Source organism: Humulus lupulus, chromosome 1, assembly GCF_963169125.1.
Source record: "Humulus lupulus chromosome 1, drHumLupu1.1, whole genome shotgun sequence".
NCBI classification, from domain to species: Eukaryota; Viridiplantae; Streptophyta; class Magnoliopsida; order Rosales; family Cannabaceae; genus Humulus; species Humulus lupulus.
In genome coordinates this window covers 220,556,441-220,628,529 of record NC_084793.1, presented here as the reverse complement: position 1 = coordinate 220,628,529, position 72,089 = coordinate 220,556,441, and the positions used below count along the sequence as shown (strand labels likewise).

Here is a 72,089-nt window from a genome sequence, read left to right as displayed (position 1 = left end):
TCCATCACATTTTCTCATTAAAACTTCTATTCACTCCGATTTCAAGAAATATCACAACATATACCACAAAAATGTAAGTCTGATGCTCGTTCATGAGTTACGTCAGACCATAGTTGAGTTGATCATGAACGTGCGGACACGGTGCCATGAGATCATTGATGGTTCCATCACGAATGTGTAGAGATGATGCTCGTTCTGGGGATTCCTCAATCATGACGAACTCGGAGTTGTCACCAATCAACTCTATGTTGAAATTCTGCTTCCAATTAAGGAAGTTTTCTCCAGTGAGTTTCTCCATCGAAAGTTGAGAAAGGATGGGAGTAGACACATACACTACTTAACATAAAACTACAAATCATCAATAAAATAGAAATCAATCACATTTGCTCAATAAAACTCCTATTCACACAAAATTGAAGAAATAACACAACATATATAAAAAATATGTAAGATATGAGAAAAAATACCAAAATAATTATATCTTTATTTTTTTTAGGTTTTTAACTAATCTATGATATTGTTGTCCCAATTGGCGAGAGTCAAAAAAATATCATTCGTTAAATAGAGTTGTAAACTCATTTAATAACGGATACCATTATTAACAACCTACTATTCAATCAAAATAAGAAAATAAAATTTCTTATTTTATTAGCTAGATCAACGGTTTTGATAATCATAGATTTAATCTTAGAAGTCACCGTAGGGGTGAGTCTAGTAGAAGTGTGGGGAAGGCCAATACCCCAGAAAAGTCTCGGTTCACCAATGGTGGAAATAATAAATGAAGAATGGAGCCGCCAAGACGAAGTTCGAACTTCAACAAGCAACCAAGGAGAGAAAACAACTATTGGCCACAATGTAACAAATGCAATCGGCACCACCCAGGCGAGTGCAGCAACAACAACTACTTCACTTATGAAAATCCATGTCATTTCTCCAAGCACTACCTGACTCAAGGTCAGAAGGGAGAAAACGACCAACCAAAGACAGTAGGAACTGCACTGCGAGTCTATGCAGTCACCAGAGTGATAAAGGAACTGGGACTTCCGAAATGGTGTCAAGTCAGTTTCTTGTGGATAATAACTTCATATGTATTGATGGAAACTGGTGCATTACATTCTTTTATTGCTGCATCTTATGTTTATAAGATAGATAGGAAGCCTGACCCTATGGAAAATGTATGTGGTGTATCCTTACCTTCGGGGGAGGATATGATGGTACGGTCTTGGGTTAGAGTCGTACCAGTCTAGGTAGAAGGTATGGAGTTGACCGTGGATTTGATAGTTTTAGATTTACATGAGTACGATATTATTTTTGGTATGGATTGGCTAAAAAAATATGGGTTGGTGGTGAATTGCAAATGAAGAAAGGTAACTTTTGCCCCACCTGGGGAAGAACCGTTGTGTTCTAAGGCACAGACCAAGAGAAGAATTTATCTATGATCTCCACCTTGAAGGCTAGGAAATTACTAGACAATGGATGTATCTGCTACCTGGTGAACGTAATAGACAAGTATAGGGAGTCTAAGCTACAACCAACTGAGGTAGCAGTGGTGTGCAAATTTTCCTGAGGATCTTCCATAGATACCCCCAGACTGGGAAGTTTAGTTCGAAATTGAGTTAATTCTAGGAACAGTGCCTATTTCAAAGGCACCATACTGGATGGCATTGGTGGAGCTCAAAGAACTACAAGTGTAATTACAAGACTACCTGGATAAAGGATTTATACGATCAAGTCATTCTCCTTGGGGAGCCCAGATACTATTCATGCAAAAGAAAGACGGCTCCATGATAATGTGTATAGACTACTACGGACTCAACAAAGTGACGATCAAGAACTGATACCCATTGCCAGAAATTGATGATCTATTTGATCAACTGCAGGGAGCATCGGTATTCTCAAAGATCGATTTGAGATTTGGATACCACCAATTGAAGGTCAAGGAATCGGATATTCCCAAGACCGCATTCCAAACTCGGTATAGCCACTACGAGTTCGTGGTGATGTCTTTTCGACTCACCAATGCACCTGCAGCATTCATGGATCTTATACATAGGGTACAGGGTGAGTATCTGGACCAATTCATGATCGTGTTTATAGAAGATATACTTGTATATTCGCGAAACTAGGAATAACACACCAAGCACCTGGAACTGATATTACAACGATTACATAAGAAAATGTTGTACGCTAAATTCTCTAAGTGCAAATTTTGGTTGACTCAAGTAAATTTCCTAGGGCACGTGGTGTTAGGAGAAGGAATTGTAGTCGATCTAGGCAAGATCGAAGCAGTGAAACAATGGAAGGCCCCGAAGAATGCACAAGAAGTTCGTAGATTCTTGGGCTTGACAGGGTATTATAGGTGCCTTGTGAAGGGTTTCTCCAAAATAGCGACGCCTATGACCACACTTGTAACGACCCAAATTTGCTAATAAGGCTTAGGACCTTGATTAGCGTGCCTGGAGGGCAATAAGTGAATTATGGATATAATATGTGAATTTATGTGAATATGTGATGGAGATGCATGTTAAGTTGAATTAAATATGCATGTGAGCCCCGTTTGGATATTAGGGGCATGATTGTAATTTTAGCCCATTGAGGGCATAAATTTGATAAACGTGATATGTTTGTAATATATCTGGGTAGCACGATCCGAGACAGTCCTAGGGAGCAGTGAGCCAGAAAGTCACAACGGGGTTGAGAATCCAACTCAGAGTGAGTTGAGGGGTATTTTGGGTATTAGATGTATTATGGGGTTATCGGGTTACGGAAATAAATATTTGGAGATATATTTGAGGTTAGAATTTCTAAGAGGGAATATTGGGGAAATTTACCATTTTTCCCACGGGGACGTTTTTGGTGCCCCGAGCCTTGATGCAACCTTAAAGCTTAAGTTAAATAAAACAAAATAGAGGAAACCCCTAGATTTTCTCTAAACCAACCCATTACCTCCTATTTGCTTTGTTTTCCTACACTCTTGAAGGCCTTGTAACATTTTGGAGAAAACCAGCCAAAACTAAGGAAATGGGAGAATCTACACAGAAACATAACTCATCAAGGTAAGCTCCTAATATGTTGAATTGTGTTAATTTTCAGCTGGTTTTAAGGTTGAATATTAGAGTTTTTCATGTTGGAGGGATTAGGATTCAACTTTGATTTTATAAGGGTTTTGGCTTGAGTTTCTGTTGGGTTTTGCTGCTGAATCAATAGTATAATCTTTGTGATAACTTGTTTGGAATGTTGGCTTAATTCTGGGGTTAGTTGGACTGGTTTTGTGGTGAAAATAAGGTGTTTTTCTGGGCTCGAGGGGTCAGGTCGCGGCCCTGTTCTTGCTGAGCCGCGGCCCCTTAGAACTTGGGCTGTCTGGAAATGAGGGCGCGTCGCAGCGCCCTTTGCAAGGGCCGCGACACATGTGGGAAATTTTGAGGCAGGGCCTCGGGTTAAGCTGGGGGCCGCGGTGTGAGTCCCTAGGGCCACGACGCTTAGAGCATTTTTGGGTTCTAGAGGGGTTTTAGGCTCGGGAATTCAATAGTTAAGGCTCAGGATAGATTTTATCACTCTGATTGATGGAATTCAATGCCCCGGAGATTCTAATTATGGTTTGAAACTATTTGTTGGATTAGAGTTTGATAGGTGGACATTGTTAATGTGTTGTGACTAGGGCATTCGGTGAGACTCGAACTAGGGAACTGTGCTCGGGGTATCGGTGCTTGGAAGGCTTGGGACGCAGGTAAGAAAACCACTGTTCCCATAGTACTTGTATGAAGGGCGGAGCTCTATATGTTTGTATTGCAGGGCATAGCCCTTTGATTGAATTTGTTCATGTTCAATATATGCTTTATTATGCTATGAACGCAAATGTGTGAATGTTGGGCAAGAGCCGAGAACGGCACGGGCCGAGGTTGGCAAGGCCGGGAACGGCAAGGGGACGGGAATAACGTTAGGCACATGGAGTGCAAGGCCGAGAGCGGCAAGGGGCCGGGGGCAGCATTGAGCACATGGAGTGCGAGTTGCCAGGGCGGGACCCTAAAGGATACCTGGGTTATCCTCACGGTGTGGACCTAGAACCCAGGGCCTGGTAAAGCGCCTGGGACGGCATGGCCATATGTGTTTAGCCTATTGATGACCTGTTTTTATGCTGACTGTTTGTTATGCATATGTTTTTTTCTTGTAAGGGTTTTCTTGCTGGGCTTCGTCTCATGGGTGCTCTGTGGTGCAGGTAAGGGCAAGGGAAAGGTCGACCAACCATGAGTACGGAGAGCGTGAAGCGGCGCGTACATGCTTGGCCTGCCTGCCTGCCACGGCCAGGGGTATTTTCGGGAGATGATTGAACTAAACTCAGATTTTGTCGTGTAGTCGACTTTGGTTGTAATTATATGTTGTAAATATTTCTAAACAGTCTTTTGGGATCCCAAATGTCAAACACTTTATGTTTTTCAGTAATTGAGATTACTTTCAAAGTTTGCAACTCTGTTTTTGATTTGATTAAACTTTTGACATAAAACATCGATTAGCGAGTTGAAAGCATGTTTTAAACTCACTAGTAACAACTCTAAGGAGGTAGGGCGTTACAACACTAACCCAGAAGAACATCAAGTTTGAGTCGACAGACAAGTGCGAACAAAGTTTTTAAACATTAAAAACCAAATTAACAACTGCTCCAGTGCTCACTATCCCAAAAGGCACAGTGGGTTATGCAATTTACAGTGATGCATTAGGTCAGGGACTCGGAGCTATATTAATGCAACACAAGAAGGTGATCACATATGCCTCCTGACAACTGAAAAGATACAAGAAAAACTATCCAACTCATGACTTGGAGTTAGCAGTTGTAGTGTTCGCATTACAAATCTAGAGACACTATCTGTATAGGATCAAATGCGACATATACAAAGACCATAAGAGTCTGAAATATTTCTTCACCCAGAAAGAGTTAAACTCTAGACAATGGAGGTGTTTAGAATTTTTTAACGATTACGATTGCGATATAATGTACCACCCAGGCAAGGCTAAAAAAGTAGTTGATGCATTGAGTCGGCAGCCAATGGCGTATGTAATGATGGTGAAGGAAATACCTCAAGAACTACGAACTGGTATCTCCACATTGGATTTGGAAATAGTAGTGAGTAGATTAACAAATTTATTCATGCAACGCACGATGATGGAAGCAATCCAAGGGGGACAACCCGCAGATCCATGGATCCAATGACTTATGCATGAGACTACGAAAGACATGCAACCAGGGATTCACATCTCAGAGGATGGAGTGTTGGGTTTCCAGGGTAGTTTATGCGTGCCTGATGATGAGGAGATCAAGAAACAAATCTTTTATGAGGCTCATAATACTCCTTACGCTAGGCATCCGAGAACCACTAAGATGTATCAGGATCTCAAAAGATACTTATGGTGGGCAGGAATGAAGAGAGATGTAGCGGAGTAAGTGGCACACTGTTTGATGTGTCAACAAACCAAGGTGAAGCATCAGCAACCCTCAAGGTTATTACAACCGCTAAAGTTCCCTGAGTTGAAATGGGAAATTGTCACCATGGACATTGTTATCAAGTTACCACACACTCCGAAGGGGCATGATGAAATATGGGTAATCGTGGATAGACTGAAAAAATTCGCTCATTTCTTACGCATTAAGACAATAGACGGTGCAGATAAGTTGGCATACTTATACATTGGTGGGATAGTGCGATTACATGGGGTTCCCATCTCTATAGTGTTTGATCGTGTTGGAAGATTTACCTTCGAATTTTGGAAGAGAATGCAAATGGGATTGGGAACTAAACTAAAGTTTAGTACTACATTCCACCCACAGACAGATGGCAAGAGGGAACGAACAATTCAAACCTTGGAAGATATGTTGAGAGCTTGGGTGTTAGATTTTCAAGGTTCGTGGAGTGTAAAACTTTGATTAATTGAGTTCGCCTACAACAATAGCTATCATGAATCGATTAAAATGGCTCCATATGAGGCACTATATGGAAGAACATGTCAACCTCCAATCCACTGGCATGAGATCGGTGAGAGGAAATTCTTGGGGTCAGAAAAGGTGGACCAGGCTACAGAGGACATTAGGTTGATTCGTCACAGGGTACAGACCTTTATAGATTGCTAATGCAAGTATGCCGATCGTTGACGGAGACCTTTAGAATTTAAAGTTGGGGACAAGGTACTGTTAAAGATAGCTCCACTGAGAGGAGTAATGAGGTCCAGAAAAAAGGGCAAGTTGAGCCCTAGGTACATAGGACTGTTCGAGGTTCTGAAACGCATTGGAAAGGAAGCTTACCAACTAGCCCTTCCACCTGCGTTCTCTAAATTTCACAATGTATTCCATGTGTCAACCTTAAGGAAGTACGTGAATGACCCCACTCATGTGCAAAGTTACGATGAACTTATCATAGATCCTCAGTTGAGTTATGTGGAAAAACCAATCACGATTCTGGATAAGGAAAGACAAGGTGTTAAGAAACAAAAAATACCTTTGGTAAAGGTGCACTAGTATAACCACGACATTGAAGAGGCAACCTGGGAGACAAAAGCCAAGATGGTGGAGTGGTATCCCCATCTGTTTTGCGTTTCGGGGACGAAACTTTTATAAATTGTAGGTATGGTAACATGTCGTGTTTTAAACACTCGTTAGTAGCCGGTTGGAGCCGGTGATTAATTATGTGAAATATTATTTTGATAAATGATATTATATGAGTTTGTGATGATTAGTGAATTTTATAGCCATTGTAATGATCTGGTAAAGGATCTAGCTTTATGCAAAGAATGATTGGTCTCGGAAAAAGGGATAAACCCTAATGGGAGAAAAATCTCGGATTAAGTACAATAAGAAATACTATGGCATAAAAATATTAATTTTGTCTAGCAATTGGGACCTTATAGTCGAGTCAATAAGTTTAAGAAAAAATGATTGAGGTTTGAATTCCAATCAACTAGGCTTAAGAATGAGAATTTCTTGCTTAGGCATCTAAGGGCATTTTGGTCAATTTAATAAAATTACAAAATTTTGTGATATGTGAAAGATTTATTTTTGAGTCACATTTAATTTAATTAATTTAGCTTTAAGATATTTAAAAACTATAGGTTACAAGTTAAGGGAAATCTAGAGCACAAAATTCCCAAAGGGCCCTTGATCCCCTAAATGTGAGGTAAAATAAGCAATGGGATAAAAGTAAATTCGAAGGGTAGAGAGAGAGAGAGAGAGAGAGAGAGAGAGAGAGAGAGAAGAGTGGGTAGCAAGGTAGGCCCTAGGGCTCCCAAGAGCTAGGACACATACCCCAAAGAGAATAGGAAGAGTCTTACCCATTCATAAGCTAAGGGTTTAATCATTTTTTGTTTTTTTCTCAAAACACTTTTCTCTACCACTTTTCCACCAAAATCAAGGCACTCTCGTTCCCCTTCCCTTTTCATTTTTTTCTAACTCTGAAAAGAAAAATTAGAGGCTCTCTCTCTCCCTCTCATTTCGTCCCTCTCCATTTCCCTCTCAAGGAAGGACTCATTTGAAGCTAGGGTGTCAATCCTAAGCAAGACCAAGCTCAAGGTAAGTGAAATCATGTATTGTAATCAATTCTTCTCCATCTTATTCAAACCCAAAACCCTAGGGTTCCTTGTGCATGCATGTGATCTAAAAGTCATGCATAGTTCTAGGGTTCAAGAGAAGCCTTACTAGTCGGATCTCCAAGTTGAGCACCATTGGAATCAAATACTGCAAGGTAAGAGGTTTTTGTGAGCTCGCGTGTTCTTTTCCCTCATCTATGTTTCTTTCTATGCTAATCCTTTTCTTAAAATCTGCATGTGGGACTTGGGGCGCGGTTTTGAGAATTTAGAGCACCAAGGGAAGGTTTTGAAGACCTAAGGAACACATCTCCAAGCTAGGGCTTCGAAAGGTAGAATCTATGGTTGAGTTCTTTATGTTTTGTGGTGATTCTTGTAGATCTGGTTGTATAGGGTATTTCAATAATTTTTTAGCATATTTTACGCTTAAGTTTTATATTTTTGTGTTGTATGATGATTTTCATGCATGCATGTGCCTAGGGTTTATTCTAGAAAGCTTGTTGTTGTTGAGTGTGAGTGAAAATGCATGTTGCCAAAGTTTCATGGTCTGGCTTCCAACGGATCAGATCACGCTCTACTACCTCTTTTGTGAAAAATATTTGTGTAGTTGCTTATTTATTTGTGATTACTTGATGATAGGCTTTATAAAATCATAAAAAGGTCTTTTTAAACCCATGTTATGAACGTTTTGGCATTTTGATGTAAATCTGGAAAATTTCTGGGTAGCATGCACTTTCCAGATTGTTTTGACTTTTGAACAGGTATTACAAATCAAAAAACTATGAAATTTGGTATGGTATTATTCTAAACATGTATAAGTGTTACTGTAAAATTTTAGTGGAAAATGTATTAATTTATAAGAGATATGATTTTTCAAAATTTGCACTAGAATCTGGAAACAAAACTTCTGGGCAGCAAGCACTACCCAGATTGCTTTAAATATTTTGATGAGTTTTATTATTGCAAAAATTATGAAATTTGTAATGAAGCTAACTTAGACATGTATAGAGATCTCTGTAAAATTTCAGAAAGAACTAGGCTATAGTGAAAGAGAAATAAATTTTCAAATTTACCATAAAATCTTGGAAAAACTTCTAGGCAACAGGCACAGCCCAGATTGCTTTAAAAATTTGAATGGGTTTTGCCATCCCAAAAATGATGAAATTTTGAAGGGAATTATTTAAGATGTGTATAAGGACTCCTGTAAAATTTTAGAGAAAATGTATCAAGGTTTAAGGGAAATGATTTTTCTAAGTTGCCCTAAAATCTAAAAGGTAGCAATTTCGAACCTTAACAAAAAGTGATTTTTGGGAGATTAGTTCTCTTAACCTAAAACAAGTTTTGACGTGAGGCTTTCGCCTAGTTCCCATCCTTATGACACAAAATAAGTGAACGATAGTTTAAGGATTTTTCCCAAAAATTCAACTTAGGGAAAAAGTTTAAAAAAGGAGACTCTACCACTTTAAATTAAATAGTGAAAGTAAAGTTTTAAAAATGAGAAGATATAATCATTTGCAAAGATAACTAAGGATTTGGAGATTTAACCAGTCCCAAATCAGCTTGAGTTATTTTAAAATTTGATTTTTACCATGTTATAAGTTAAGGGTCCAATTGCCCTTCTTTTAAAAAATAACATTAAAAGAGATCCTAGGTTATGGATAAAAAATGGTAAAACCTAAGAGTTTGGGGTTTTGTAGAACATGTAAGAGAACGGAATAACATTGTCGGATTGGTAAATGGTCAAAATGTGGTATTTTGGCAAATGATAGAAAACAGTAAACTTTTGTAAGAGGACGACAAGTTGGTATTTTCTAAATTTATGAGTTGAGTAAAACTCATTTTCCTAAAACCAATATACGAGTTATCCGATAAGATAGTTCATTAGTTAAAGAATATTAAGATGCATGACATGGAGAGTGTGTTGCAGTGAGATCGATTTTCTCATGTTACTGTAAAGACTGAAACAAAATCCGGCATTGTATATTGTAAGGTGTATAAGAGGCTATAGTATAAAGTCTCTAAGAGAACCTTATTTCTTGTAGTTATTATAGAACATGAGCTATAAGAGTATGCCATAGTTTAATCTGAGTACACTGTATTAATTACAGTAATCGTGAAAAAGGAAAATGAATAGCAGTGTTAAAGAACCACCTGGGAGCTAAGGATTCCAATTAAGTTATCATTTCTCCTTCTTAGCTACAACATGAATATACTAGTGTGTGCTTGTAGTAGTATATTACACTAGTTTTGTTTTGGTCATTAAGACCAAGGTATGCTGAATGCATACTCTTGCAATGCTTTAGCAATCTGTGGCTAAATGGTAAATAGGTTCGGGTTGGAGCCAGAATCCTAGCATAATATAGTCATGGTTGGAGCCAGGACAATGGTAATATAGTCTGGGTTAGAGCCATGACATAAATGATGGAACCGGGTTGAGACCCATATCCCTTGTTGATGATTTAATTGCTTAGTCATGATGTGTGTTAAATATATCTTGAATATTCTGAGAATCTTCTTAGTGCAAGATAATACGATATGAGTGATATATTGTATATTCTGAGAATTTTCTGAGTGGAGGTTATTGTTTTAAGTGTGAACTTGGTTGTTAAAAACAACCAAAGTTATTGTTCAGATATGGTTATCTATATTGGATGTTCTGGGAATTTTCTGAATGCAGGTTGTTATGATATGTATTGAAATTGGTTGTTGGTCGCAACCAATGTGCTTGATATTTTTTTATGGCTATGATTGAGAAATCTTTGATAGGGTTGGAACTTATCCAATACCCTAATGACTGATAGTGATATCTACCTTAGGTCAACCCGTTACTGGGTTTAGTATATTCATGTGCAAGGTTATTCTTACTAAGCTTTTTCGCTTACCTAGTTGTTTCATGTTGTAGGTAAGTGCAAACGCAAAGTGGAGCAGTGAGCGCCGGAGTCTGCTTGTGGATATGTACATGTGGCCTGACCTAAGGAGGTTTTGATGGAACACCAATTTGAAATGAAAAAGCTGGAAGCATGTAATTTCTTTTATGACAATTGTTTTGCTATAACTCTATAAAAGAGTAGTTGTAATTTCGTTTGCTAAATTAAAAGTGTGCGCACACGATCTTTTTAAAAGTTTTTTTATATGGTCTTGAATGTTTTAAGGGTTATGACAAAAAAAAAAATAGTTTTTATTATTAATTCTTGAAAATTATTGACTATGGTTCTCCAAAAAAATTTAAAATTAAAATTTTAAAACCAAAGTCCTATAATTTTCTATTAATTCTAAAGTGTCACATTGAAACAAATTCAATTAAATTAGAACTAATTTGTTGCTAATCAATATTAGGTTTAACTATTATAATGAACCTATTCAATTAAGTCCAACTCAAGAAAATTGGCCTTAATAATTGGGCTTGTATGAAGGAGGGCTAAGTCCATTATGTCGTTCCCACTACCAGGGCCCCCAAACTTCCATATAAGGCCCAAAAGACAGGAATTTAAACTTTTGTTTTATTAATTGATTAGGTCCACTGTAGTCATGCAAAGCAAATGGGCATTCACAAGTGGAATCACTCATTAGAAAGGAATTTAAACTTGAGAAAATTATGGAATACACTGTATAAAGCAAAAAAAATTGAAATATACGGTTTCCTACTTTTATAAGGTTTTTTATACCAAATTTATGGTATTTAAGCCTTTTTTTTCAAAATTTAAACCCCCGAAGCTTTTCTCGATTTTTCTTTCTCTTTCATCCTCCCTTGTTTCTCATTTTTCATTCTCTTCATCAGAAAACCTAAGTGAGTTTCTTAATTTTTTTTTTTAGAATTGTTTGCCATTGATTATTGAAACAATGGTTGTCACTCGTGCGGGGTCTGCATCTCCTGCTCGGACGGGTGGTGTGTTTTCTGGCCCAGGTGTGTCAAAGGAATCCGAGGATCAAGAGTCTGCCGAAACGAAGGGGAAGAGTAATCTTTCTCCCTTGTCTAAAGGCAAAGCTGTTTTGAAGTATTCCTTGGATTCTTCCCTTCCTAATGCGATTGAGGGTGATGTTGGTGGTTCAAATGAGTTGAAGGAGGCCGACATGCATGTGAGTGCTGAGTTAATCGGGAAACAGTTGAAGAGAAAACTTGTTCCATTGTCAAAGAGCAAAGTTCGTGCCAAGAAAGCAAAGAAACTATCGATTGTAGGCTCTAGTCGAGTAAAGTGCAAGGCTAACAGAAAATTTGTGAAGAAGAATGTTAGTTTACTGGATAAACCGAAGGTATTTTTTGTGGTTTTGTTTAAAACTTTTTGATCTTCTATTTGTTTTGAATCTGTATTTTATGGGTATGTAAATATATGTTATAATTTTTTTAATTATTTTCCCAAATTTGCTTGTTATTGTTTTATATAATATAGCAACATTGTGTTTCAGAGTTATCTACTTGTTTTGTTGATTTGTTTAAAATTGTTTCAATTTTTTTTTCTTAATTTAATTTCTCTAGTTGGTATATAATGGGTCTGTTTGTTTTGATGTTGTTAATATTTGTTAAGTTTATGTAACGATATGTTACAGGGTATAGATATTAAGTTATATCTTCTTGAAATATGTTTTCGATTTTGTTAACATTTGTTAAGTTCTTGTAACGAAATGTTACAGGGTTGTTAATGTTATTACCGATGTTGTAAATATGTTTTTATTTTTTGTAAACATATGTTACAGGTCCTAATTTGGTAGTTTATGTATTTATAGATAATAGGTTTTATATTCTTGAAATATGTTTTCAATTTTTTTAATGCTCTGATGTGAGTTATGTTTTTAATTTTGTTAACTTTTGTTAAGTTTTTGTAACGATATGTTACAACGCTGTTAATGGTATTACCGATGTTGTAACCATGTTTTTGTTTTATGTAAACATATGTTACAGGTCCTAATTTGGTAGTTTGTGATTTTATATATAATAGGTTTTATATTCTTGAAATATGTTTTCAATTTTGTTAATGCTCTAATCTGAGTTATGTATATATAATAGCTATATATATCTAGCTCATTATGTAATCGAGGTACCAGTTTAGAGAGAGAATCTTTTGAGTGAATTGTAAGCAAAAGAAAGAGTGAGAAGGAGGGTTGTACTGGCATGGTGTGTGTCTGATCACCATTGCCACAAGTGAGATCAACTGTAACTAGAAGCAAAGCTTCTCTGTGTTTGAGTTTGTGTACTTTTGTCCAAATTCTTGTAATTCTCTTCTGATTAGCTCAATAAATATTCTAAGCCATTGGGGCTGTTCTGGCCGAGGAGTAGGCAGGTGATGTGATTCATCATTCTGTTCGAACCTCGTAATTTTTGGTGTTCTGTTTTTACAAGTTTTGATTCCATCTGTTTTAATTTCAATTCATCAATTTGTATTTTACTTGTCATCTAATCATTGCTTTGTCTTGTTTTAAAATTTTGTTCTTGACTGAGGTATCATTCACAACAATGTGGATTATATTTTTCAAGTTTGATGATATATTTTATTATTTTGTAAATTTATGTTACAAGTTTGTTAATCTTCGTTGTCTATTATTCTATGCAGCTTATGGAATGTTTTATCAAACATGAGGATCATTATAGAGCAAGAGTCAATTTTCACTGTGGTTTTGAGAAGATCAGTGTGATCTCTGAAAAATTGACTGAGTCTCAAAAGGATTTGTTTAGTAAGACTTGTTTCGGTCATTTTCTAAACATTAAATCCTATGCTAATCAAGATAAATTGGTTCACCATGTTTTGTTGAGAGAAGTTAACCAGCCAAACTTAAATGAAATGTGGTTTAAAGTTTGTGGAAAGATGATTAGGTTTTCATTGGGTGAATTTGGGTTATTGTCTGGGTTAAATGTGTTTGGTGACATTGATAGAGGTGGAATTAAGAATAGTAATCCTATTGGATTGTATTCTAAATTTTTTGGTGACCATACAAGGGGCATTTCAAGAATTATTGTTGAAGAAAGGTTTAAGGCTGCCAATTTTGATAATTATGATGAGGCTCTTAGGATGGCTGCACTTTACCTCATCACTAACTTTTTGTATGCTTGGCAAAAAGAGAAGAACATTGAAAAAATTGACTTGTATCTTTGTGATAGTGGTCGCTTTAATCATTTTCCATGGGGAAAGGATATTTTTAATGTGACTCTCTCATCTTTGAGAGATGCTTTAAGGAAAAATGAAGTTGTTATTACTAGACAAGGTTCTTACCCAATCTATAAGTTGAATGGATTGCCATTTGTTTTCCAAGTTTTCATTTACGAATCAATTCCTAGTTTAGAGGGAACTTATTGTGAGAAGGTTAGTTGTTCTCTGCCTAGGATTATAAATTGGTCATCTGTTACAATTCCATCTCATAAGGAGCTTGAAAGGAATGTGTTTTCATTACATAAGGTCATTTTTATTTTTTTTGTTTTTCTTTATTTATGAATTTATTTGATTTTTTTAATATTGTAAACTGATTTTTCTGATTTGTTATTTGCAGACCAAAATTGTTAAAGTTTTGCCCACTAATGAAGAGAACAATGCCTTCAAGCTTGAAGGTTTTTTCCAGTGCAACAAGGATTTGAATGTTGCTGAATTTGAGGATGATGATTTTGTTGCTCCTCCAAAGAAACCAACAAGTGAGGCTCCTTCATCATCTTATGTTCCTTGTGTGACATTTGGCTTTTCTGATCTAAAAATTATTGTGGATGAATGTCAAAAGAAGTGTAACAATATGTCTAAGGAAATTGCAATGTTAAAGTCTGCTATTGAATCTAAACATGGGGCATTGATGGAGATGTTGGTTAATTTGAAAAATTATCAAGATTTAAAACACAAGGCAGTCATGGAAATATTAGGTGAGTTGAGGCCAAAATCATGTGGTATTAATGATGATATTGATCATGTTGATGGTGGTTTTATGGGAGCTGACTGCTCTGGCGGAATAAGTGGCATTCAGGCTAGTGTGAAGGGTTTTTTTGGGAGGAAGGGTGATGTTGGTGATACTTCTGGTGGTGGTGGTGTTTTAAAGGAAAATGATAAGTTTTTTTAGAATGAAAGTTTTATCCAGGTTTTTGATGAATGCATTCAAGCAATACAAGAAGATGCTGCTGGGGATATGGTAATTGTAGATGAAAAGAATGATACAGTAAATAAGAATGAGAAGACTACTAGGAATGATATTGAAGAAACAAAGGTATTTATACTTATCTAAATATTAATTTTATTGTTTTGTTATTTTTTATTTTATATTTTATAAATGTTTATATTTTTGTTAATATATATAATTAATGTTTTCTTTTTATTAATTTTTGTTTTCCCTTTTTGATAGGAATCTGATTTTGTTTCCATTGGAGTATGAGAAGTGGAAGAGAAAGTTTAGAATGCTTGTTTTGTAACCCTTTTTTTATTAATTTGTAAACTTTAAATTTCTAAGTTAGTTTTGTACAAGACTTTTCCTGAGCATCCATAAAATCTGTTATGTTTTTGTAAACTTATGTATTTTGGAATTTATTTTGGCAATTATTCTTGTTTATTATATCTAGAACTTTTTTTTTTACATATTGTCTTTTTTTATTACGGTGTTTGTAATTGGTTAGTTATGTTTATATATGTTTTTTAATTTGTATATTTGTTAAAAATTTTAGGATGTTGCATGTGATGATATTATTAAGAAATATTTTGTTGATGAAGACAGCAATGACCAGGTTATTTTGGTTTCATCATATGTATTTTTCCAAGGTAATGTATTCATGTATTTCTTTATTAATTTTTTAAATTTTGTTTTTCCATAGAATATTGTCAAACTTCATGATGATGTAGCTGATGTTGTTAAAGATTTAGCAGAAGAGGCTCATATGTTTAACAACATGAATGTGGAGATTTTTGATAAAGTTGTTCATGCAGCTGTTGGTGATTTGGCAAAGAAAAAGGTAACTAAAGAAGGCAGATTTTGTATTTTTTTTCTTTTTGCAATATGTATCCAATAGTTGTATTATTGAGTTTTTCATATTATTTTTGTTTCTAGGAAGTTGTTGTGGCAACACCCATTGCTGGTTCTTTGATGAATCCAGTAGTTGTGTCTACTCCAGCCTACTACAGTTTTGCAATCTCCTTTTGTGAACCAATTTGGATCATCTTCTTCTGAGGATATGAAACATTTGAATGTTGTGAAGTCTAAAAGAAAGGTTGTGGGACGATATGCATTTGGAGACAATCTTTTTTATATGCCTAATCAAAATGACCAAGACTCTTTCAACAAGTGGTTTTCTCTGGGGCAGAGAAAAAATAATAAGTATGCTTCTATTTGTTATTTGTTTATTTATTTATTTTGTATTTCAGTTTCTGTTACAATATAATTCACTTTTTAATGTTTATATTTGTTATAGGTATAAGAAATTTGATGATAATAATAATATCATTAAGGAGCCATTTCAGTTTTGTGTAACTGAGATTGAGAGAAAAATTTGGTTTTATGATTTAGTTAAAGATGGGAGGGATTTGGACAATGAGGTATTTTTTCCCTTAATAATATTAAGTTGTTTTAGTTGTACTGTTGTCATTATTCTTATTATGGTTTGCTTCTTGGTTTTTCAGCATATTAATGTGGCTTTTTATTACCTTAGAAAAAAAGCCAAGTATAGTGAGTCAATAAAGGTTAGAGTTACTACTACAGATAACTTTTTGATCAAGTTATCACTGCTCTGTATGATGTGTATCTGCAAGTGACTGTGATCAATCTGTTATATCGAAGAACAGTGTAATTTTTGAGTATATTTGTGGTTATAAAATTCTTTGTAACACCCCTTGGTCGCTAATAGATTTTGTTTTATTCCCTATTAATATGACTGTTGTTGGTTGTAATCATTGGATTCTTGGTGAGTTCAAAGTGAATCAGAGATTTTTTAAAGTCTACAACTCAATGAGGAGGAGAGTTATGGATAAGAAAGTGTTAAAAGTTGTTGAAGCATATTCTACTTTGTTGCCCTTGTTTCTTTCTTTAAATAATTTTTATGAGTCAAGGGAAGATATTGATCTAAATGCACAAGTATTCAAGGGCATTGATATGTGTCACCCATTGGACATTGTGTATGATGATGAGGTTCCACAACAGAGTAATAAGTAAGTGGTTTTTATTTGTTATTGTTATTTTTTGCATGATTTTCTTTATATGCATTTATGTATTACTCATTTTGAGTTTTTTTTTTTGTAGCGATTGTGGGATTTTTGTCATAAAGTATGCTGAATTTCTTAGGCATGGACTTGTTGAAAATATCCCCAATCCTCTGAATGTTAGTTTCCAGAGAAACAAAATTGCGGTTGAGCTATATGTCCATTGTAACGCCCTGGATAGCCAAGACCGCTACACTGTGTGCTTATAAAGTGCCAGACTTGCTAATCAAGTCATTAAAGTAAAAGCGTGTACTGAAATAGTAGAGGAACTAGGATTAAAAGTGTTTTGGTCTCAAAACTACGTTTTCATTACTAAACATTATTTACGAACATGGGATCCCAAAATTGACAGTTTAAAAGCCATTTACAAAAGTTACAACGTTTAGATACATCGACTGGCCATACTAAGGCAAAAGCGAGCTGTTAGGTAATCTCTGTCCTGACACACTCCTCGACCGTGGTGATCGAACAGCTGGCTATGTACATTACACCTCGGAGCTCTCCACCTCAGGCCTGGTCCAGCTTGCCCTTGTCCTTACCTGCAACCACGAAGCACCCGTGAGCCAAGGCCCAGCACGAAAACACAGAAACAACAGAGCATGAACAACTAGTAACAAATCAATAACACATATAGCATCTCATCAAATACATAATGCACAGACGATAACCAGGGCTAGCGCTCACAGGCAGCTCCCTCTGTTATCCTATTATTTCCGGCACTCAATGGCCAATTCGCGCTCCGTTCGCTAAACTCATGAACGGTACTCTTAGACCGCTTATACGTGTCCCTTGGCATAATACCAACGATGACACAATACAACTTTCGGGAGCACTTATTCCCATTCACAACCATACTTTCGGGTGCAGTTTTCTTACCTTTCAGTTCACTGGTTTTCGAGGCCACGTAGCCGCAAGCACGGTCCTCCTACCCCGAGCCTCTCCAAAGTCCTATTCACAACACAAATAATATTCCTTGTCATTAACCAATCCAAGACTACCTTCCCGGTACCTAACCCACACTCTCGGAACCCCCAAAACCTTAGAACAACACCCCGGAGACATCCCCCGAACCCCCGGGGCAAAGGCCTAAAATTGTCAAAAATCACACCCTGAAATTAGCCTTGTGCCGCGGCACCCACCAGTCAGAGCCTCCAGGCCGCGGCACACAAAACCCGTGCCGCGGCACGCCTTCGCAGCCCAGAATTCTGGGTTTTTCCTTCGCGTTTTTCCCGAGCCTAACTCACTCCAACTCACCCCAACTTCATACCCAAGCCCCAAAACTCATTTGAAACCCCACATAGACCAACCAACAACTTATAAACACTAAAACCCAGCTCAACTACACAATCACCCACAGAATTCATACCTAAATTCAAACTCTAACACCTAAGCTGAAACTTGAGTAAAGTACAAACCAGGCCCCTAAATCTTTAAACCATAACAGCTATGAAATTGCAAACACACTTAATACCCTTACCTCAAATAGAAATTCGACCTGAGCTTCCTCCAATCCAAGCTTGAGCTGAATTCCACCTTAACAAACCAGCTGAATTCCATACAAGAAAAACCATGGCTATTTCTCAATTCTTTCAAAAACCAAATTCAGAACTTAACAAAACAGAAACCAATCCCTTACCTCAGTATAAACCTTGATATATGCTTGATTCCACACCCTTAAGCCCTTCTCTAGCCTCAAAGAACTCAGTTCAGTTCCTCTCCCACCTTACTTCTTAGGTTCTTGATTCTCCCTTTCCTTCTTGACCTTTCTAACCTTTCAAGACTTAACTTCAGCTTTACTTAGCATAAATAAATCGTACCTATCTTTTTCCCTCAGCCAAAGACTCTATATTACTGCCAAAAGACCTTTATAACCTTCCTCAAATATCCTTTTCTAACTAAACCTCAAGGGTACACTTGTCTTTTCACCAGCTTTGCAAATCTACCACTTCCCCTTAAAACTTGTTACTCTCCATAGTTACTAATAGTTACACAGGTTACCAAATTACCAGTTACCACTATCTAGCTTTCTAGGACCGTCTCGGCACGTGCATCACATTGGTATCACGGCACCCACGCGGTACAATACACACATCATAATTATCACATAATGTAATTCACATAGTCATATAACATGCCTAAATCATAATCATGCATCTTAATCATAAAAATCACACATAATTCCCATCATGACCTCCCGGCATACTAATCAAGGCCCTTAAGCCTTATTAGTGAATTTGGGTCGTTACATCCATGCTAAAAGAAAGGAAGATGAAGGCTATCTATCTGATGGGGAGTTCAGAGGAAGAATGAGCAAGAAGATGTTGAATATTAATTCAAAGGAAGTATGAGAGGATCAAAGTAGTTAACATTTGACTTTTATCTTGTAAAGACGATACATACTTATGACAAGATAACTTTTGTGTTTTTTTTTTTGCAAACTTTTCAGCAAGTATCATGTTTGAATATTTTGAATATTGTGGCATATCAATGAATTTTGGTATTAGCTCTTTTTTATGAGGAATGTTCTACAAAGGTGTCCCAAGTTTGTAACTTGAGTTCACAACTTTATTTTTATATTTCATGTGTTATGTAACGTCTGTTAAAAGTTTGTAACCTAAGTTTATGCAATAATTATTGCTTAGCATTACTTAACGTCTATTAATTGTCACGATAACTTAAGTTTCAATTATGTATAAAATCATTACAAACTTTTGAAGTTAATCATTTTAAATGGACTGAAAACTTACAAATGAAAATCAAATATTTATGTTTCAAACCTGTAACATAAGTTAATAAAAGAACTTATTTCCCATTTATTTGATATTGGAAGTGTCTATTAGAAACTTGTAAGATATTTGTAACAAATATGTAACAAAATGTTACATTAATATTCATTTCAGATTGTTGACGCGGTTCTTTGACAACAAATAATTATACGAATAAACGGGATGGATTAGTGCCAGATAATGAACCGTTATATGTAAATATTTATATCCCAAACTGGCGAAAATAGTATAGGGGGGGAGGTTATAACTCCTTTCCTTTTAGGTGGTTCGAAGGTTAAAATCCCTCTAGTCTACCAGCCAATATTATTGATATATTTCTAGTACTCCTTACAGGATGTTTCTTTACAAACTAGGCGCCAACCTCTTGCAACGCTCAGGGTCTCCATATTTATAGGGAGAGGATACCTGGGTGTTGGTAAAGGGGGGTCATCCCGTGACCTTCTTACCCATCATGTCACCTCTATGACACTTATGATTAAAGGTAAGGGGGATAATGGGCCGCATGGCCCAAACCAGTCGTGGGGTGCCTGAACACGCACGTTTATGCTGCGTGTCCGAGAATTCAGGGATGGAGTAGACACGTGATGTCTGATATGCGCACGTTTACATTGCGTGGTTGACTTCATAAATGGTCGGGGGTATCAGTTCTATGCCGCACCTCGAGCTTAATGTAGTTCCAGCTCGTGGTGTCCACACTGCTGACCCGATGCCTTCGAGTATTCTTACTAACCCTTTGACTAGCTCGGGCTAAAGAGGTGGAGAATCGTAACAGCAACTCCGGGTAGGTGGCTTCCACGTGGCGGATAGAATTGTACCCTTTTCCAGCTCGCTAATAACCCGTGGATGTTTAGGGCGTACATTTGCCTCCCAAGCCCCTACTCGTGGCACGTGATATCACCTGTGGCCACAGTGGGGGCTTTTAGGCTTCCTTCTCGACTCTTCATGTCCCGCCTATTGTGCTGGTATCGGATACGTGGAGCATCGTGGTTGGTGACGGTCCGTCTTCTGAGAATCGCATTAAATGGCCTAGCCTATCTTCAGCCGTCATTTCGTCTTTCGAGTTGTGACCCTCGTATCTCGCATTAAGACGATCAAACAGTCCTCGTTCCTTTTCCTTTTACGTATATATAAGGTTGGCCATCTTTCGCATGAGCCACCCTTTATTTGAAAAAATTTCCTCATCTTCTCTCTTCTTAGCCTCAGAAGCCTTTTTCCTTCCAGTTATCGTTCCAGAAGTCTCTGAGTTCCAGACACAAGGGTTTCTCCGTGACTCCAGTTCTAAAGGCTCCACTAGGATTCCGATTCCTACGCCCTTTTCGATTTTCGCACTGCAAAAACCTCTGTAAGTCCTCTGCCTGTTGTACGTTTAAATGTTTCCGTTTTTCTTTGTTTATGTAAACTTTTTTCTTAGTTGCACACTGTAGGATGTTTTTTTTTCTTTTTGGCTGGTATTTTGTGCGTAGGTTTTTATCCTAGGGGTATCGACCATAGGAGAAAATGCTTAGGAATATGACGCATAGGATAAGATAATTCTGGGGTGACTTTTCTGGGTAATCTCTTGACATGCCTGTTTGGAGAGTGGAAGACGACAAGTTTCTGAGGTGCAAAACTGGGTAGCTTAGGGGCCACGCTTCCCAGGCGGTTTTGCTTTTGAAACTTTCCCTCCAAGGCAAGCATTATCCTGACCCTCCTGACACACGGATCCCGAGCAATCGGGGACCCGTTGGGAGCATAGGCGTGTGTTCATAGAACCGCGTGGCCTCACTCACCGCGGGCTGAGATTACCTCAGCCCGTGTAAGGAAAATCATTCCTCGCGCTTGATTCCCTTTCTTATTTTTAGGTCGCCTTTCTAAATTTTCTTCATCTTTGTTCGTTAGGCGACCAGATGGGACCCAGGAAGAACATGCCCAAGAAGAGTGCCGCCAGTTCGTCATCCCAGCAGGCCAGCAAGGGGAAGGAGGTGGTAGCAGATTCCCCTGTCCCCCACTTTGTTCCCACCGTGGAGAAAGAGGTCGAGGTGGGACCTGATGCCTTCTTCGAGGCCGAGAGGATTGCCTCGAAGGTTACAACTCAGGGGAAGGTCAACAAGATCCTGCTTTCCCACAATATCGAAATAAGGACAAGCGCTCTTGTTGCTCGTCCTCCCCTTGAGGGCGAGCGGAGCTGCGCACCGCTCAACGAGGAGTTCGCGGCCTGGGACGACGAACACCTCAAGGCTGGGGCCTTTCTTCCCCTGGACCAGTACTTCACGAATTTCCTGAACTTCATGAAGCTGGCCCCCTTTCAGCTCCCCCCCTTACTCCTACCGCCTGTTAGCGGGGCTGAGGTACCTGTTCCTCAAGAAGGAATGGGAGGTCCCTACACCAGCGAACACTCTCTATTTCTTTTGCCTCAAAGCTAGCCCGGATCAACGGGGGTGAGGCGATGGGTTCTATTACTAGACCCATTTTCCCAAATCCGTCGCAGTCATTGAGCTGCCCAGCCACCCCAACGACTTCAAGGACTAGTTCTTCATGTCGACGGGGTTCCGCAACTGCGAACACCATTACTTCAATCGTCCTCGTAAGTTCTTTCTATCCTCAGCTCACAAAATCATTGCTGACTTGTTTCTTTCCATGCGTACTGACTTGAATACTATCGTGCATCTGTTTTTGCGAGGACGGCTAAATCGGTGACCCTTGAGGGTCAATATGAGACCTTGGCGGGGCTTCCTCCAAGCGAAAAAGACTACCGCAAGCTCGTGTCTGATGAAACGATGCTAGAGTGTAAGTTAATTTCTCCGGGCCAGACCCTGGCCTTGAGGAGGCCGCGGATCGCCCCAGCAGCTCGCGAAATGGCGCCCATCCCCGAGGAGGGGGCTGCGGATGACTACGAGCAAGACGAGGAAGACGAGGTGCCGGTCGTGCGTCGAAAGTGGGCTCTTGAGATCGCCCAGGAGGTCAACGCGGAGTAGACCCAGTCCGGGGCAACAGCCGGCCCCTCCGGCCAAGGTAACCCATACTTGTTTAAGGATTTAGATAGGGTTGCCGCAGACCTACGACTTGCTAGGTTTAACCCCAGCCAACTCGTTCACCGTCATCAAAATGACCCAGCTCGTAACGTAACTCTGCTCCAGTGCGTTGACTAACTAATGTTGCACTATGACATGGGCCACCCTAGGGGCACTGTAGTAGTAGACAATAGCCTGACCTTTAGGTCGGCCTTTTTTGAGGAGTACGGGACCAACCTTAGGTTGTGGCCCTTCCTTCTGGAGGGTATAGTAGCTCCGGGGCTTAGGCACTGTGTAGAGGAGTCTAGTCCGAAGGCGGATCCGGACCCAGAGCCCCCTCTCATTCGTGAAGTTAAAATGTCAGACTCCCCCATAGGAGCTCCGCGACCGGAGGTCATGGCAATAGATTGCTCCTCTAGCTCGGAGGGTAAGACCTTTTTCAATACATTCTTTAGATTTTTTGTGATCAAATATTTTTACATGCATATTGATGCTTTGTTGTCTTTGTTTCAAGAGAGGAGATGTCACAGCCCGGGGACAACGTTCTGCGATCTATGTTCCAGGGGGGGAATCCTTCCTCCGGGTCGTCTGGACCCTTGGTAAAGAAGCTCCGGCTGACCAAGAAAACTCCCCCTCTTGGGACCTCCTCCAAGTCTCCTGCCAAGGGGAAGGGCTAGGGTCCTTCCGCCACAGAGAAGGTACCTCCACCCCCTCCCGCCACAGAGAAGATGGCTCCACCTCCCCCGCGACCTCCTCTCTCTACCCGGGAACTGGAGGTACCAACTGGGACCTTGCCAGCTCCGACTCCGACCGTGCGCGTCCCGGTCAACGCTCAGGCCTTGGAGAAAATCCCCGAGGCCTTTCGAGGGACGGTTTACAAAACCTTGACCTATATGGTGGATCACTGCTACAACGCCACCTCGAGGGACTTGAGGGAGATTGAGACGAGGAGCCCTGAGAATGTTATGGAGTCTTCACTGGGGATGACCCTCACGGTAAGTTTACTTTATCAATGGTTCTCTTTGCCTTTTGTAAAGCCCTTGCCTTATTCTCTTTTTACCTTGTAGGCGGCTTTCGCTCTACACCGAAGCATATCTCGGTCCAGGGCCAGGTTTGATGAGATCAGGGGAGAGCACCAGACTACTCAGGCCACTCTCGCGTCTGCCCAACAACAAGAGCAGGATGCCAAGGCTACCCTAGCAGCTGCCAGGGAAAACGAGAAGGTCACGCAGGTCGCCTTGGTTGTTGTGCAGGCCGACCTGGAGGTAACCCGGGCCAAGCTGCTGGAGGCCGAGGCTACCAAGGTCGCCTTGGATGCCGCCAAGGTCAAACTTGAAGAGGCCAAGGCCGCCCTTGTGGCGGAGATGGCATCTTCCAGCTCCTCCATGGAGGCCATGCTGTATCATTGCTGGGCCTTCAACCAGGATGGTGAATTTTCCTTCCTGGGGCCGGAAGTGTGGGAGTCCTTCCTCGAGAAGTTGAAGGCTCGACTTCAACAGGAGGCGCCCTCTGAGACTGGGGAGACTTCTGCTGCAGCCGAGCAGGACGCCGAAGGGGTGACTTCGTCGGAGCGGCCTGGTGAGGCTTAGGACTTTTGCTCCTTTTTCTCTTATTTTTTATTTGTAACTTTATATCACGAGGTTTTTTATCCTCGAGACAATTGGTTTCCTCAGATTTACTTTAATCTATTTATATATATTTTTTTGTGGTTTAACTTTAGTGTTGCTCCTCTTTAACGCATTTGGTGAAACTTAGTTTCTGTTGGTGTTATGATTGACATCTCATGCTTTTTAGGAAAAAAAAACATCGATTAATCAATTTGAACCAAATTCTAAGTTTTAGGACCTGGTTGTATCCAGGACATTAATTTTAAAAACATAGTTCACGTTAATCCTTTATTGATATCTCACGCTTTTTAAGAAAAACATCGATTAATCAATTTGAACCAACTTCTAAGTTTTAGGACCTGGTTGTATCCAGGACATTAATGTTAAAAACTTAGTTCGCGTTAATCCTTTATTGATATCTCGCGCTTTTTAAGAAAAACATCGATCAATCAATTTGAATCAACTTCTAAGTTTTAGGACCTGGTTGTATCCAGGATATTAATTTTAAAAACTTAGTTCGCGTTAACCCTTTATTGATATCTCGTGCTTTTTAAGAAAAACATCGATCAATCAATTTGAATCAACTTCTATGTTTTAGGACCTGGTTGTATCCATGATATTAATTTTAAAAACTTAGTTCATGTTAATCCTTTATTGATATCTCGTTCTTTTTAAGAAAAACATCGATCAATCAATTTGAATCAACTTCTAAGTTTTAGGACCTGGTTGTATCCAAGATATATGCCCCCCAAGTAATCAGGAAAGGACCTTTCGTGGTTACTTGACATTACATCCACAAACATATATGACACCGCGAAAAGACTCTCTCATTATTTAATAAACAAAGGTGGCTTTTCTAATTAACCCTTACAAAGATATTAGTGATAATATTTCTTCAGGTGTATAGAGTTCCAAGTCCGTGGGACTGCTTCTCCATTCAGCCGAGCTAGCTTGAAGGTTCCTTCTTTCACGACCTCTGTTATTTGATAGGGCTCTTCCTAGTTTGGTCCCAACACTCCGTCCTTGGGGTCCTTACCGGCTAAGAAGACTCTTCTGAGAACCAGGTTGCCTACGCTAAAGACGCGTTTCTTGACCTTTGAGTTGAAGTAACAAGTGATCTTTTGTTGATAATGCACGAGTTGCAGCTGTGAAGCTTCTCATTTTTCGTCAATTAGGTTGAGGGACGAACAGAGCAATTCGTCGTTCCAGTCTTGGTCAAATGTCTAGACTCTATGCGAGGCAACCTTTACTTCGACAGGAAGGACGGCCTCACTCCCGAAAGCCAGGGAGAAAGGAGTGTGACCCGTCGAAGTTCGGTGCGAGGTCCGGTATGCCCACAGTACCTGGGGGAGCTGTTCGGGCCAAACTCCCTTGGATTCATCCAGTCTATTCTTAAGGCTTGCTTTTAGCACCTTGTTGATAGCCTCAACCTGCCCATTGGCTTGGGGATAGGCCATGAAGGAGAAGCTTTTAACTATGTTGTGCCTCTCGAAGAATTCGGTGCTAAGATCGCTATCGAATTGCGTTCCATTATCTGATACGATCTTCTTTGGCAGCCCGAATTGGCAAACAATATCCTTGACCACAAAGTCGAGGACCCTCTTTGAAGTGATTGCCACCAAGGGCTCTGCTTCTGCCAACTTCGTGAAATATTCGATAGCAACCACCACGTAGCGAACTCCTCCTTATCCAGTAAGGAGGGCACCAACCAGGTCAATCCCCCAGATCGCGAACGGCCATGGGGACGAGATCATCTTCAGCTCGACCAGAGGAGCCCGGGCAATTGTGGCGAATCACTGGCACTTGTTACATTTTTGGATGTAGGAGATCGAGTCCTTTGATAGAGTGGGCCAATAATACTCTTTCCTTAATATCTACATGGCCAGGTTTTGCGCCCCAGCGTGATCTCCGCAAAAGCCCTTGTGCACCTCCTGCAAAATGGTCTTCGCCTCGCTTGGCAGAACACACCGTAGGAGAGGTAAAGAGAGGCCTTGCCGGTATAATATCCCATCTATCACTGTATACCTCGGAGCTTGGTATAGTACCCTCCTTGCGTCATTTCGCCCCTCGGGTAACTTCCCTGCTGTGAGATACTAGTGGATGAGAGTCATCCAAGTCGGTCTGGCGTCGATCATCTCGACCTCCGCCCCAATTTCCTCTATGCTTGGTCTTTCCAAGAACTCTACCGGCACCAGACCTAAAGTCTCCGCCTCCCTAGAGGAAGCGAGCTTTGCCAGGGCGTCCGCGTTGGCATTCTACTCCCGAGGTATCTGCTCGATTGAGCCGCGCTCAAATGCGGATAGCTCTTTCTTTACCTTGGCCAGGTAAGCAGCCATCTTGGTTCCCCGTGCTTGGTATTCTCCTAACACTTGGTTTACCACGAGCTGGGAATCGCTGTAACACTGGACGGAGCTGGCCCTTAACTCCTGGGCCACCCTTAGCCCTGCCAATAAAGCTTCGTATTCGGTCTCGTTGTTGGACGCTTTGAATCTGAATCGTAACGCTGAGTGGAATCGATGTCCCTCTGGGGATATCAATATGATTCCAGCCCCGGAGCCGGTCTCGTTAGACGAGCCATCTACAAAGACTTTCCATGAGGCTTGAGCTGATTCTTCCACCGGGTCTTCTCGGAACCCTGTGCATTCTACTAAAAAATCAGCCAGGGCCTGGCTTTTTATTGCAGTTCGCAGTATGTATAGTATCTTAAATTGGCTTAGCTCGATAGCCCACTTCAACAGATGTCCCAATGCATCAGGTTTTTGCAAAACCTGCCTTAAAGGCTGATCGGTTATGACGTGTATTGAGTGGGACTGGAAATACGGTCTGAGCTTTCAGGAGGCCGTAATAAGGCAGAAGGCCATCTTTTCCATCAACGGATACCAGGATTCAGCTCCGAGAAGCTGATGTAATAGACTTGATTTTGAGACCAGTCTTCTTCTTGGACTAGTACAACGCTAGCCGCATCTTCCGTGACAGCTAGGTAAAGAAAAAAAGGTTCTCCTTCCATTGGTTTGGATAATACAGGCGACTTGGCTAAATGTGCTTTCAGGTCGAGGAAGGCACGTTCGCATTCCTCGGTCCGCTCGAATTTTTTATTTCCCCGGAACAGGTTGTAGAATTGCAAACACTTGTCGGTAGATTTAGAAATAAACCGATTAAGGGCCGCCACCCTTCCTGCCAGACTTTGAACGTCTTTTCGCGACCAGGGTGAGGGCATCTCGAGTAGTGACTTGATCTTATCGGGGTTCGCTTCTATTCCCCTGGTATTGACGATGAAACCCAGGAATTTTCCTGACGCAACCTTGAAAGTACACTTTTGGGGGTTTAGCCTCATGTTGTATTCCCTCAAAATCTTAAAGCATTCCTCCAAATCGGAGACATGGTTATTGGCAGTTTTTGACTTGACCAACATGTCGTCAACATACACTTCCATATTTTTCCCAATCTGATTGGTAAACATCCTATTTACCAACTTCTGGTACGTAGCTCCTGCGTTTTTCAGCTCGAAAGGCATGACCTTATAACAATAAACGTTAGTTGGGGTCATGAAGCTAGTGTGTTCCTGGTCTGCGGGATTCATGACGATCTGGTTATAGCCCGAGTATGCATCCATAAAAGACATGAGCTCGTGCCCTGCCGTGGCATCTACCAATTGGTCGATCTTTGGCAAAGGGAAGCAATCTTTGGGGTAGGCTTTATTCAGATCGGAAAATTCTATGCAGGTCCGCCATTTCCCATTGGGCTTCAAGACCAACACAGGATTGGAGACCTAGATCGGGAACTTTGCTTCGCGGATAAAGCCGCACTTTAAGAGCCGGGCTACTTCATTCTCTAGGGCCTTAGCTCGGGTCGTTCCTAGGCACCTTTGTTTCTGGGACTTTGTAGGCACGTTTTTATCCAAGTGGAGGGTGTGCATGATGACTCTCAGGCTGATCCCTATCATGTCTCCATGAGACCAGGCGAATGAAGAAACCTAATCAGCTCTGCCTTCCTTTTTCTACATAGGTTTTTCTCGAGCTTCACCACCTTCGAGGGGTCTTGTGGGTCGATATTTACCTCCTCGAGCTCTTTGATGGCCTGGAGCTTGGATCTATCCTCGCCTACTCTGGGATCAATATCATTATTTAAGATGATACCCTCCCCTCTGGCATTCTGAGGTATTTCTATCTTAGGACTAGGTACAATTTCCTGAGATTCCTCACTCCCGCCCTGGATGGTCATCGCCTGCTGCCCGGGTCTTAATTTTCCCTTCATGGAAATGCTATAGCATTCCCTGGCAACGAGCTAATCACCTCAGACCATGCATATCCCCGAGGAAGAGGGGAATTTTAGCGCGAGGTGGCGGATGGAGGCTATGGCTTCAAATGCTATCAATGTTGGTCGGCCCAAAATAGCATTGTACGCAGTGGGACAATTGATGACCACAAACTCGAGGAGTTTTGAGACAGTCAGGGGTCCCTCTCCCAAGGTAATCAGCAGCTCGATTGTTCCTATTTCTGCCGACCCTTCTCCAAAAAATCCATATAGCATCATGGAGGTGTCTTTCAACTCGGTGACATATAAAACCATCTTTTCCAGCGTAGACCGGAACAGCTGGTTCACCGAGCTCCTATTATCGACCAGTATCCTCCTAACTCTCCGGTTGGCGAGCTAGGTGGCTATGACCAGAGGGTCGTTATGGGTGAACTGGACATGACTGGCATCTTCCTTGGTGAATATGATTGGTTGCCTCTCCAGTCATTGTTGTTTGGGTAGATGCTGCTCTGGGACAAACTCCACTCCGTTATGAGCCTTCAATTCATTGACGTATCTCTTTTAGGCACCTCTGCTCGTGCCGGCCAGATGGGGGCCTCCGGAGATTATGGAGATCTCTCCTCCTATCACAGGAGGAGGGGTGTCCTGATTTATCTGGGGCCCGGGCTGACTTATCGGAGCTTCTGGAGCCGGCTGACCAGCGGGAACTCTATTCCGCGCATACTGAGCCAAGGGGCCGGCTCTGATGAGAGTCTCAATCTCATCCTTCAAATGCCTACAATCGTCAGTGTTGTGGCCAATGTCGTTGTGGAATCGACAAAACTTGGAGGGGTCCCGCTTAGCCTTCTGGTGCTTCAAAGGATCCAGCTTCATCCAGGGAAGGCGAGTAGAGTTTGCTAGGAAAATGTTCTCCCTAGTCTTCGTGAGCTCGGTGTAAGTGGCGTAGACTGGTTTATATTTTTCCACAGGTTTGTTCTTCTGTGGGTCATGCTGGCCGCCCTCGCCGCTCCCTTTTCTCTTGCCTCCACCCAATTGGTTATTCAGTGTAACGGTTTGGGTTGCTTTCACGACATCCGTTGCCACTCCAGCGGGCTGATCAGTGGCTTGGCTGGTTCCCGTGGCCAATGCTCGCGCCTCCTCCAAGTTTATCCATCCCTGGGCCTTATTTAAGAATTCGTTCACGGTGCTGACACATTTTCTCTGTATCTCTTCCCAGAGTCCGCCTCCAACAAAGATCCCAGTCCTGAAGGCCATAAGCTTGAAACTATCATCTGCGTCTCTGGCTCGAGCCGCGACGTTTGCGAATCTGCTCAAGTAAGCTTTCAAAGGTTCCTCGAACTGTTGCTTTACGTTTTCCATGGTGTCGGCTTTGACTCGGGCAGCCTGAGAAGCTCGAAATGCCCTCTTGAAGTCAGCAGAAAAGGTTTTCCACAAGCTGATGGACTGCTTTTTATTCTGCTTGAACCATTGCCTGGCCGGCCTAGTCAAGGTGGAAGGAAATATTAAACACCTTAGCTCGGTACCGATGTTGTGGGCCATCATCAGGGTGTTGAACATACCCAAATGATCTGACAGGTCCCCGTCTCCATCGAATTTGGACATGTGGGGCATACGGAAACCATGTGGATACGTCGTGGATGCTATGCTCGGGGCGAAGAGCTCGAGTTCGTCCTCTGAGTCATACTCATCTTTTTCTTTTTCCGATAAGAGCGTCTTCATCAGCTCTTCCATTTGATCTAGACGCTCTAGGGTTTGGTCCTTACTTCCTTGGTTGTTCTGGGGCTGTTCAACAGCTCCAGTTCCATTGTAAGCGTTAGGCGGGTTATTGTCCCTCCTAGCTTGAGCTAGGTTATGTGGGACATTCCCGCTGTCACGTACTTCCGACAGACCCTCCCCTTGGTGAGCATGACTACCATTTCTAGCTGGATCTCCTCTCTGAGAGTTGAGGCGATCTCGAAGGTCGGTCCTCGGGGTGGCCTGAGGCCTTTGAGCCGAACTCAAACGATGGCGCAGGTCTTCGCCGGACATGTCACTTCGATGACTCCTGGTCTAGTAACTCCTGTTTGAAAAACTCAGTGCCCGCCGCTGAGGGTGAGGATCCGGGATTTCCCCGAGCGCTCGGCTGCGATGGGAAGGTCCGACGGAAGGAGGATTTCTCCTGCTGCTCCCATGAGACGAAATGTCTCGGACTGGACGGGGAGGAGATGGGTATCTTATTGGTGACAGGGGATGCCTAACTGGTGATGCGATCCTAGTCCCGTCAGGGTGGATTAAGCTAGGTCGCGGCCGCTCCGCTCTACCATTCCCCGCGTCCTGCGCTCGGCGGTCTGACTGCGGTGCAGGACGGCTGGCTGGGGCGGGTTGTCGTCGCGTGCCCTCCTCGGATCTCCTTCGCGAGCTGCCTCAGGCCCTCATGGGTGCACTCGAGGGTAGAATCGAGCTAGGAGTTGAGGTCCGGACCGATCGGCTGAATTGCTGATCGGCCCTAGGAAGTTCCTCAAACACAGTTTCCTGGTAGTGTGACATGGGAGTAGAATTTGGAGTCGAGGCTCTGACCGAACGACTGGGCCTGGACTGGTTACCCCGGCGGGAGTTATGAGTCCCACTATGCCTCTTTTCGATATTAACGTGGTTGTAAGAGAGGGTAATCGGGCCAAGACCTCTTCAATTTTCTTGTTTGCTTTCGACAGCTGACTTCTCAACTGTGCATTTTCCATTTCTATCACCGTATAGAAATCTGGGTTCGGATTTGGCGGCCGGGGAGGCGAACTTTCGGTGTCTCCCTGGCCCATTGGCTGCTTTCCCGGTCGTTGCTGAACCTCGGGGTTTTGCTCATCGGATATGGCAGCATGGTGGGCCTCCTGCCCATCACGTTGATCCGCATCATTACCATGCCTCGAGCAAGTAACCACCATGGTTGGGTTTTTGCAATAACACCAATCTAAATTCTCTCAATGAAAGAACCAAACTGTTGACGCGGTTCTTCGGCAACAGATAATTATACGAATAAACGGGGTGGATTAGTGCTAGATAATGAACCGTAATATGTAAATATTTATATTCCAAACTGGCAAAAATAGTATAGGAGGAAGGTTATAACTCCTTTTCTTTTAGGTAGTTCGAAGGTTAAAATCCCTCTAGTCCACCAGCCAATATTATGGATATATCTCTAGTATTCCTTACAGGGTGTTTCTTTACAAACAAGGCGCCAACCTCTTGCAACGCCCAGGGTCTCCATATTTATTGGGAGAGGATACCTGAGTGTTGGTAAAGGGGGTCATCCCGTGACCTTCTTACCCTTCATGTCACCTCTGTGACCCTTATGATTAATTCCTAAAACCTGACAATGAAGTGTTGTCTAATCAATAGGTAAGGGGGATAATGGGCCGCATGGCCCAAACCAGTCGTGGGGTGCCTGAATACGCACGTTTATGCTGCGTGTCCAAGAATTCAGGAATGGAGTAGACACATGATGTCTAATATGCGCACGTTTACATTGCGTGGTTGACTTCATAAATGGTCGGGGGTGTCAGTTCTATGCCGCACCTCGAGCTTAGTATTCTTACTAACCCTTTGACTAGCTCAGGCTAAAGAGGTGGAGACTCGTAACAGCAGCTCTGGGTTGGTGACTTCCATGTGGCGGATAGAATTATGCCCTTTTCCAGCTCGCTAATAACCCGTGGATGTTTACGGCGTACACAGATATATCTGTAAAAAATATGTAACGAAAATTTACAGATAACGCTCTGAACATTAATTCTGATATATTGATGCAAATTTTTTACTAAGTTTTTATAATATTCAATAAAATTTCATAAAGCTTTATCACAAGTAATAGTGATAAGTAATGTTCCAATCACTGTACTGAAACATACAAAGTTTCAAAATTCAAATAATAAGTATTTTCAATCTATAAGCTTTAAGTATTTTTTTGTTTTTTTGGTTCTCAATAGAGGCTGGTTTGTGCAGGTTTTTCAGTTGTGCCCATGCTCTCCACACCTTCCATATTTAAGCTGATAAGACCCTTCTCTTGTTGAAACAAACCTTTTTTTCCTTGGCCTTCCACTTTTTCTGTTCCCCTTTTGAGGTAGTACTTCTATTTCCTCAACATTAGGTGGAACTCTCCATGTTTTTGGATCTCCCAATGGATATATTGATGCATTATAGGTGCTCAACATGGCTTGTTTTGTGAAATAATATGAGCAATGTTTTTTATACTGAAGGTTCATCTTTCTAATGACTGCCATGGCATGTTCACAAGGTAATTCATCCAAATCAAACTTGTTACAAGTGCATGATTTCTTTGCAATGTCTACAATGCTTGATGTTAAACCACTATGTACACTGTAATTGAGTGTTCTAGCTGGTTCTACCTGCAATGAAATAATAAATAATGAACAAGGAAGTATATTAATACAGTGGTATTTATAAATAAAAATAATTGTACTTATAGTCATTCTTAATGACTTGACAAAGTTCTTTCTTAAGTATTCCTCTTGTTTCTTTGGCAAGTCTGTAAAGGTTGCTTCTGCTTCTTTTTTGTTGTTGTAGCTCCATTTTTTAATCAGGTTTCTAAGGCACTCAAGTAATGTTGTTACTGGAAGCTCTCTCATTTTTTTTAGTGCTGCATTAATGGATTCAGCTATGTTTGAAGTCATAGCTGCATATCTACGACTTTTGGAGTAGATTCTTGCCCACTTTTCATATTTAACCTCATTGGCTAGAAAAGGGCGGATTCCTTCATGTAAACTGTCCAAGTCCTTCATGTATTTTTCAAAATCTTCCAAGTTATAAGCTTTTGCAGCAGCATGAAATGCGATATTGGTTGCTTCTGCATCTGTTCTAAACTTGGTCTTTATGTTGCAGAAAAGATGGTAGGAGCACACTCCATGAGTTACATTTGGAAAGACATTTTTTATAGCATTCTCTATGCTTTCATGTCTATCTGAAACTATACACAACTCTTCTCTTTCTCCATAACATTCTTTTATTATTCTGAAGAACCACTCCCATGAATCATTGTTTTCAGAATCTGTTATAGCAAAAGCCAATGGGAAGATGTGTCTATTTGCATCTTGTGTTGAAGCTGTGAGAAGTGTACTGCCAAATGCAGCTTTTAGGAATGTTCCATCAACAACAATTACTGGAATGCAATGTTTCCAACTTAGAATTGATTGTCCCATAGCCATAAAAAGATATTTAAATCTGTTTGGACTATCAATTTCCAAATCTATTACAGTACCTGGATTTTTGTGCTTCAAAATGTGCTGATATCGTGGAATGTCTCGGTTGGAATCTTGACTTGAACCATGTACAAAATTAACTGTTTTTTCCTTAGATCGCCATGCTTTTTGGTAACTCATGGAAACTACATATCTGTCCAACATGTCTTTAGCTATATCTTTAGGACTATAATTTGTTTTTGGATCTGTGAACTTGCTCTTCACAACATTCCCAACCATACTACTTGAAGCTTGGCGGTGATCTCCAAGAATAATGTCCAAGGAACATGTGTGGGAACGATTGAGCTTCCTAAATTGGAACATATCTGTCTTTCCATATCTTGCAGCACGAAATGACCACGTACATTCTGAATCAAGGCACTTCAACTGATATTCTTTTTTGCAAGATTTGTGGACCTTGAACTAGAAATTGTTTTTTATGGCATAGAGACCAATTGTTGTTGTAAGAACCTCTTTGTTTTTGTATACCTGTTTTTCTCTTATTTCATCAGAAATTGCATGAGTTATAACTGTAGTTTCTGTTCCGATGTGTTCAGGAATTGATTCATGTTGTTCCTTCTCCAAAATTAAATCTGTAATTTGATCTGCCAATTGAATGAAATTTGGTAGTTCTTGAGGTTCATTTATAGAGAATGTTGATGTGTCTGAAATATCATTCACTATATTATTACTACTTGAAGCAACAGTAGAACTCATCTTTTGAAGTGCTCCACAGGTGATAGTTTGGTTGTTCTCTGTTACAGAAACTATCAAAGGGTATTTTGTGAGTGTTCTGTTATTTTTTTTTTTTGCACTCCAAGTAGAATTGTATAGAGCTATCACTATTGATCTTCAATGGAGGAAATGTTTCTGCAACCTGGTACTCAATTGTTGCATTTTCTATTGACAGAATGGTAGACAACTCTGTAGACAAGATATTCATTAGTGTTGTAAATGAGCAATCTAATGGTATTAACACTCCAAGCATTTTGAAATCATCATACACATTATTTTCATTCCAATGACCATCATAATATACCAAAGATGTTATTGGATTCATGTCTGCAAATGAATAAAAATAAAAAATTAGATTAATATGTAAAATTCTTTATATTTTCATTATAAAACCAAATAGGAGCATCAAAGATTTAGCAAAGACAAATACCTTATGGGTTATAAACTACCAAATTCTGCACAAGCTATTCATTAACACATCCACCAGTAAAATGAGAATTTAACATATAAACTCCTCACTTAATGGGTTATAAACTACCAAATTCTGCACAAGCAAGAGCAAATAACTTAAAGATTAATAAATGTTTTCAATAAATTGGAGACATTCTAAGAAACATCTTCATAATATTGTAACATTTTTTTTTATAAAAGGTTTTCATGTTTTTCAGTTGTTTCCATGGTAAAATTTGTCTATGATTCCGTGGAGATATGTGTTAAAATATATGTTTTTGCTAGATTGGCTTAGTGATTTTTGAAAGTTATAAACTCCGACTAATTATCTATTCTAAATGCAACATGTTCCAAGAACAAAATAGAAGAACAAGGAAACTTACCACATAATAAATGTCGTGTAGTTGTTTTTGTAGACCCATCGATTCAAAAATTTCGCAGTAGATTGCAGAAGAAAATTTCTGATTTTACCCAGACTTCTCAGATTTGTAAGCTCAAATATATGGTTTTCGGATGTTTTTTATTCTTTGAAGATCTCTGAAAATATGTTGAAGACAACATGTTACAAAAAGATGGGTTGAGTTGTAAAGGGTTATGTTTGTGGGTTGGGGTCTTCCGTGTATGTGGTATTGGGTTTTGGGCTTGTGGGCTTACATTTTACCATAAATTTGTAAGAAGTTGGGATTACCGTAAATTCTAAATTTTTTTTTGTTATGTGCAGTATATATAAAAATTTCCCTTTAAACTTTACATTTTTTAATGGGCTCAAATAAAACCTATCATTTTATGAATGTTTTATTTAGCAAACTACCATATATTATGCAAACATATGTGTCACTATATGCATCGAAGCACAATTGCAAAAAATACCACATATAGTGTAAACATGCATGTTATAATTGGATGGTCTTAATCAAGTTACTATATGAGCAAGTCCACGAATCTATGCAAAAATACTACAATTTATTTCATTTGCAAAAATACCACAATTAATTTTCTAGAATTTATCCAAAATTTGAATTAAATAATTTTTTGCAAAAAATAAATAAATAAGTCAATTTAAATTAAATTTATCAAAAATTAACAAAAGTTAATTTAAATTTCATTTATCAACAATCAACTTATTTCAAGTTATTTAAAAAAATATTAATTAATATAAATAGGATTTATCAACAACTAACCTAAAGTTAATTTAAATCTCACTTATTAACAATTAAAAAATTAGTATTTTTTTAATTGGTTTGAAAAATGTGATATTTTTAAAATTTAATCAATTTAAAAACAAATATCATTAACTGTTTTTCAAAAACTATCTTGTGTTGGTACAACTATCAGGAAATATCTTAACTATTTATTAAAAAATATATTGATAGTTATAACAAACCTAAAATATCTTAAATAGTTAAACAAATTCAAATGTCCATAAAAATATCTAGTCAACAAATTTTCAAATTTTAAATAATTTAAATATTAAAATCTATAAAATAATCAGATATTAATATTTTCAAATAAAAGATATAAAAAAATAACAAGTATTTAAAAAAATATCTTTCAAATTTGATAACTTAATTCTAATATTTTAATATATTAAAAGATTTAAAATTAATTAGTTAACCTATTTTTAAATTTGAATTTGAAACTTTGTAGAAAATATCCAATTTTTAAATAACAAACAACAAAAATAACTTATTTTAAAAAATATTTTTAAATGATAAAATAAATCTGATATTTTTGGGTTTGTTATAAAAAATCATTTTCATATTTTATTATCTTTAATTTTTAAAAATCAATTAAATGAGACTATATAAATGATCTTATCCAAGGTACTGAGGGGACCATGGACCTACGAAATCAAGCTCCAATAGGATATCATAAATTCACTAACTTATTAATTCTTCGAGACTCTACTAAAGACTCGAAATCACACTCTTGAATTCAAAGAATGCTCTATAAGAAATATAGATACGTTATTAGTTATCCATTGTTACAACCATAATTATCACTCAATCATCTATAGACGGTCTACAATGAGATGAGAATAAAATACCATTTTACCCCTCATTGTATTTTATCCTTAAAACACTTAGTTCCTTGTAAATGATATTTCAGTAAACTAATATTAATTACTAAAATAAGATCTCTATCATTTAGCACCTCGAACAAAACTAACAGGAAACCATCGTTTTACTTCTTCATCAGAAGCTATAAATGTTCATATCTATGATTAAAACTGCCACTAAATTATACTACCGAGTTCCCAAGATGTAAGTATGGGCTAGTCCTTAGGGTGGGATGGTAACGAACAAGTCAAATAACTCAAATAGTACATTCAGTTAGAATACTAACCTCTCGGAATTGAGATTGAATTTACCTATGGTCAACTATATGATATGACTAGAATAGATAATAACGGTATGTCATCTTATCTTATCTACTGTCAATATCGGTCCAGTTCGATATAACAAATACATCCAATCTTATCTACTTTGCTAATGTTCTCGAAAAAACATAATACTAAAATGTGTAAGTGGATCATATCATAGATTGGCACTTATTTTTTAACATATAATCATATTTATAATCCACTGTGATTACGTCACTATAAATACGATTAGCTATATGCTCATGATTTAATAGAAGTTTATATTAAACAAATAATCATGAAAATAAAACATGTAAGTAATGTGATTGACCAGGTCAAAAGTGATTTCTATTATTTTATTGATACTAAAATGATATTACAATGAAATTGGGTTTTAATTAGGGCATAAAACCCCAACAAACTCCCACTTGCACTAGTTGAAACTAATGCCTTAATTCTACTAATCTCATTTCCTTGATATGCTTATCAAATGTAGCTTCTAGTAGTGTCTTTGTAAACGAATCTACAAGATTGTCTTCAGATCCAATCTTCATAACCTTCACATCTCCCCTGGCCGCATATTCTCGAATTATGTGATACTTCATTTCTATATGCCTGCTCCTCTTATGAATTCGAGGTTCTTTCAAATTGGCTCCTGTTATATCACAAAACAACACAAGCGGTTTATCCATAACTGGAATAGCACCAAGATCTGAATAAACTTCTTTAGCCAGACTATTTCCTTAACTGATTCAGACGCAACTATGTACTTAGCCTCCATTGTGGAAACAAGAGAACGCAGACTGCTTTACGCTCATATTATTTCTCCACCCCCAAGAGTAAACACCATTCCAAAAGTAGACTTCCTGTCATCGACATCAATCTGAAAGTCTGAATTGGTGTAGTCTGTAGGGTTTAGAACACCACCCTTGTAGACTAACATACAATTCCTAGTCCGCCTTAAATAATTCAGGATATGCTTACTTGTTATCCAATGTTCCAGTGCTGGGTCTGACTGATACCTGCTCATTACTCCCACTGCATAGTAGATATCTGGTCTAGTACACAACAAAGCATACATTAGATGTTCAACTGCAGATGCGTAAGGAATTTTTTCTCATTGCATCTTCCTCTGCAGAAGTCTGGGGAGACTTCTTCTTTAAAAGAAGAATTCCTTGGTGGGATGGTAGACATCCTTTCTTGGAATTTTTCATTGAGAAATGTTCAAGCTCTTTATAATTGTAAGCTACTTGAGACAGAGCTAAGAGTTTGTTCTTTCTATCCCAAATGATTTAGATGCCTAGAACATAACTCGCTTCACCCAAATCCTTCATCTAGAATTGAGTGCTCAGCCAATTTTTCACATATGATAATTTCTTAACATTGTTTCCAATGAGTAAGATATCATCTACATAAAGAACCAGGAATACCACTATTTCATTTGCCTTCAGTTGGTAAACACAAGGCTCATCAATATTTTGTTCAAAGCCATAGGTTTTGATTATCTCATCAAACCTAAGGTTCTAGTAACGAGATGCTTGCTTAAGTCCATAAATTGACCTATTCAACTTACAAATTTTACCTTCTTTTCTAGTTACTTTAAATCCTTTTGGCTGATCCATATAAATGACTTCATCAAGCTTCCCATTAAGAAAAGTTGTCTTGATGTCCATTTGCCAGATCTCATAGTCAAGAGCATATGCTATGGATAGGAGGATGCGAATGGACTTGAGCATGGCTACCGGACTAAAAGATTCCTCATAGTCCACACCTTCTCTTTGGGTATAACCCTTTGCCACTAATCGAGCTTTAGAAGTTTCGATCTTTCCATCAACACCTCGTTTCTTCTTGTAGATCCACTTGCCCCAAATGCCCCTATAGTCACTAGGTGCTTCCATGAGATCCCAGACAAAATTTTAGTACATGGACTCCATTTCCTGTTTCATGGCTTCAAGCCATAGTTCATTTTTAGGGATAGCCATTGCCTGTTTGAAAGACAACGGATCATCGTCACCAGTTTCACGAACAACCATATTGGTTTCACCATCCAAACCATAGAGAACTGGGTTCCTACAAACCTTCCCACTATGACGAGGCTCCGTGACTATTTGCTCAGGAACAATGGTACCTTCTTCATTTAAATCAACCTACCTCGGTTGGGCATGAAGAGTTGGAATTTCATCATCAACATTCGTTGATGATGATGGAACATTGGTTGGAGTCAATTCTTCAACCACCTCCTCTAAAACTACTTTGTTGCGTGGTTTGAAATGGTGGACATAATCATTTTCAGGAAAATTAGCATTCGTAGAAGTAAACACTTTCTTTTCTGAATGACTATAGAAAAGTCCACCCCGAGTGCCTTTAGGATAGCCAACAAACATGCGAAATTCGCTTTGCAGTTCTAGTTTCCTTCCTTTTTCCTTAGGACGTGGGCGGGACACCCCCAGATTCTATAAACTAGGTTCACGATCATTCCAGATTTCAAAAGGTGTTTTTGGGATAGATTTGGACGGTACGACATTTAGAATGTCATTCATAGTTTCAATTGCATGTCCCCAGAATGAAGGTTTCAGAGTTGAGTAACTAAGCATGCATCTATCCATTTCCAATAAAGTCCTATTCCGGCGTTCTGCTACACCATTTTTTTACGGAGTTCCCGAGGCAATAAGTTGTGATAAAATTCCAAGTTCAGTTAAATGTTCTTGGAACTGCATATCCAAATATTTTCTACCTCTATCAAATCACAAGATCTTTAACATTTTACCTAATTGTTTCTTATCCATAGCTTGGAATTCCTTAAACTTTGAAAATCATTCTGATTTCCTATGCATAAGGAAAAGACATGAGTATCTAGAGTAATTGTCAATGAAAGTGATGAAATACTCAAAACCACCCCTGGCTTGTACATTCAAAGGTCCAAAAACATATGAATGAACAAGTCCAAGTGGTTCTTTGGCCCTATCACCCTTTACAGAGAATGGACGCTTGGTCAGTTTGCCTTCTAGACAAGATTCACAGACAGTTAATTCACCTAAGGTGAGTTCCCTCAAAGGCCTATCCTTTGTAAGTGTAACGCCCTGGATAGCCAAGATTGTTACACAGTGTACTTAAATAGAGCAAGACTTGCTAAACGAGTCATTTTTCCATAATCGTGTAACTAAATGAGATTAACAGCTTAGGGTTAAATTTTTTGGATGAAAGGAATAGTCGTTTAATTAAAACGTCTAGTTCTTACATGGGATCCCATAATAAACATTTACAAAGTTGTTTACAGTTCCAAAAGGGTAATTACAATTCAAAAGTTACAAACAGCCGACCTAAGCGGCAGAATAGGGTTTGACCCTAGTTCCTCTGTGAAACCCCAGCCGTGGTGGTCAAGCAGCCGCATTTGTACACGTCGCCACCTAAGCTCTCCAACTCATGGCTGGTCTAGCTTCCCTTTCCCCTTACCTGCACCACATAGCACCCATGTGCCAAGCCTCAGCAAGAAAACTTAAACATGCTCATAAGTAGGTAATAACATATTACCGAATCATAATAAGCATGGCTAGCAATAATAACCCTACTCATGCATGCATTCTATTCATATAAATGACTACAACATCATATTGGGGGCATATGCCCTAAATAATTGAAAAATAAGTCATACTGGGGCCTAGTGCCCTAGGATAAGAGACTAATAAGTCACCCTGAGGCTCGTCGCCATATCCTCTGTATAACCAGCCTTGGAGCTGGCCCTGCGTACTTGGCACTTTAATTTTCCATGACCATTGGGTCGAACAAGCGTATAAAGCGCTCCTGATTAGGCCTAACCATAACGACCAGCGCTCAGCACTATTGTCGTACTTGACTTATAAGTCAATCCTTTCTCAATCAGATAATGCAAACAGACATTCATTATACAACAATTATCCAGATACAGAGCATTCAACATGCTTAATCAAACAATCACAAGCATAATCATAATCATGCGCATTTACAAGAGCCCAAGCCCTAAACAAATCTATATTAAACAATCGGGCCAAGCCCTAATCACATACATCACGTATCAGGTACATTTTTCTTACCTTTGTTCCATGCACACGTTAAATATGAACGACCCTCGAGCACGATCCTTCCGTGAGCCCTAGTGGTAACCTAGTCACAACCGTAAGTAGTAATCTCTTTAAGATTCAATCCCAAAAAAAACTTTGGGACCACTCTCATGCTCTCGAGACTTCCAATCCTGCCCAACGGGGTGGTGGAACCATCCCCCGAGCCCCCAAGCCCTTCCCAAGTCCTAAAATTGGGTTTTGCTGAGATTGGTATAGGGTTGGGATGCCCAAGAATAGGGTAGGGGTGCCCAACCAAATCAGAGGGCCCCCTAGCACTTCCCTTACATAGAGCAGGGGTGCCCTAATAGAAAGCCCCTAGCCTTCCCCTGCACAAGGGCAAGGGAGCTACCCTGTGAACCTAGAAATTTTGGGTTTTCCACCTGCTTTTTCTCCGAACTCAAACCATAAAAATCCACTCCAATTGCCAATCCCAGCCAGAAATGAGTCCCAAAACTAATATAATTCAACCTAAGTAACATATAGACACCAAAAACTCCCCCAAACTCCCACTAAAACTCAAAACCCATACTTGAGCTTCAAAGCTCAAGAACACCTCAAGAACATAAGCAATTCACAGCAAAACAAAAAGACTTGTTACCTCAAACTATTATGCTGTAATCCTAAGCTGCCCTGTAGCCCAAACCTAGCTTCAATCTTCCAATCTTTGAGCTTTTCTTCCTTCAAAAATTCAAAAACAACCCAAGCTATGAGAGAGAGAGAGAGAACGAGAGAGAACTGATTGCTTCCTTATTTTCCCTAGCTTCTGGATTAACTTAGTATATCTGTTCCTTAGGCTTGAAATGATTATAATACCCCTTGCCCTTAGCTTACTCTCTTATGCCCTCAAGGGCAACCTATTCTTTTGTCACATGTCCCATGAATCATAATTAACGCCTCATAATTCCCATTATTTCCAATATCCTCAAATATCCACTAAACAATTCCCATTACCAGATAAATCTAGGTAATTTACTAAATTACCAAAATACCCCTAGGCTCACCCTAAGCTGAGTATTTAACCCCGTTATGAATAAACTGGTACTTTGCTCACTAGGATCGTCTCATGTTGAATAACCAAAATATATCCACATATATATACCGGTATTCCCTCAACATGGTAAAATTACTAAAATGCCATTCTAAACAGAAACGGGTCCACATGCATGCTTAATAAACCTAAACATGCAAATACAATCATATTATAATATAACTCAGATAATTCGTATAATCATGCATATCGTCACATAATATTGCAATTAAATAAATTATTGCCCTCCTGGCCCCCTAATCAAGGCACTAAGCCTTATTAGTGAATTTGGGATATTACAACTATCCCTCTCTAACAAGAATTTCGTCCTCGAATTTTTACCTGAACAGCTCGGGATAGTGATCCCGCATGTTGGACTCTAACTCCCAGATCGCCTCCTCGACCTTTCTGTTCCTCCATAATACCATAATAAAAAGTATGGTTTTGTTTCTCAGGACCTTGTCCTTCCTGTCTAGCATCTGGACTAGTTGTTCCTCATAGGAGAGATCTGCATGTAGCTCTAGATCCTCATAACTCAAAACATAAGTCAGGTCTGACACATACTTACGAAGTGTTAAAATGTCTAGCATCTGGACAGGTTGTTCCTCAACGGAGAGATCTGCATGTAGCTCCAGATCCTCGTAACTCAAAACATAAGTCACGTCTGACACATACTTACGAAGTGTTAAAATATGAAACACGTTATGTACATCCAACGGTGACGGAGGTAAGGCTAATCTCTAGGCCACCTGACCAATCTTCTCCAAGATCTCAAAAGTTCATACAAATCTAAGGTTTAGCTTGCCCTTCTTCCCAAATCTCCTCACCCCTTTCCATGGTAAGACTCTAAGGAAGACGTAGTCTCCCACTTTTAAATCTACATTCCTGCACTTTGAGTCTACGTAACTTTTGTAACGTCCCAAAATACCTAATAAGGCTTTGGGCCTTTATTAGGGGGCCAAGATGGCAAATTATGGAATATTATGTGATTCAATTATGAAATATGTGTTTATGTGTTATGTATGTGTATCATTATATGATTATGTGAGTTACATTATAATATGACTATATATGCATGTTTAGGTGTATTAAATATGCATGTGGGCTCGTTTCTTATTAGAAGGGAAATTTTCGTAATTTGGCCCGCTACGAATGTATTATGAATATATGTGCATATATGTGATATATGTGTGGGACCACATTATTATGTTGATATATTTGGGTTACTCAGCACGAGGCGAATCCTAGGCAGCAAGTTAGTGAGAAAGTCACAACGGGACCAAATACTTGACTCTCAGTGAGTCAAGGGGGTATTTTGGGTATTTAGTACATTAAGGATATCGGGTAATGGGAATAAATATTTGAAGATATATTAGGTTTTAGAGAGATTATGAGGAAATTTTGGGGATTTTGACCATTTTACCCTCGGGGACGTTTTTGGTACCCCGAGCCTCGGGATTTACTTAGAGTTACTTGAACTCTAAGTAACCTCACAAACACAGAAACGTACAAACACTCAGCAAACTCCCTCTTAACTTTCTCTCCATCTCGTTACTCTCTCTCTCTCTCTCTCTCTCTCAATTTCCTTGGGAATTTCTTGTGATCTAAGGGGAATCAAAGCTAGCTTAGTCTCGGGATTGCTTGGGGAAAGGCTTAGCATCATTTTGGGCAGCATAGGTATTTATTTATAGCCTTAATTCTCTGTGTTTTCTCCGGTTTTAGTTAAGTTTTAGAGTTTTGAAAAATCAATATGAATTTGGAGATTTTATGAGGTTTTGGCCAAGTTTAAGCTTGGGTTTTGTTGGTATTGAGGTGTTGAGTTGATTGGGAACTTTTTTTTTGGGATTTGGATATGTATGGATAGGATTTTGGTGAGAACTCAAACCTAAGGCTTGGGATCGATCCTACTACCTTGTTTAGTAGAGATTGACGTCCCGAAGGCTAGGACTCGGTCCAGAAGCCTTTATTCGCTCGTTATTGATGGGATTTTATATTATGGTTGTGACTAGAATACCGCTAGGGGCTCAAACCAGGATCGTGCTCAAGGATCATTCTTATTATTCGTTGTGTTTTAAGGTAAGAAAATTGCACCAATACTTGTTAAATGTGACTACCTGCGTGGTTAGGGTTCGGCCTCGTTAAGGAACATGGTCATTACTGTGTTTGTATTTAATTGACTGAGATGTATGATTAATATGCATCCGTACTTGTATTATCTGAAGTATGCTTATCAGTAACTAGTTATCTATTTATCAGATTATGTTAATGTGATTATGAATAGGGTTCGGGCACCTGAGAATAAACATGATTATGATTATGTTGTGATTAATTGATTAAGCATGTTTGAATGCTCTGTTTTGGGATAACTGTTAAAAGATGTGTGCTTGTTTACTTTATCTGATTTGAAAGCCTTGACTGATAAGTCAAGGGTGACAATAGCGCGCTGAGCATTGGTCGGTATGGTTTGTCCTAATCAGGAGCGCATTATACGCTTGTCTGATGCAATGGTCATAAAAAATTGAAGCGCCAGGTATGCTGGGCTAGCTCTAAGGCTAGTTATACAGAGGATAGGGCACGGGCCCCCGAGGTGACTCATTACTCCCATATTCTAGGGCGCTGGGCCCCAATATGAATTATTAGCCATTTATTTAGGGCAGCGGGCCCCCCGTTATTACATGGTAGTCATTTATTTGTAATTGTATGCATCTGGAATCTGTATTTACTATTAATGTATATGTTTAAGATTTCTTGTTGTGCCTCGACTTACGTGTGTTATGCGATGTAGGTAAGGGGAAAGGGAAGTTGGACAAGCCATTATTTTGACAGCTTCGGTGGCAGTGTGTACATATGCGGCTGCTCGACAACAACGGGCGGGGTTATTCTTGGAGGAACTAGGGTTCTATCCCTTATTTTGCCGCTTAGGTCAGCTGGTTGTAACTTTTGAACAGTAGTGGACCTTTTAAACATATGTTTTTGTTATTTTGGGATCCCATGTAAGAACCCAAATATTTTTAATGAAACATTAACATTTCCCTTTGACCAAAATTTTTAACCCCAACCCTTGTCACTAAACTTACCTACACGTTTATAACCAAGTGACTTGATTAGCAAATCTGGCACTATTTAAAGTACACAATGTAATGGTCCTGGATTAGGAGGACGTTACTGTTGGGGTTTTATGCCCTAATTAAAACTCAAATTCTTTGTAATCTCATTTTATTTTCAATAAAAGAAAAGTAATCATTTTTTGACATGGTCAATCACTTTGCTCACATGTTTTATTTTCATGATTATTTGTATAATATAAAATTTTATTAAATTCCGAGCATATAGCTAATCGTATTTATAGTGACGTAATCACAGTAGAATATAAATATGATTATATGTTCAAAATAAGTTAGTCCTAAGATTAGTCAGTGCACAAGATTTACACTGACTTGCAAATCTACGATATGATCTACTTACACATTGTAGTGTTATGTTCTTTCCAGAACATTAGCAAAGTAGATAAGATTGGATGTATTTGTTACATCGGACTAGACCGATATTGACAGTTGATAAGATAACTAAACATACCGTTATTATCTATTCTTGTCATATCATATAGTTGACCATAGGTCAATTCAATCTCAATTCTGAGTGGTAAGTATTCTAACTTATTGTATTATTTGACTTCTTTGACTTGTTCGTTACCATCTTACCCTACGGACTAGCCCATACTTACATCTTGGGAACTCGGTAGTATAATTGAGTGGGAGTGTTAATCATAGATATGAACATCTATAGCTTCTGATGAAGAAGTGAAACAATATTTTCCTTTTAGTTTGGTTCAAGGTGTTAAATGATAGAGATCTCATTTTAGTAATCAAATTAGTTTACTGAAATATCATTTAGAAAGGAACTAATTGTTTTAAGGATAAAATACAATGAGGGGTAAGACTGTATTTTAATCCCATCTCATTGTAGATCGTCAATAGAGGATTGAGTGACAATTATGGTTATAACAATGGATAATTAATAGCATATATATATTTTTTATAGAGCGTTCTGTGAATTCAAGAGTGCAATTCCTAGTCTATAGTTGAGTCACAAGGAATTAATAAGTTAGTAAATTTATTTGTTAAATTTATGATAACTTATTGGAGCTTGATTTCATAGGCCCATGGTCCCCATTGTACCTTGGATAAAATCATATAGATAGTCTCAATTAATTGATTTAATTATCAAAGTTGACCAGGTCAATTTTAGATAGTTTCAGGGAGTTATTAATTTTGAGAAGAAAAGATAAATTATGGCAGATTTATTAATTAAGATAAAATTTGTATCTAAATTAATAAATAAATTTAAATCAAGGTTCAAATTATAAATAATTAATTTGATAAAGGAATTAAATAATTATTTAATTAATTAAATCAATAAAAAATAATACAGGCCTTGATTTTAAGTCCAATGGGCTTATAATCAAATGGGAAATTTCACGAGCCTAAAGCCCATGATAATTTCGACCTAGGGCTTCAAATTGGCTATTATTTTATTGATTTTTTAATTAAATTAAATGGCTTAATTGAGTCTATAAAAGGAGTGCTTTGAGAGAATTCAAAACATAAGTTCATAAGTTCAGAAGTCAGAGTTTCTGATAGGTTTGAGATTCTCTCTAAACACAAGTCATTTTCTAAGCCTCTTTGTTATTTTCTCTTTGGAAGAATTTCCTCTTTGTGAGAATTTCCCACTCTAGTCTAGGTGATTCTAAGGATACTTTGGAAGACTATGAAGAAAATAGAAGATCGGTTCAGTTTCTTGATAATACTCTGCCACAGAAAGGATACATGGGTTAGAGAAACTGAAAGAATGACTCATTTATTCCGCTGCGTATACTGTAAGTATTCTTATAGTTGTTTCTCTTTGAATTTAATTTTAGAAATATGTTCTAGGTTATCTCATATTAATTTGTTTAATGTTAGATCTACATGAAAATAAATAAAGATCCTCTATAACTTTTCCCAACAACTGGCCTCAGAGCCTTTGGTAATCTTTATTTTCACGCATGAACATGTCAAAAAATTAGATTATTTGATGTGTTTGAATAATTGGATGGTTTTCATGTTTTTATGTTAATAGCAATTTTTAGGTTATTTTGTTGTGTTTTCTATGCTATTAATTTTTATATATGCTTTATTTTGTGTAAAACATGTTAAAAATTAATTAGAAAATGGTTTTGGTTTGAAAAAATTGCTCAATTTTTTTTTTTTTAAATATTTTCCTCTGGCTGCCATGCGCGCGCGCTTGCCCACGTTCACGCCCACGCATCGCCCGCGCGCACCAGCCAACCGCACGTGATGAATACTACCGTGGTACTGTTCATCTGATTTATTTTTTTTAAAAATAAAGAAAAATAAATTTTGTGAAAATTAATTATAATCAAAACCAAAAATATCATATATGTTTTATTATTTAAAATTATTTTTTAATAAGATATTTTTGTTAGTTGAGATTTAAATAATTAGAAATTTTCTACAAAGATTCAAATTCAAATTTAAAAATAGACTAACAACTTAACTTTAAATCTTTTTTTTGATCAAGAAGAAAGTAGGAACTTCATTAATCAAACAACCAAGATTACAATACAAACAGCTCAAAACCAGCTAACAAAAGCAAGCCTCAACAAACAAGAACACATCAGCTACAGCCGAACCAAACCAGGGAAAACAGAGCAAAATACTAGCAAATTACATAGTAAATTGAGCAATTAAACAAGTTCCCTGAACAGATAACTTCTTCTTACTAATACTAATAAGCCTGTTCTGCATTAAAAGCCTAACTTCAGCAGCTATACTGGATGCAGTCCGAGAATAGAGATAAAAAATACAGCAATTTCGGTTCCTCCAAATGCAGTACACAACAGCAGCAAACAACATGTTATAAATGTGAGATAGTAACCCATTGTTCCTGCTAGAAAGCCAATCTCTCCATCTATCAAATTCATAAGGCCATAACCTGATATTCACCCACTCAGCTAGGATCTCCAGAACCTTAACTGATAAAGAACAGGCAAAAAATAAGTGAGAGTGGCTCTCTTCCCTAACACCACAAACTGGGCACATGACAGAATCAAGAGGCACTTTGAACCTCAACAGATTATCAAAAGTCAGTAACTGAGCATTTATGACCTGCCATAACAGAAATCTATGCTTAGGTAAGGATAATCTACACCATACAGCTTTGTAGTATCCTACCTGAACATGATTCAAGGACTGAATATATAGATTGGTAGAGTTAAACTTCCCATTTAAACCAGCAGCAATGCTATCCTCCCTACTGAATTTACCTCTGATATTGCATAACTTCCTCCAATACCAGCTGGTATCCTGGGGTAATCTATAGGACTAGAAATCAGAGCCTTTCAGATAAACTGAGTTGATCCATTTTACCCACAAAACATCATGCTTTTCGGAGACAGCCCAAATATACTTAGCTAATATAGCATGATTCCAACGCTGGCCATTTCTGAAACCGAGCCCCCCAAAAGCCTTAGGCAAGCAAACTTTATCCCAAGAAGCCATATGAATCTTACACCTATTACCATTGAGACCCCAAAGAAAGCCATGACATAGCCTCTCAATTTCCTTGATAACACTTTGAGGTAGAAAAAAAATGCTTATCCAATAATTCCTCAGACCAAACAAAACAAAATGAATAAGTTGCATTCTGCCTACAAATGATAGATGTCTACTAGCCCAGGTGTGTAATCTCATTTTTATTTTTTGAATGATGACATCACAATCTTCATGCTTCCATTTTGTAGGTCTGATAGGGACTCCAAGATATTTCAGAGGGAACACACCCTCAGAAAGGTTCAACTCAGTAGACAAAAGCTCTCGGTCAAAAGTTGAAATTCCCCCATAAAAAACCTGAGATTTACTCTCATTAATCTAAAGACCAGTCACAGAACTAAACTCCCCCAACACACTCTTGATGATTTTAACTGATGACAAAACCCCTTTACAAAAAATCAATAAGTCATTAGCAAAACAAAGGCTAATGAGCTTAAGATTCTTACATAAAGGATGGAATCTGAAGGCTGAGTTCTGCGCAGCTAAATGAAGACTACGAGTAAGATACTCCATAACTAAGACCAATAATAGAGGGGAAATAGGATCCCCCTGTCTCAGCCCCTTCACCCCTTTGAACCTGCCCTGAATCCTTCCATTCATAATTAAAGAATAGGAAGTTTTGGAAATACAGGTCATTATCCAACCAATGAATCTAGAAGGGAAGCATAACGCCTTAAGGAGATCCTCAATAAATCTCCAATCTATTGTATCATAGGCTTTGCTTATGTCTACTTTAATTGCACACCGTGGTGAAATGGAAGATCTTCTGTAATTCTTGATGATATCTTGACAAATGAGAACATTATGGGCTATTGATCTACCTTGAATAAACGCTCCCTGATTAGAGTGAACTAAAAAAGGGAGGACTTTGGCTAATCAAGAGCAAAGTTGCTTTGAAACACATTTGTACAAAGTTGAGCAACACGCAATAGGTCTAAAATCCACAGCCCGATTAGGAGTATCAACTTTAGGGACCAAAGATAATGAAGTATTCAGCAATTCTTCTGGAATAAAACTTGTCTCAAAAAATTGGAGAACCGCTCTACAAACCTCACCCCCTATGTCCGGCCACATCACCTTATAAAACGCTGACCCAAAACCATCAGGACAAGGCAACTTGATGCTAGAAATACTAAACATAGCATCTCGAATTTCCTTATGCGTGAACGGTTTCAATAACAAAAGCTGCTGGTCTAGATTCAGTTTAACTCCCATATCCACAATCTTATTGTTTAAGCCCTTGAAAACCAAACTGGGACTTCCCATAATACCCTGAAAATGGTTCAGAAAATGAGAAACAACTTCCGAGTAGTTGTCCACCACCCTACCTTGCTCATTGATGAACATGGCTATTCTATTATCCTCTTTGCGTTTCTTCATATAGGAAAAAAAAACGCAGTATTCATATCCCCTTGATGCAACCACCTTATCTTACTCCTTTGTGTTAAAAAGCTGTAATAGCTTTTCTCATGAACTCTGAAGTTAGCAGCAGTTGTTTTAACTTCTTCTTGATAGACCATATTACTTGGATAAAGTTGAGCATAATACAAAGCATTCTGAAATTGATCCTTAGCTTTTTGAAATTGAACCCCTATATCTCCAATTTGGTCCATGTTGAATCTTTTAAGTTTATGCTTAAGCCTCATTGTCTTCAAGAAAATGGATTTCAAACCAGATCCCTTCATCGGCTGCTTCCAACACTCCAAAACCAGCTGCTTAAAATGAGCATGCTCAGTCCAAAAATTATAGAATCTAAAAGGTTTAACCCCTAAGTTCTCAATTGGCAAAACAGAAATGGTGCAAGAACAGTTATCGGAGCTAGTTTCCCATTTAAACACAGCAGTAGTATTGGGGAAGTCCACTGCCCAAACCTCATTGATAAACACATGGTCTATTTTGGAATATATTCTAGACACTCCCTCTTGATTGTTAGTCCAAGTAAAGAAAGAACCTGTACTTTTAAGAGCTTCCAAATGGTTCGAGGCAAACCAAAGAGCAGAATCAACCATTTCCAACTGAGAAACTGGCTTTCCCCCACTCCTATCCTTCGCTGTAAAAACAACCTTAAAATCGCCTAAAATCATCCAAGAATGACTCGGCAGAACAAGCTGAGAAATGCCTTGCCATAAACACTTCCTTTCCTCCAAAGTGTTCCTCCCATACACAAAATTAATGTAAAAAGCCTGTTTATGACCTGTCATTTTAACCGAGTGAACAAATTGAGAATCCTCTTTTATCAAACTAACTTTGACAAAACCTTTCCTCCAAATTAACAATATTCTTCCTTCAGTCACTGAACTAGAAAAATAGTCCCAGTTTCTGAACTTATTCCTCATTAAGTCCTGAACTTTTTCTCCCTTCATTTTTATTTCTAAGATAGCACCAATCCCTATTTTATTTTTGCTACAAATATCTAACATAGCAGCATGCTTTTTCGGGCTATTCATGCCTCTTATATTCCAAGTAAGTATATTACAATTATCTATTAGAACATTGTAAAATACCCCTGTCTCCAACACTCCCCTCTGTTTGATCCTGCAGGACCCCAAAACCATTTATCAACTTCTTCCCTTGGACCCTTACTGTGTGCCCATTCTTGCTAGTACTTCCTCTTTGTCCATACTTATTTTGAAATCCTAAATTCTTAGGAGTTTGCCAGTTATTCTTTGCTGTCAACCCCCCATCATCAGTTACATCCACCAGCCTCTCCTTAGCACCTGAAGACTGCGCCTGTCGAGCATCAGCATCCACAAGCTTTTCCTTATCCATTCCAGTATCTGATGGTATTCCTTGCTTGCCTTTACCCCTGTCATTTTTTTCAGAAAGTTGAGGAAGAGAAGCTTTCGGCCCCATTGGTGGCCTCTGCTCCTTAACTTTAAATCTTTTAATATATTAAAATATTAGAATTAAGATATCAAATATTTAAGATATTTTCTTTTAAATTCTTGATAGTTTATTAAATTTTTATTTGAAAATATAAATATCTGTTTCTTCTATAGTTTTTAATATTTAAATTATTTGAAATTTGTTAGTTAGATATTTTCGTGGATATTTGAATTTGATTAACTATTTTGAGATATATTATGATTGTTATAACTATTAATATTTTATTTTTTTAAATGGTTAAAAATTTTGCTTATAGTTGTAACAACACAAGATATTTTGAAAAATAGTTGAGATATTGATTTTAAAATGTAAAATAGGTTAAATTTTGAAAAATATCATTTTTTCAACAAATTAATAAATATTTTTTTTTTAATAAATGAGATTTAAATTAACTTTGGTTAATTGTTGATAAATCCTATTTAATTAAATGAATATTTTTCAAATTAACCTAAATCAAGTTGATTATTGATAAATGAAATTTAAATTAACTTTTGTTAATTAGTGATAAATTTCATTTAAATTGACATATTTTTTGTAAAAATTTAATTAATTTGAATTTTTTTATAAATGAAATTTATTGTGGTATTTTTGCAAATGAAATAAATTGCGGTATTTTTGCATATATTCATAGAATTGCTCATATAGTAACATGATTAGGCCCATCCAATTATAACATGTCGGTTTGCACTATATGTGGTATTTTTGCAATTGAGCTTAGATGCATATAGTGGCTCATATGTTTGTTAGATATATGGATTTTGCCAAATAAATCATTCATAAAATGATAGGTTTTATTTGGGCCCATTAGAAAATGTAAAGTTTAAATTCCTCTCTTGTGGGTGATTCCACTTGTCAAGGCCCATTTGCTTTGCATGACTATAGTGGGCCTAATCAATTAATAACAATTAATAAAACAAAGGTTTAAATTCCAGTCTTTTGGATCTTGTATGGAAGATTGGGTTCCTTTGTAGTGGGAACGACATACTGGACCCAACCCTCCTCCATACAAGCCCAATTGTTAAGGCCCATTTACCTGAGTTGGACTTAATTGTATAGGTTCGTTATATTAGTTAAACCTAACTATTAATTACCAACAAATTAATTCTAAATTAATTGAATTTGTTTCAATATGACACTTTAGAATTAATAGGAAATCATAGGACTTTGGTTTTAAAAATTCTAATCTTACAATTTTTTGGAGAACCATAGTCGTTAATTTTCGAAAAATAATAAAAATACTATTTTTAATTTTATAATGAGCTTATTTTAAGAATTTATTCGATCTCCACCGTTGGTTTAACATAGTCAATAGCTTAATGGGGCCTCAGGGCGCTTTGATTCGTCCCCTATGGAAGTTGTTCATTAGTTATTTTTACAAGGTTATATTTCGAAAGATAGATAATTATAGGTCAAATTCTACTAGACTCGCCCCTACGGTGACTACTAGGGCTAAATCTATGATTATCGAAACCGTGGGTCTAGCTCATAAAATAAGAGATTTTGTTTTCTTATTTTGATCGAATAGTAGGTTGTTAACAGTGGTGTCCATTATTAAATGAGTTTCCAACTCTATTTGACTAGTGGTATTTTTGACTCTCGCCAACCGGGACTAGGATATCATGAATTAGTTAAAAACCTAAAGAAATAGATATATGATTGTTTTTTATATTTTTTCTCATATCTGACATATTTTTGGGTTTTACGCCCTAATTAAAACTCAAATTCTTTGTAATCTTATTTTATTATTAATAAAAGAATAGAAATCACTTTTTGACCTGGTCAATCACTTTGCTCACATGTGTTATTTTCTTGATTATTTGTTTAATAGAAACTTCTATTAATTCCCGAGCATATAGCTAATCGTATTTATAGTGACGTAATCACAGTGGAATATAAATAGGATTATATGCTCAAAATAAGTTAGTCCTAAGATTAGTTAGTGCACAAGATTTACACTGACTTGCCAATCTACGATATGATCTACTTACACATTGTAGTGTTATGTTCTTTCCAGAACATTAGCAAAGTAGATAAGATCGGATGTATTTGTTACATCAGACTGGACCGATATTGACAGTTGATAAGATAAGTAAACATACTGTTATTATTTATTCTAGTCATATCATATAGTGGACCATAGGTCAATTCAATCTCAATTCTGAGTGGTTAGTATTCTAACTGGTTGTATTATTTGAGTTCTTTGACTTGTTCGTTACGAGCTTACCCTACGGACTAGCCCATACTTACATCTTGGGAACTCGGTAGTATAATTGAGTGGGAGTGTTTATCATAGATATGAGCATTTATAGCTTCTGATGAAGAAGTGAAACAATATTTTCCTTTTAGTTTGGTTCAAGGTGTTAAATGATAGAGATCTCATTTTAGTAATTAAATTAGTTTACTGAAATATCATTTAGAAAGGAACTAATTGTTTTAAGGATAAAATACAATGAGGGGTAAGACTGTATTTTAATCCCATCTCATTGTAGATCGTCTATAGAGGATTGAGTGACAATTATGGTTATAACAATGGATAATTAATAGCATATATATATTTTTTGTAGAGCGTTCTGTGAATTCAAGAGTGCAATTCCTAGTCTATAGTTGAGTCACAAGGAATTAATAAGTTAGTAAATTTGTTTGTTAGATTTATGATAACTTATTGGAGCTTGATTTCATAGGCCCATGGTCCCCATTGTACCTTGGATAAAATCATATAGATAGTCTCAATTAATTGATTTAATTATCAAAGTTGACCAGGTCAATTTTAGATAGTTTCAGGGAGTTATTAATTTTGAGAAGAAAAGATAAATTATGGCAGATTTATTAATTAAGATAAAATTGGTATCTAAATTAATAAATAAATTTAAATCAAGGTTCAAATTATAAATAATTAATTTGATAATGGAATTAAATAATTATTTAATTAATTAAATCAATAGAAAATAATACAGGCCTTGATTTTAAGTCCAATGGGCTTATAATCAAATGGGAAATTTCACGAGCCTAAAGCCCATGATAATTTCGACCTAGGGCTTCAAATTGGCTATTATTTTATTGATTTTTTAATTAAATTAAATGGCCTAATTGAGTCTATAAAAGGAGTGCTTTGAGAGAATTCAAAACATAAGTTCATAAGTTCAGAAGTCAGATTTTCTGATAGGTTTGAGATTCTCTCTAAACACAAGTCATTTTCTAAGCCTCTTTGTTATTTTCTCTTCTTCTCTCTATATCTATCTCATGTGTTGAGAATTGCCCACTCTATTCTAGGCGATTCTAAGGATACTTTTGAAGACTATGAAGAAAATAGAATATCGGTGCAGTTTCTTGATAATACTCTACGACAGAAAGGATACAAAGGTTAGAGATATTGAAGGAAGGACTCATTCATTCCGCTGCGTATATTGTAAGTATTCTTATCGTTGTTTCTCTTTGAATTCAATTTTAGAAACATGATCTAGGTTATCTCATATTAATTTGTTTAATGTTAGATCTACATGAAAATAAATAAAGATCTTGTATAAGTTTTCCTAACAGTTACAACTTGATATCAGAGCTGCCAAAGTTTGAGGGTTCTTGAAGAATTGTCGGACATGTACACTTTCCATTAAAGACAAGCTCAACTTAGGGTTTGGTAACTATAAATATGGTTATGTGTTTAACTGCTTAAATAGGATATGAATGCCTTATTAGGGAGCATGTATTATTCTGATAAGGCCTGGCCCTTGACTATTGATATGATTATGTGCTTGCCTACTGAGTTGATAAATAAATGCTTTACCTGCATGCTAGAGTGGAGAATGTGATATTTCTGTTGGTAAGAGCAGGGCTTATTAATTGATGCATGAACTTTATGGGCATGCATTTTAGTACTACTATTGTATGTGAAGGCAGTGTTGTTTGGTTTTCCTCGTGGGAAGGCTTTTGGATGTGATCATCATGCCTAATGGGACAAGTCATTGATTGCATACAAACTCAGAGGTTATGTACCCAATGCAGTTAATGGGACCCATCGATATTTATGTTGAGGCTGGAAGTTATAGCTAGGGCTAGAGCCTTCTGCCGGCCCCTAAGAATTGGCAATATGTGTTTATAGACATGCAAGAAAGATTGCAGAGGCAGAAGGAAGAGATCAGGTGGTTGAAGCAGAAGGTTATGCCAAAGAACACTTCTTCCATTATTATGCTAGGAGTGGCACCCATTTTGGCTCAGCCTAGGGTTGAGAATAGATGGGAATCAATATATGAGAGGTTTCATAAACATTACCCTCCAGTTTTTGAGGGAGACCTAGATCCATTCAGAGCTGAAAAATGGATGGGCATGGTTAGTTCCATCATCAACTTTATGGGGGTGGTAGGTCACGATGGGGTTATTTGTGCTACGTATGTGTTACGGGAGGATGCTCAGACTTGGTGGGAAGGGGTATCCCATATGCGAGATACAGCTATGATGAACTAGGAAGAATTTAGGCAATTGTTTAATGAGAGATATTATAGTGACGCAGTTAAGACCACAAAGAAAAATGAGTTTATGAATCTGGTTTAGGGAAATACGACAGTAATAGAATTTGTTAGAAAATTTGATGGGTTGGCCAAGTTTTCTTTTGATATGGTACCCATGGACGTGACTCGGAAAGAATGATTTATCTGAGGATTGAATTTCGGGATGGCTCAGGGCGTTAGGATTGCCCCAGTACATGAGATCTCTACCTATTCTCAAGTGGTAGGGAAGGCCCTTGTCGTTGATGGCATAGGAAACAAGATATGGAGGAGAGCGTCAGAGAGCATGGAACTCAAGCAGTGATACCCCCGTTTATTGGATCAGTAAGGCCGGAGGCCCCAGTGATCAGGAAGGAAAGGTTACCGATATTTTCAGCACCCCTGAGCTAGAAGAAAGGTTCTGAAATGCTCGGGTAGACCAGTAGGGCGAGGGCTAGGATTGGAAACTCTTCCTAGAATGCGCTCGGTGCAGGAGGCGTCATCTGGGAGAATGCTGAGAAAAGGCAAGTTTCTTATGTGTGATGGTTGGGAACCTTAGGAGGGATTTCCCAAGGCTAAAGAAGAAAGAATCAAAGGGGGCGGGCAGCTTGACTCCAAGTCAAGTGTTTGCTCTGACGCAGTCAGAGGCTGAGGCAGGTTTGTTGGAAATTGTGCCCTTAAAGCAATTGTAGTAGACAATTGTTTTAATGAATTGAATTATTGTATATATGTAGGTCATGTACTACATTATTGCTAATAATATTAAGTAAATATCAGAAAATTCCCAAGTTCATCTATGTGGTCTCAATCTCATATTGGTATGAGAGGATCGAGATTGAGATAATGAACTTATATAGTTCTCAATAAAATAAGGTTGTGGAATCTTTAGATTAATTACTGCTAGTACGATCCACTAGTATTATGAATACATGTGACCTAGATCCGGGTTACCAGTGTAATAGGACACTTTAGTAGACGTACTTTGCATGCTGGGAGTATGTAGAACTGGACCAGATGTGTTTTAATAATACTTGTTTAAATACCGTTTCGTAGTATTATAAAACACATCAACTAATGATCATATACAAATTGATCTTAATCCTGAAGTTACTATGAACTCCTATATATGTTACTTGATCCTTTGATTCATGTGTTACGGTTTGTCAGAAGGATCACGCTAAGAGCAATTGTTTTGGGGAATCAATGATGTATATGGCTGGGGACATAGTTTAATAGAAATGGAATCTATACCTTCTTATAGATTGAATGATGATTCCCTTTTGGGTTGGCTTTTAGAACTGAAAAGGTTATTGACGTCAAATTCATAATCAGATTATGAATTAACCTTCACTTGTAAAATCAATGGTACACTAGAAGTCAAGATATAATTAAAAGGGAAAAAAGTTAATTTATTCTTGTTTAATTATGAATCATCAATAGAGGATTAATTTGTATGTAATGATTATATCAATGAACACTTTGTGGTTACAATAAAGTACTCAGTAAATATATGTCTTTAATTCTCAAGAGTCCAGTCTCATATTTATAGCGGAATAATCATGAGATTAATAAATATGATTATTGAATCAAAGATTTTTGGTTAAAAATCTTTTATTTATTGAAGCTTGGACTTATTGGTCCATAGGTCCCCGGGGCGGCTCTATCAACACTAATCAAGGTAAGAGTTGATACAAGGGTTAAACGGTGAATGAACGATTTGAGATAATATTTATTCTTTGGGATAAATGTGCAATTATGTGATAATTGAAGTTGCACAATTTATTATTTCATTTGTCCAGTTTCGAAATTGTGTAGAAATAAAAGAAATTTATTTTAATCAATAATTTTATTTAAGAGTGAATAAATAAATATCGATAGTCAAAATTGGTTTTGATTATTATATTCATTTAATTAATAATAAGATGATGATGAAAATTCAAATATTGAATTTTGAATTTTGAAATTTAAGTTGTTATCTTCTTCCTCAAAAAGATGATACCTTATTTGAATATCTAATTATTAATTAATTAAAAGTAAAAACACATGAAAAATCAAAATCTCATTTTTCAGGATAGGCCACACGCATAGGGCTTGGACTGCTCTATGCGTGTGGCACATCTGATGTTATCAAATATTGGTTTTTCATTTTTATTTTTTAATTAATTAACATTTTGAAAGGGGTTTTGAAATAGAATGTTAGATTTTTGTCTATTATCATTATTATTATAAAAGGTGATTGATTTTTCTTCATTATTATTATTATGGTAATAATGTTTATATATTCTATTTGATAGAAAATACAAAAAACAAGTCTCATATGTTGAGAATACTTTTGATAGAAAATACAAAAACCAAGTCTCACAAAAAGAAAAATACCTATTCTCTCTAGCCTATAATCAAAAGTCTCATATGTTGAGAATACTTTTGATTCACAAAATTGATCCTTGTTCTCTGTGTCCCCACCCACAACTTGAGGTGTAGAGAACGTTTTGGAAGATCTAGGTGTGAGTACTCAAGAAATGATAGGAAGATCGAAATACATACGAAAAGATTCAAGGATTCTTGATAGGCTATATGAATGCCAAAAATTCACCAGAGCCATAGTAAACACTGAAGAGAATAATTGAGGGTTACCGTCATTAGCCTCAGGCAAACCAAGCAACCCAATATCTTGCCCCACGCGAGACCCATGTCTCATAGGAGGCCTTAGCAAAAATACCCAGAAGGACCCAAGGGCCTCGCTATGCGAGGCTGCCCTACACCCGTGTGTGCCTGCCAAGGCCCCAAGGGCCTCCCTATGCGAGGCAGCCCTTCACCTGCACGCGCCTGCCAAGGCAACAAGGGCTTCGCAATGCGAGGCTGCCCTTCACCCGCGAGCCCCTGCCAAGGCCCCAAGGGCCTCGCTATGCGAGGTTTCCCTTCACTCACGCATGCCTGCCAAGGCCACAAGGGCCTCGCTATGCGAGGCTGCCCTCCGCCGCGTGCCTCGCGACTCAGCTGCGCGCCAACGTCTCGCACAGCGAGACACCATCTCACCCGCGTGCCTCGTGACCCAGCTGTTCGCCAAGGCCTCGCACTGTGAGACACACCTCATCACGCCCGTGTGCGTCTTACGAGGTACGGCCGTGCTAAGGAGCCTCACGCCACCACCATCTTGTGGCCCTCATGCAACCCCATCACGCCTTGTGAGACCCATCCCCGATCCTCGTGAATGCCCGGGTCACGAATGGGTACTCACTTAGGCACCAAGGCTCTCGCCTTGCGAGATCCATCCCCGAGCCTCTTGAATGCCCAAGTCACGCCAGGATACTCGCTTAGGAACCAAGGGTATCGCCTTGTGAGACCCATCCCCAAGCCTCGTACATGCCCATTTCCAGGCCTCGTACCTGGAGGTAAGGCCGGGATAAAAGAAGTATGGATCAACACTTACTAAAATATAAAGAAACCTAGAGAAGATGTTTAGGTAAGGGGGGCCACTAGGCATGAGATAAATGTACAAGCACGGACTGTACAACCCTGAAAGAGGGCAAAGGCATGACTCTAACATCTGTGTCCTATAAGTAGTGGAGGTACGGATTTGTACAGAGAGTGGAAGCACTACATGCATACCTCTGACTATGTCCCAGGCCGACATCATAACCTTCTGCTCCACCACGACCTGTGCCACTACCCTGACAATGTACCTATGTACAATCTTGTCCCCTAGGACCACAATGTATGAGGAGCCATTAGAGCTCAAGTATAAATAGATCATCACCCCTCTAGAAAAGGGGTTGGAAAATTCCTTGTATGGTGAGGCTATTAAGCAATATATGATCTTACTCCATTGGGGTTCTGCATATTTACTGTTTCAATTTTTCTCCATCTTCTTCTAAGATATCTCTTGCAATACAGTCTCAGTTTTCTAACCTTATATCATTGAGAAGATTTCACCGTCAACAATTTGGCGCCGTCTGTGGGAAGAACAAGAATCAAGCCAACGTTCTTTCATCGCTTCTAGAAAAGAAAGATGCCAAGGCGTTCACAACACTTGCGGCCGCTACAAGACATTGAGGTTCACCTGAACGAAGAATGAATGAGGGCTTCCAGGAAAGACCCACCTCTGCCTGGGTATGAAGATATGCCGGAGGAATGTCCTCCCCTAGGGGAGGTGAAGGAAGCATCATCCCGGCTGTCTAGCCCGACAAAGGTTACTCAAAGCCGCCAGTGTACCCACATCCCCGGTGGCACCATGCTCAGGCTACCAAGACCCGGGTCCCTCGACGCACAGGCCAGGCAAGAGTCCCCGAGTACACTCGGTAAGTTTCGACTCAAGGACTCGCTTCTACAAGGATGAGATTCATGAGTAGCATAAAAAGACTCGAAGGCTAGAAACCACGATAGAGAATATGCAGGAGGTCACGACCTCCTGCAAGGAAAGTCAAGCATACCCCTTCCTAAGCGTAAAGGGAAGGAGCATGAAAAGGGGAAAATTCTATCCCCACAGACGATGGGAGAACCCGAATTTCCAGCAGTAAAACTCCCCAGACAGAGTACCATGTGGGATCTAGGCCGACAAAATGCCCGCATGAGCAAAGGCGGAGGGAAGACGATGGTCGTAAGAACGAAGCATAAGTCACCTCAATAGAGGCGCCCCTTGGCCTAAGAGAAGAGCTCCATGGGATGAGGTCATAAGTAAGAAACGCACCCCCCGTGGATCCCCCGAGGAACACAACCAAGGCAAGGGATCAGCCTGACAACCCGCAAGACTCCTTATGAAAAAAGAGGAGGGAACTAGACATCAAAATGCAGCACCCTCAAGGCAAGATTATCACCGCACCTGGGGGGCACAGAGATGATGAAGAATTTGACCATGATTCGCCCTTCACAACGGATATCCAGGCTGAGCAAATCCCCGCCAACCTCAGAGAGCCTCGCATGACTCCATACGAGGGTACTATGGACCCAAAGAATCACTTAGACTACTTCAATAACTTGATGAGGTTAAGAGGGGTCAACAACAGAGCAAAATGTCATTTCTTTATTGTTACACTTAAAGGTGTTGCATACAAGTGGTTCAAGAGGTTAAGGCTAGGAAAAATCAAATCATGGCAGCGATTCTCTGGCGAATTTCTTCAGCAGCACCATGCGGTCTGTGATTACGTTATGCCAATTACCAGCCTCGCTAACATAAAGCGAGGAGATAATGAAAGTCTAAAGAACTATATCCATAGGTTCAATATGGAAGTAACAAATGTGGGAAGTTTAACCAAAGTGGAGCTCAAGATGGCTATTACATCCAGAGTTTTTCCAGGAAGCAAGTTATGGGGTCACATGCTCAAAAGAGAAGTTTTGAATTTAAATGATTTCTTCGAAAGAGCACAAAAGTACATACGGGTGGAGAAGGGCCATAAGAACTCTCATGTTGAAGAAAGTGAACCTTCCTCTAGTCGCCCTACTACCAATATGTCTGAAGAGTCCATAAAGAAGGGGACATCGTGCTAGAGGGGTTGCTGACAACGTTTAAAATTGGACAAGGACCATCTAGCCATAAAAGTCCCGACACGAGGGGAGATCACCTCAAAAATCGTAAAAGGGTCTCAAAGTAGACGCTTGCAAAAAGGGTCTCAAAGTAGACGCTTGCAAAAAGGGTCTCAACGTAGACGCTTGCAAAAGGGGTCTCAAAGTAGACGCTTGCAAAAAGGGTCTCAAAGAAGGCGCTTGCCAAAAAGAGTCTCAACGAAGATGCTCGCAGAAAGGGTCTCAAAGAAGATGCTTGCAAAAATATTACTATGCCTAATGACGAGAAGGACGCTTCTCGCAAAAAAATAATAAGCACGCAAAAAAATTCATAAAAGGATAGCAAGAACCCAAGGGGTCAACATATCCTTTCAAGTAATCAAAGTGCACCAACGGACACGAATCACCCAGCAGTACCATCAGAGCATAGTGAGTGTAGCATTATTATGAGTCTACCAGGGAGCCTAAAGACTTCCTAATATACTGGGGGGCAAGTGTGAATGCCAAAACTTAACCAGAGCCATAGTCAACACTGAAGAGAAAAATTGAGGGTTACCCTCATTAGCCTCGGGCAAACTAAGAAACCCAATATCTTGCCCCACGCAAGACCCATGTCTTATAGGTGGCCTTAGCGAAAATGCCCAGAAGGACCCAAGGGCCTCGCTATACGAGGCTTCCCTTCACCCGCGCATGCCTGCCAAGGCCCCAAGGGCCTCGCTATGCGAGGCTGCCCTTCACCCGCGCGCGTCTTCCAAGGCCCCAGAGGCCTCGCTATGCGATGTTGCCCTTCACCCGCACGCACCTGCCAAGGCCACAAGGGCCTTGCCATGTGAGGCTGCCCTTCACCCGCATGCGCCTTCCAAGGCCCCAAGGGCCTCGCTATGCAAGGCTGCCCTTCACCGCGCGCGTGCCTACCAAGGCCACAAGGGCCTCGCTATGCGAGGCTACCTTTCAGCTGCACGCGCCTACCAAGGCCATAAGGGCCTCGCTATGCGAGTCAGCCCTCACCCGTGCACCTCACGATCCAGCTGCGCGCCAATGCCTCGCACAGCGAGTCACTATCTCGCCCACGCGCCTCGCGACCCAACTGTGCGCCAAGGCCTCGCACTGTGAGACACACCTCACCATGCCCGTGTGCATCTCGCGAGGTACGGCCACGCTAAGGAGCCTCGCACCACCACCGTCTCGTGGCCCTCATGCAACCCCATCACGCCTTGTGAGACCCATCCCCGAGCCTCGTGAATGCCTGGGTCACGCATGGGTTCTCACTTAGGCACCAAGGCTCTCACCTTGTGAGATCCATCCCCGAGCCTCGTGAATGCCCTAGTCATGCCAGGATACTCTCTTAGGCACCAAGGGTCTCGCCTTGTGAGACCCATCCCCAAGCCTCGTACATGCCTATTTCCAGGCCTCGTACGTGGAGGTAAGGCCAGGATAAAAGAAGTATTGATCAACACTTACTAAAATATAAAGAAACCTAGAGAAGATGTTTAGGTAAGGGGGACCACTAGGCATGAGATAAATGTACAAGCACAGAATGTACAACCCTGAAAGAGGGCAAAGGCATGACTAGTACTTCTTGACCAAACTAGCAGTAATTCATAAGTCAAAAGATAAAATTGAGATTTTTAAGTTTTCACTTATAGAGTTGAGATCTTGTCTCAAGGTTAATTTGTGATTAGTCTGACCTACCCTAAGGTGGTCCATTAATTTTCAAATTAATCTATCGTGGACTAGTAATAAATTTGTATGTGTTGCATTCATGCATCATATTTACTTTTCCAAATATAAACTGATATTTATTAAATGCATTAATTCATTATGTTTTATTTATTTAATTTTCAGCAATATGTCCAATCCAAACCTTGTAACTGTTTTACTTGCTAATGAGAAATCGACTGGTGATAACTAGGTGAAATGGAAATCAAACATGAACATTGTTTTGATATGTGAAAGCTACATGTTTGTCCTTAATGAGGAATGTCCTAAGCTTCCTACTCTTACTGCTGCCAAAACTGCAAGAGAGAAATATGACAATTGGATCTTATCTAACAATAAGTCCAAATGTTATATACTTGCTAGTATGACTGATGTGCTCAGAAAGCAGTTTGAAACTATTGAAAGAACCTATTAGATTTGGGAATCTCTACAAGGCATGTTTGGTCAATAATCTGATAAGTGCAGACATGATGCTTCTAGAAGCTTCATGAATATGAAAATGAAGAAAAATGTTTTTGTCAGAGAACATGTCCTAGACATGATCAACATATTGCACAATGCAGAAATCCATGGTGTGACCATTGATGAGAGAACTCAAGTAAGTGGTATACTTGAATCTCTCACACCAGCTTTTGCGGCATTCACTACAAACTATGTTATGAACAAGTTGGAGTACAATATGACCCAGCTGCTGAATGAGTAGCAAACTTTTGAATCTCTAAACAAAAGTTTCACTAAGATTGATGAGGCAAATGTTGCTGAAACCAAGCCTTCCACTTCAAATGGTAATTGAAGGAAGAGGAAGGGTGGCTAAGGAAAGGACAAGAAAAAGGACAAAAAACAAGAGAAGACCAACAAGTCTTCCAAGAAGAATAATTCTGCAAAGAGCTCCAAAAAGAAGGCACTAAAAGGAGCATGCTTTCATTGTGGAGTTGATGGTCATTGGAAAAGGAATTTTCCTAAGTACATGGTTGAATTGAAAGACAAAAAGAAGGGTAAATTTGATTTACTTGTTTTAGAATCTTACTTAGTGGAAAGTTATCTTTCATCTTGGATAGTTGATTCTGAAGCCACTAACCATGTTTGTTTTTTTTCGCAGATTCTTAGCACATAAAGGAAGTTGGATCATGGAGAGGTGACCATGAGAGTTGGAAGTGGTCAGGAGATCTCGACAGCTGAAGTTGGAAAAGCTCGACAAGATTTTGATAATAATAAATTTATTGTGTTGGACAATGTTTATTTTATTCCTGGATTCACTAGAGATTTAATTTCCTTATCAAAATTGCATGAACAAGGTTTTAATGTTTCTTTTATAATAATTTGATTGTTATTTCGAAATATGATTTTGACATTTGTTCTGCAAAGTCTAAAGGTGAACTTTACAAGTTAGAGCCCAACGTCGAGCATGTTTATAATTATGAATTATTTAAAACTGCAAATCCTTGTTCTATTAAAAGACAAAAGACACATTTCGATAGTGAAACATATTTATGGCATTTGAGATTGGGACATATTGGTCTAGATAGAATTAACAGACTAACAAAGGATGGTCCTTTAAGAGAACTATCTATTGGTTATCTCTCAGTCTGTGAATCGTGCCTAGAAGGGAAAATGATCAAAAGACCTTTCTCTGCTAAAGGTTCAAGAGCCACAGAACCACTTCAACTTGTACATATGGATGTTTCTGGTCCACTAAATGTCCAAGATAGAGGAGGTTACGAATATTTCATCCTTTTCATTTACGATTATTCAAGATATGGTTACTTGTACTTAATGCAAAGGAAATCTGAACCTATGATAAGCTTAGAGAATTCTGAGCAGAAGCTGAAAAGCAATTCGATAAATCACTAAAAGTACTTTAATCAAATCGGGTGGAGAGTACTTAGATTATGAATTTGAGGACCATTTGCATGAGCATGGAATTCAATCCCAACTCACTGAACCTGGAGCACCACAACAGAATGTTGTTTCAGAAAGATGGAACAGAACCTTATTATATATGGTTAGATTGATGATGAGTTACTCATCATTGCCTTTGACATTCTGGGGTTATGCAATAAAATGTGCTCTATACATACTCAATGTTGTTCCATCTAAGTCTATTCATAAAACACCATTGGAATTATGGAGTGGTACTAAACCTAGTTTACACCATTTCCGTATATGGGGTTCTCATGCACATATGCTTAAAGACTGGGAAGTTGGAATCACGCTTTGAAGTTTGCATGTTTATGGGATATTCCAAAGACAGAAAAGGTGGTATATTTTATAGTCCTAAAGATAACAAAATGTTTGTATCTACAAATGCTACTTTTCTGGAGCATGACTATATAAATAACCACAAACTTCAAAGAAAGTCATACTTGAGGAAATCGTCTCAAGTAAACAAGACCAATCACCAACAACAACTAGAGATAAACGGCCAGAGGATATCACCAGTTCTAGTCAGAACAATAGAGAGCTTTGTCATAGTTAGAGGGTTGGTAAACAACTAGTATGCTAAGAACATGAAGTTCATATGCTTGTGTCTGACACAAACAAAGATGATCCTTTGCATATAGAGATGCAATGAAAGATTCTAACAAAGAAAAATGGCTAAACGCCATGGACCTTGAAATGGAATCTATGTATTCCAATTCTGTCTGGACTCTTGAAGATCCGCCTGAAAATGTAAAACCTATTGGTTGCAAATCGATATTCAAGAAGAAAAGCGGAGCAATTGGGAAAGTAGAGACTTTCAATGTGTTGACGTGGTTCTTCGCCAACAGATAATTATAAGAATAAACAAGATGGATTAGTGCTAATTAGTGAACCGTAATATGGAAATAGTTTAATTCTAGATTTGGGAAATTAATAACATGGGAAGGTGATCACTCCTTCCTTTTTTTAGGTGGTTCGAAGGTTAAAATCCCTTTAGTCCACCAGTCGATATTATTGAAATCTCTCGGTTAATACTTACAAAGTGCTTCTTTACAAAAATATGTCCAACCCCCCACAATGCCCAGGGTTTTGGTATTTATAGGGAGAGGATACCTGGTTTGGAAAAGGGGGTCATCCCGTGACCTCTTTACCCTTCACGTCATCTCTGTGACACTAATGATTAATTTCTAAAACCTGACAGTGAAGTGTGGTCTAATCAATAGGTAAGGAGGGATAATGGGACGCATGGCCCAAACCAGTCGTGGGATGTTTGAATACGCACATTTATACTGCGTGCTCGAGAATTCAGGAATGGAATAGACACGTGATGTCTGATATCTGCACGTTTACATTGCGTGATTGTCTTTACAAGGGTTCGGGTGTCAGACCTATGCCGCATCACGAGCTTGATGTAGCACCAGCTTGTGATATCCATACCGCTGACCCGCTGCCTTCGAGTGAACTGCTAACTCTCTAATCAGTTCGGACTGGACAGGTGGAAACCTGTAATAACAGCTCTGTGTGGACGATTTACCCATGGCAGATCGAATTAGGCCTTTTTCCAGCTCGCGGATATTTAGGGGGTACATTTTCCCCCCAAGCCCCTACTCGTGATCCATGACGTCATCTACGACCTTCACAGCGGGGGATTTTAAGTTTCCTTTTCGACTCTCCATGTCTCGTCCACTGTGTAGGTATCGGACACTTGGAGCGCCATGGTTGGCGACTATCCGGCTTCTGAGAATTGCATTAAATGGCCTAGCCTATCTTCGACCGTCATTTCTCCTCTCAAGTTATGACCCTCGTATCTCACATTAGTTCGATCGAACGGTCCTCATTCTTTTACCTCTTACGTATATATAAGGTTGGACACCTTCCGCATTAGCCACCCTTTATTTGAAATTTTTTCCTCATCTTCTCTCCTTTTTATCCTCAGAAGTCTTTCTTCTTCCGGTTATCATCCTAAAGATCCCTACGCTCTCGCCATAAGAGTTTCTGTACCAGTCCATCTTTAAAGATTCCACTAGGACTCCGATTCCTATGCTTTTTATGGCTTCCCTACGGAAAATACACTGTAAGTCCTCTGCCTATTGCATGCTTTGATCTTTCTGTTTTTCTGTTAGGTAAGCCTCTTTCTTAGTCGCACACTGTAGGTTGTTTTTGGCCGATTTTTGGTGCATAGGTTTTGATCCTAGGTATATGGATTATATGAGAACATGTCTAGGAACTTGATGTATAGGACAAGATAATTTCTCGGTAACTTTTCTGGGTAGCTTTATGGAATGCCTATTTGGAGAGGGGAAGGCAATAGGTTTCTGGGGTGCAAAACCAGGTAGCTTAGGGGTCACACTTCCTAGGCGGTTTTTCTTTTTGAAACTTTCCCTCCAAGGCAAGCATTATCCTGACCATCCTGACACACAGATCCCGAGCAATCGGGGATCCGTTGGAAACACGGCCTCACACACCGCGGGCTGAGATTACCTCAGCCCGTGTACGAAAATCACTTCTCGCGCTAGATTACCCTTTCTATTTTTAGTTCACCTATTTAAACTTTCTTCATCTTTGTTTGTTAGGCGACCAGATGGGGCCCACGAAGAACATACCTAAAAAGAGTGTTGCCGGTTCATCATCCCAGCAGGCTAGCAAAAGGAAAGAGATAGTCGCGGAATCTCCAATCCCCCACTTCGGTCCCATAGTGGAGAAAGAGGTCGAGGTGGGACCTGATGCCTTGTTCGAGGCAGAGAGGATAGTCTCAAAGATTACGACCCAAGGGAGGGTCAACAAGATCCTGCTGTCCCATAACATCGAAATTGGGACAGGCGCTCTTGTTGCCTAACCTCCCCTCGAGGGCGAGAGGAGTTGCACGCCCCTCGACGAGGAGTTTGCGACCTGGAGCGACGAAAACCTCAAGGCCGGGGCCTTCCTACCTTTGGACCAGTACTTCGCGGATTTTCTGAATTACGTGAGGCTGGCTCCCTTCCAACTGCCCCCTAACTCCTACCATCTACTAGCAGGGCTGAGGTACCTCTTCCTGAAGCATGAGTGGGAGGTCCCTACACCAGCGGACATCCTTTATTTCTTCTGCCTCAAAGCAAGCCCGGATTAACGGGGGCGAGGCGACGGGTTCTACTACCTGACCCATTTTCCCAATTCTCCTGCAGTCATCGAGCTGCCCAGCCACCCCAAAACTTCAAGGACCAGTTCTTTATGTCGACGGGGTTTCGCAACTGCGATCACCACTACTTCAACTGTCCTCGTACGTGTTTTCTATCCTCAGCTCACAAAATCGCCACGTTTCCTTTATTTCTTTTCATGTGTATTGACTTGAATACCATTGTACAACCATTTTTGTGAGGACGGCCAAATCGGTGACCCTCGGGGGTCAATATGAGGCCTTGGCGAGGCTCCCACCAAGTGAAAAAGGCTACCGCCAGCTCGTATCTGATGAGACAATGCTGGCGTGCAAGTTAATTTCTCTGGGCTAGACCCTGGCCTTTAGGAGGTCGCGGTCTATCCCAGCAGCTCGCGAACTAGCGCTCATCCCCGAGGGGGGTGTTGCGGACAATGACAAGCAGGATGAGGAAGACGAGGCGTCGCTCGTGCGTTGAAAGTGGGCTCTCGAGGTTGCCCAGGGGCTCGACGCAGATCGGATACAGTTCGGGGCAGCAGCCAGCCCCTCCGGCCAAGGTAACCCATATTTGTTTATGGACTTAGACAGGGCTGCCACAGACCTACGGCTTGCTAGGTTCAACCCAAGCCAGCGCATACACCGTCATCAAGATGACCTAGACCTTAACATAACCCTAATCCAGTGCGTTGATCAACTAGTGTTGCACCATGACATGGGCCGCCCTAGGGGCACTGTAGTAGTAGACAACACCCTGGCTTTTAGGTCGGCCTTTTTTGAGGAGTACGGGACCAACCTTAGGTCGTGGCCCTCCCTTCTGGAGGGTGTAATCACTCCAAGGCTTAGGCAGTATGTAGAGGAGTTCAGTCCTGAGGCGAATCCGGACCCAGAGCCCCCTCTCATCCGCGAAGTTATAAACTTAGACTCCCATATAGAAGCTCCGCGGCTGGAGGTCATGGCAATAGATTCCTCCTCTAGCTCGGAGGGTAGGACCTTTTCAATACACCCTTAGATTTTTTTCTTATGATCAAGTACCCTTACATGCATACTAACGCACTTCTTTTTGTTTTAGGCAAAGAGATGGCACAGCCCGGAGACAACGTCCTGTGGTCCATCTTCAAGGGGAGGAATCCTCCTCCAGGTGGTCCGGGCCATTGGTCAAGAAACTCCGGCTGACCAAGATGGCTCTCCTCCCGGGACCACCTCCAAATCTCCCACTAAGGGGAGAGGCCAGGTCCCTGCTGCTGTAGAGAACATGCCCCTGCCTCCCCCGCGACCTCCGGTCCCTACTCGAGAACTAGAGGCACCATCTAGAGCCTCGCCAGCTCCCACTCCCACCGTGCACATCCCGGTTAACACTCAGGCCCTAAAGAAAATCCCCGAGGCCTTCCGAGGGACAGTTTACGAGACCGCGAGCTATACGGTGGATCATTACTACAATGCCACCCCAAGGGACTTGCGAGAGATCGGGATGAGGAGCCCCGAGAACGTTATGGAGTCTTCACTGGGGATGACCCTCACGGTAAGTTTACTTAGTTAACTTAGTTAACTCTCTTTGCTTTCTCTATAGCACATGCCTTATTATCTTTGCCTTTGCAGGCAGCTTTGGCTCTACACAGTAGAATAGCTCGGTCCAGGGCCAGGTTTGACGAGATCAAGGGCGAGTTCCAGACTGATCAGGCCACTCTCGCGTCTACACAACAATAAGAGAGAGATGCTAAGGCTGCCCTGACGGCTGTCAAGGAAAGCGAAAAGGCCGCGCAGGTCACCTTGGCCATTGTGAAGGCCGATCTGGAGGCGATCCGAGCTAAGCAACTGGAGGCCGAGGCTACACAGGTCGCCGTGGCTGCCGCGAGGTTCAAGCTTGAGGAGGCTAAGGCCGCCCTTGTGGCACAGAGGGCATCTTCCAACTCCTCCATGGAGGCCATGCTTTATCATTGCTGGGCCTTCAACCAAGATGGTGATTTCTCCTTCCTAGCACCTGAGGAGTGGGAGCCCTTCTTCGAGAAGTTCAAGGCTCGTCTTCAACAGGAAGCGCCCTCTAAGACATGGGAGACTTCCGCTGCAGGCGAGCAGGAGACTGAAGGGGTGACTTCATCGGAGCGGCCTGGGGGGGCTAGGACTTTTGATCTCTTTTTTTTTTGTAATCTTTTACCTTGAGGTCTTTTCTCCTCGAGACAATTGATTTTCCTGAATTTTATTTTCATCTATTTTTATCATTATTGTTATTTATTTTCAGCGCATTTGGTAAAACTTAGTTCGCGCTAGATCACTGACTTTTTCTTTAAAACCACAAAGCACTCAGTCAATTAACTAACTTCTAAGTTTCAGGACCTGGTTGTATCCAGGATAGTAAAATTTTCAAAACTTAGTTCGCGTTAATTCTTTATTGATATCTCGTGTTTTTTAAGAAAAACATCGATTAACCAATTTGAATCAACTTCTAAGTTTTAGGACCTTGTTGTATCCAGGACATTGATTTTAGAAACTTAGTTCGCGTTAATTCTTTATTGATATCTCGTGCCTTTTAAGAAAAACATCGATTAACCAATTTGAATCAACTTCTAAGTTTTAGGACCTGGTTGTATCCAGGACATTGATTTTAGAAACTTAGTTCGCATTAATTCTGTATTGATATCTCGTGCTTTTTAAGAAAACACCGATTAACTAATTTGAATCAACTTCTAAGTTTTAGGACCTGGTTGTATCCAGGATATATGCCCCCCAAGTAACCAGGAAAGGACCTTTCGGGGTTACTTGGAACATGCTCTTCTAACATTATGCTCATGAAAATACACCATGATGTGAAGAAACTACTTCTCATTATTTAATAAAACAAGGTGGCTTTCCTAACTAAGCCTTACAAAAGTATTACTGATAATATTTCTTTAGGTGTACAGCATTCCAAGTCCGTGGGACTGCTTCTCCATTAAGCCGAGCTAGTTTAAAGGTTTCTTCTTTCACAACCTCTATTATTTGATATGGTCCTTCCCAATTCGGTCCCAACACTCCGTCCTTGGGATGCGCGAGAAGACTCTTCGGAGCACCAGGTCGCCTATGCTAAAGTTGTGTTTCTTGACCTTTCAGTTGAAATAACGAGTGATCTTCTGTTGATAATGCGCGAGCTCCAGCTGCGAAGCTTCTCGTTTTTCGTCAATTAGGTCGAGGGATGCGCAGAGCAATTTGTTATTCTAGTCTTGGTCAAATGTCCGGACTCTATGCGAGGCTATCTTTGTTTCGATAGGAAGGACAGCATCACTCCCGAAAGCTAGGTAGAAAGGAGTGTGACCCATCAAAGTTTGGTGCATGGTCCGGTATGCCCACAGCACCTGGGGGAGCTGTTCGGGCCAAACTCCCTTGGCTTCATCCAACCTCTTCTTAAGGCTCGCTTTTAGTGTATTTTTCACAGCCTCGACCTGCCCATTAACATGGGGGTAGGCCACAGAGGAGAAGCATTTAACTATGCCATGCCTCTTGCAGAATTCTGTGAAGAGATTGCTATCGAACTGTGTTCCGTTATCCAACACGATCTTCTTTGGCAGCCCAAATCGGCCGACAATACTCTTGACCACGAAGTCGAGGACCCTCTTTGAAGTAATCATCG

General features: G+C 39.5%; 2 protein-coding genes across 2 annotated transcripts; both read right to left on the bottom strand.

The window, feature by feature from the left end:
• Positions 1–32,164: 32,164 nt before the first annotated feature.
• Positions 32,165–34,634, bottom strand: LOC133829753 (uncharacterized). Its single transcript, XM_062259542.1, has 5 exons — positions 34,418–34,634; positions 34,064–34,329; positions 32,825–33,997; positions 32,397–32,725; positions 32,165–32,216 (listed from the first exon to the last, which is right to left on the bottom strand). Exons 1-5 carry the CDS (start codon positions 34,632–34,634, stop codon positions 32,165–32,167), a joined length of 2,037 nt encoding a protein of 678 aa, XP_062115526.1.
• Positions 34,635–47,971: 13,337 nt separating this feature from the next.
• LOC133829749 (uncharacterized) lies at positions 47,972–48,805 on the bottom strand. The gene is made up of 2 exons (XM_062259527.1): positions 48,674–48,805; positions 47,972–48,412 (listed from the first exon to the last, which is right to left on the bottom strand). The coding sequence occupies exons 1-2, from the start codon at positions 48,803–48,805 to the stop codon at positions 47,972–47,974; spliced, it is 573 nt and encodes a 190-aa protein (XP_062115511.1).
• Between the last annotated feature and the right edge of the window lie 23,284 nt (positions 48,806–72,089).

Excerpts from the sequence above, each read along its gene's own strand:
- LOC133829753 (XM_062259542.1), bottom strand. The coding sequence starts at position 34,634 with ATGAATCCAATAACATCTTTGGTATATTATGATGGTCATTGGAATGAA. Across the intron at positions 34,330-34,417 it reads TCCTCCATTGAAGATCAATA|AGAACAACCAAACTATCACC; the intron begins GTGATAGCTCTA and ends TTTCTGTAACAG. Across the intron at positions 32,726-32,824 it reads AATACTTAAGAAAGAACTTT|GTAGAACCAGCTAGAACACT; the intron begins GTCAAGTCATTA and ends ATTTCATTGCAG.
- LOC133829749 (XM_062259527.1), bottom strand. The coding sequence starts at position 48,805 with ATGGCTTCTTGGGATAAAGTTTGCTTGCCTAAGGCTTTTGGGGGGCTC. Across the intron at positions 48,413-48,673 it reads AAAAGCATGATGTTTTGTGG|GTCATAAATGCTCAGTTACT; the intron begins GTAAAATGGATC and ends CTGTTATGGCAG.